Below are 72089 nucleotides of genomic sequence, written 5' to 3'. Positions count from 1 at the left end.
GCGTTCTGGTGTCTTGCAGTGATACTGTGGGAGCCTAGCCCAGGGATGTTAGCATACATCACTAACTCGTAGGTGAGTAGAGTTAAAAGAGATGAATTCTGGCCTACCTTCTACCACTGTGATTGTAAATCTGGAAATTCACACAGTGTCACATTGGCTGGGAGATGCCAGTGTGCCCATTGACAGCCACAGTGAGCTGTGGCAGTGTAGCACTTACTCCCGTGTTACTGGGAGGCCAGCCTGTGGCTCATGGATTGCGGAGCTGTGCCATCGCATCCCTTCTTGATGATCTGTAATCATCTGTCCTCAAGGTCATAATGGCTCCTAAGACGCAGCTGTGGGAGGAAGCCAGCCAGCCAGGGATGTTCAGACCACTGCTGACAGGTAGCCTGAAAAGCAGAAGGAAGTCTCCTAGGATGTTAGCAGGAAGGATCCGAGGACAACCTTTGGGGATCTCTGAGGGTCTAGACCTACCACATCTTATCTTGAAGCTGCTCCCAGAGCTCTCCATCCCCTTGATTCTTCAGGGTATGTGTCTTGTGACTCTTGGGCCTAACTAGAGCCTAAGTGCAGTTCATTAGATTGTAAAGGATAGTCACTGATGCTTAATTAGATTTGTTACTTTAAAAGTATGCACACTATTAAAGTTATTATCATCAGAGGTACAAAAGGCAAGGTGAAAGCTTAAAAACCTTTCCTGATTAAATGCAGTAAGCATTCTGTGTATGCAGAACTGCCAGCAATTTCTCTTTCTTCTCACCATCTCTTATCCTTTGTAAAAACAAAGAAAAAATACATGTATCCCATCTTGAAAATAAAGCCTTTTCAACAAAACTCTAAAATAAGCACTTTTCTTCACTAAACCCATTAATTTCTCATATTAATTTTTATATTTTATAAGGACAATTACCCCATAACACATACTTGCATGCCTTCTTCAACAATATTTTGATAGCATTATTTCAACACTGAGAAGAGACTTAGGCTCACCTGCTTCATTGTTTAAAAGTTTGACCATGCAGATATCCTAAAATATCTGGTATGAACACATTATGACTTCCCTGAGATCTTATGAGTTATTTGATGTTAAAACATCCTTAATCTGTATTCTTCACAGAACATATTACTCCACATCTTACTTTTGTAACATATTAAATATTTATGTTTTATCAATATTGTTAACAAAATATTGATAATGAAATACATTGCAAATATTATGTGAAAAATAAGACTATGCTACTTCACATATGTTCTAAAATTTGTCATAGGAATAGGAATTTTAGCTATGCCTTTCAACACCTTTAATGGTTTCTATCATTTTATCTATATAACATGAATACCTATAAATATTAATTTCAATTGTAAATAATTTAATATATGGAATAAACCCTATGGATATGTGATTTGGATTTTTTCAACTAGAAGAAGTAAATTGAGGCAGATTCACATTGTCAACAGCTACTTCCATGACTTGGCTTTTGAAACAAGTCTTGATTAATATTATTGCATAGTTATTACACTTTATTACAGTTATTATCAAGCATTTTCAAAACATAGTTAAAATACTAATTTTTTTAACGAAACCTTCTAGAATGCTCAACCTGCTGCATTTTACATTGAACCTTGGTGTTCCTTAGAGAATAACCCTAGCAATGTTTCAAAAGGGAGCATTTTCAGGGGCGAGGCAATAGTAAGCCTCTGAGATGGGGAATTTTTGCTGCTTGGATAAGTAAAAATAGATAGAATGGTAGAAATCATGTCTTCTGTGGTGTTCAGCCTGTGCTGATTCATGCTTTTTGTTTCTTTATCGGTGGATATCAGACTGGTATCAGTCTTCTCATTTCTATAGATGTTTTCATTACAGGTTTTCAAGTTCACCTATCATTTTTATTTGTCATTACATTGGATTTCTCTTTGTCCAGATCAGGCTGAAAATTTTTCTTTCAGTTTTTTCCAAGGTTTTCATAGGGAGGAAAGAGGATTGTATTGTTCTGAGTGACACTGGCATGCAAATAAATAACACTGAAACTTGGAAGAGTGTTAATTAAAAATTATTATAACCTGATTGACCTGACTTGGCATCATGGTATCTTGCCAGACTGGCTCTTTATTCTTACGCGTGTCTGATTCGTGTTTGTGGTGTGAAGCTAATGAGCTCATGGAATTGTTTGGCCTAATTCTGCTCTCTTTATACTGCAGAAGTTTTATGTGAGGAGGAACAAGGAATATCAGAATGAGGTTCATTGGGTATGACTCATGGTGATTAACCCAAGTAATATTTGGTATAGATTACTATTTTAATAAATTCATAGATAAACATTTGTAGATGAAATATTTGCCCTGTTGTTTGTTTACCTAAATGAGATTTACATTGTTTTAAGACTGGCATACACCTGTGTGTAAGCTCCACTGGCTTCAGTGAACCTTTTTTGGCATCCTTACCTGTATGAGGCCACACAGGGACCACTGAAACAAATTAGAATGTGTTTAATGATGTAATTAATCAACAACAATGTAACACTCAATTTGCTGTGTCTTCTAATCACATTGCCATCATTTTAGCTCTCCAGAAGAGCAATTTGGGTGGTTGTGAACAAGGACTGGAATCTGACTTAGAGAGGTCTCTCCAGTTGAAAGAGAAGCAGATATTATCTTTACGTCCATATGTGCTACATGGACATAAAAAGGCTGTTCCTTAAAGTCTTTGAAGAGAGATAGGTCTAACGATTGTCCTGATCCTCTTTCCCTTTCCTAGAGGGACACTGGGCTGTGGGCTGTGGCTATGGAAGATGCAGGTCTCTCACCTCAGCCCGCCTTCCCAGCTGGCTGCTGTGCTCATTATCCGGGGTGGAGCACCCCTGTGACACACCTCTACAGCATCTTGTTTTAGAGTTACTTGGCAGGAGCGCTGCGCTGAGCTGTGCAGCCATATCCTGCATTTAACTATAGGGTTACATGAGTAATAAGTCAGGTAGCTCAACCAAAGTTATTCAAAATATGTAGCACAGCTGATGCAATTACCAAACACACGCTGTGGGACCCCATTCCTTGGCCAGTTCTGTATTCAGTAATTGTCAGTATGGTTTGACATGCGTGTGACCAGCACATTCTCAATATGATTTATCACACTGTCCTTTTTTTACATCTCCTTTTCTTCATAGCTTTTTTTAATATTTCAAGAAGAATTCCTGGGGGTTACTTTCTCTCTTTCTTGAGGTATGCAGTAGTAGCCACAATCTGACATTATGTTACATTGCATTATTTACAGTACATAAATGCAATGTCTTTAATGTCCATGTACCAGTAATCCCAGCAGGCCCAGGCAAAGTGAGCCCTAGTTTTGTAGATACTTGGTTTGAATTTAAGTCTGTCCATGCCTCTGCAAGCTTATAGTGTAGAAAGAGGAGACAAAATGGAAAGGTAATATGGACAGAACAGGTTGAACGGGGGGGATTCCCCTGTAGGTTTTTTCTTAACATTGGCATCAAACTATTGGAAGGGAAGTTATTGCTGAGAAGTGATGGGAATGGGAAAGACAAATAGTGGCACAGTAGTATGAAGGGAAAGGGCAGAAAGAATGAATTTGATTCAGAGAAGTTTTTGGTGACTGACTTCATAGAAATAATACAATAGAAAGTGGAGAAAAAGTCCATGGTCAAATCACATGAGGAGTCAGTCCAAAATTTCCAAATAGGTCGCTGATGTTTGCTGGCAGCTTTTAACTTCAGCTGGAAGAAAAGAGCCTCTTTTCTCCACAAACCAGAATTAATCTGTAATGCTTTTCTCCTCCAACTCAAGTGACTTGTGTTAAGAGGGCAGCTTTCAGACAAGGACCTTGGACCAAGTCCTGTTTGGGTACAGTGGAAGATTTCCAGCTGTATTTTAAAGCACCATTCACCTCTTGTGTCTGAACTGTTAATTTGCAGTGGGGTCACTCCCAACTTCGACTACTGCTAGGACATTAATGGTCTAAATAACTGCACCTGCTATGTTAATGAAAGTGTGCAGAAAAGCTCAAGTAATTTAGAAAATTATGTGTTGTGTTGGGGTGCCAAGAAGGATAGAAAGATACAAGTGGCAAGAAGTTGGTCAAAAGAAATGGGGATTTCAGATCACTTGCTGTATTATTGCCACAGTGTTAGCAGTGCTGCTAATGCTTTCAGTGTTTTACTGACTGTATTCAGCTTTGTAGTTGAATGTGTTGCAGAGTGGGAGGGCTTTTTGACTAAGAGAAGGAATTGAAATAATGTTTATTTTTTATGTGGTCCTTCTTATTATTTTACTGTCAGGTTTTTAAGATTGTGAGATTTGTTTAAGACAAATCCCTAGAAAAAAAATAGGTCATTAGGCATCTTTGGATCAAAAAATCACAGGAAAACAGAACTGGAATGAACTTTAAACAATTCATTCCTTGCTCCAGTCTGCAAACATGTATACCAATATGATTCCTGATAAATGTTTGTCTAGACTGTTTTTGAAATCCTTTGCAGCCTCCTCAAGCAATCTGTTCAAGTCCTTATTATACCTACTGTTAAAAGAAGCCATTTCTATTGTCTAATCTAAACCTCCCACCTGCAGTTCACACCCATTACTTCTTATCATGCCATGCTGGGCATGAAGAACAGCTTAATTCTCTTCCTCTCTGCATCCATCTTTTATGTATTAGATAATGCTTGCATTCTCCTGCATGTGCCTTTTTCTGTGCAGCTGGACTTGGATGAATATAGATTAAAGGGAATAAAAAATAAGAAAAAATCACATTTCTGGCTGAGACAGTCATTTCAGTTGCTCAGGCAGCAAGTGGAAATGGAGGAGTTAGAAAATGCTGGGCAGGGCAGGGTGATTTGCTTAAGGTGATCTGAGGCCCTAAACATAGCACACGAGAGAGGCCAGTGCTGCCTTGTGTTGCACATCTCTCATGACAGTGCCTGTTTGGCATTTCTGTCTCACCTGTCCATGTCTCAGCCTGCATCTCTCCCCCGTCACCTGAACTGTGGCCAGGAACTGTAGGTGCTTCTGTGCAGCCTGATTTTCAGGGATCAGGTCAGTTCTCTGTTTCCATTTTCAGTTGTCTCCATTTTTTAACTCAGAGATGGGTAAGAAAAAGTAGGGAATGAGAAATGTGGCAGCTGGTAACTGACCCACACTCTAATTCAGCCTTCAGAACTCATACTCCAAGATACAGCAGATATCCATGAAATACCTTCCTCCTTCTTTCTTCACATCTTACAGGTCCTGGCAAAGATCCCCAAAACCCCGTTGTCCAGAATTATCCCTGACTGCTCTTAGCATCTGCTCCAGACCAGTATCCCTTAGCATGGGCACAACAGAGGCTTTCCAAGTATCCTGCAGACATTCCTAGGCACTTTAGGAGCACCAATCCTTTGGCCGTCCACTCTGTCTTCTCCCAGGCATCCCAGCCATGCCAGCCTTTCCTCATGGATCATTTGGATCATGTATATGGTGATACAGTTTCTAAAACTGCAGATTTACTTGGTGCTGCTTATGCTTTGGATGCATGGAGCAGCTCTCCAGTTCTCCTGGTGTGAGACACACACGTGGGTGGGTGAAATCCTTATCTCATGGGGATTTTGTGGGGTGAACAGTGCTTTGTTCCTTTGGGGCTGGCAACTGAATGAACACACAGAGCAGTTTGCATGATTTAAAGCTATTGTTTGCAAACCTGAATAATCACTGTGGTCACATTTTATTTTCTGTGATGAAGACCATAAACTTACTTTTAAATTAAGAAAACTCACGTTCTTCTGCTAGTTGTGTGATTCTGAGAGCTGGGACCTGAAGCATAAGACTATAGTGCTATTTATAATGCCAAAATATTTAGTGAACTGGATTCTTATGTAGTGGAGAGAAAATAATTGTTTGTCATGTCACTTAATTTTTGAAAAAGAAAGCCTACAGAAATTTTTCCTCAAGTCCATGAAGTCTAGAATTGCCTCATTCCACTCCAATAGTGAACTTCACAAATGTGCCATATGACAAAATCTTACCTGTAGGCTAAATTTGATAATAAATTTGATAATGGAGATAAATCTCCATTTTGCTACATTTTCTGAAAGAACGCCATTTGTATAACTCTGATTTTTTATTTTATTTTATTTTTTTAATAGAGGAAGCCATTTTCATATCTTGGAATGGGAGTGGGTATTAATGTTACAGGTATAGGAATCGGTATTATCTCTGATGACATGAATCCCAATTGAAATGAACCTGGAAAAGTCCCCCAAGCATTTTCTGTTGATAACTGTGACACCCAGTGGTTATTTAAAGTATAAAAATGTAGTACAGTAGGATTGCAATGAACCTAAAGGCTGCACAAAATACTGAGGTTTATACAATAAATATGTGCTTTTAGAGTTGTACTCTTTTCTTTGGTAATGTGTACATATACTAAATATAAGCTATTTTAGGAATTGTGAGGCTTTATTCCATATGTTTTGCCATATTTACACACACACACACATAATTTATATATTTATTTGTACAAAGCTTTTTAATACATTGTGAGGCTGAGGTTATAACTCTGGTGAAACACTGACAAAAAGTAGCTATGAAGTATGAAATGGCTTTTAATTCTTGTTGGTGAGAAGCTGGCTCAGAAGAAGTGTGGGAGATAAAGGAACCTTGTTTCCTCTCCTTTGTTTGCCACTGACTCATTGTGTGGCTTAGAACAAATTGCTTGTGTGCATGGCTGATAATCAATCTGTTCATAAAGGTGCAAGATGTAATTACTATTAATCTAGGTGGTATTCACCTCCAACCATTTATGCCAGAGTCAAGAATGGTGAAGTTATATGCTCTGTATAATGCCTCATATTTATATTCCAAAGCATAATATTACTTTATGAGCTGTGTTTTATTACAGAGCACTGAATATGGATTTACTCCCATATACCTGGTAAATGAGAAATTAAACCCTATTGTTTAGGGATCACTGACCATTAAATATTTACTCTTGGTGGCATGTTTAAAATAAAGGAATGCCCTCAAAATTCAGAATGCCTAATTGCACTGGACCAAGCAGCAGGTGCCCATTATAAATAGATAACTATATCTGTTGTTTGGGAATGTCTCAGGGAACTGTTGAAGCTTTTTCTTACAGGTAAGAAGAGTTACACAGCAAAAGGAGCAATGTCAGAAGGCATCCGCTTACAAGCTGGAAATTAGATGGAGCTGCAAAGTCAGTTGCTGCCTTAGGCCCTCTCTTGGCTGCATTAGCTGTGGTTATACTGTGTGCCTCAGCAGTGCTCTTCAGCTCCCCACGTGTGTGCCTTGCCTTCATCCAGAGCTGGGGTGAAATCTGTATTCCCACCCTTTATTCATCTCAACCCTACCCGGTTTTCGTGCAGGGAAACTGCAGCCAGAAAGGGAGAAATGAGACATTCTGGCAAGTCCAGCCATATCAGGGTGAGGAGAGGACCAAGATACACACACACAAAAACACCAGGTGAATAGCTGTGCTTCAGTATCACTTTGCAAGAACATAAATATTATCTGTTTCACACTATTTTTTTTTTATCATCATCAGAGTTTCATATTTAATAGGATCATATGAAATATCAAGTTGTAAAATCCTTAAATGCTGAATTCAGGATAAAAATACCTTAAAACAACTGCACATGTTGGAGCTGAACTTATTTATCATTAAAAAAAAACAGGCTTTGGATGTTATTACTTGGAATTCTGTAACATCTAGTAGTACTTGTTTCACATCTGCTGCCCCAGTCTTTACAAGGACACCAAAAGATGGAAACAGAAGAGTGAAAATGAAGTAATGCTTGATAAAGTGCATTGTTTACTCTGTTGCTAACAGATTGTCACCCACTGTTGTTAACTGCAGGATGAAGAGTGCTCTTGTCTTCCAGCTTCTGATAAGAACAAATGTATGTGATAAAATGTTGTTCTAACACAAGAATATATACTGGTGCTTTCTGATATACTAACATATGTTTACACTTGACTCAATCCTGGTTTAGTCTCCAGAAGGAGATGGTGAACAGATCTTTTGCTCTTTAACCCAACCCTGAAATACGGAAATGCAGAAATTTGGTTTTGCTTGGTGTCCCTCCAACTGTTTATTCTATACTCAAATGATTTGAATTCTGGCTCTGGGTCATTGATGCCTACTCTTGGTTTCGAATTATACGTTGCTCATTTCAACACTTCCACTAATTTGGCTGGTTGATTGTGTTTGGTTTTAGCCTTAAAAAGTTTAATTTCAATCCTCAAAGACTGGACAAATCATGTTAGAAACCAGTTTGTCTTCTGCTTTGTTTATAGCATATTTTGCTAGCCAGCATAAACAAAGCCTAGGGCAATTTGCCATCCTATTCCAGACAGGATGTCCAACACGTGCAAAGTCTTTTGTTTACACTGTGAACTGAGTTTGGAGTTTTTGATTCCCTGTTCTGGATTCTTTATCCTAAAAGTGATGTCTTATCCTCTGAGGAGAAAACTACAACTCACAGTGCACAAATCTGCATTTTTAGGTAAAAGATACATCGTAGGTGAAAGAAATGTTTCCCAATACTTGGATTACAGGAAAAAAAATATGCTGAGAGAAGAAAGAAGTCTGCCATGTATGTTGATATTTACCTTAGTTTGTGCGTTGGGAAGAGCATACTTGAAAGACATGAGTAGTGATGTGCTTTATCCCTTCCCACACACTGGGGCTTGGCATGCCCTGGAAGAGAGTCTCCCAGTAATTGTTATTAATTGCTGTGATGCAGCACTCCAGTGGCTCATGAAGTGTCTCTGGTGTCTCACTGAAATGGAATGTTTCAGATACAGACATGAATATCATAAAAGACACTTTTCCCAATAAAGCTACACCCCTGCTGATTAGCCAGTGCCCTGAGGTCTGGTGATAATAAGGTCTGACTTAAACCTCCACACTCATCCCTCTGCATGCCTCCCTTCTGTGTCAAAGCAGCTCTTCCAGCACTCAAGTTCATTTCAGTAGTTAAAATTTGGCTCCTCGCTCTCAAGAACATTGAGGTCAGGCTCTTTGTGAGTGATTGCTGCTAGACATGCACATTAATTTATTAATTTCAGGGAGAAAAACAAGAAAAGGGGAGAAGGAAGAGAGCTTAGGAGTGGAAAAAGAGCAGGTAGGTGGCTGCAGGAGCAGCCCCACAGCCTGGTGGTAGCAGGGTGAGCCTCCGTGCTCTGTCGGGAGATCAAAACAAGTGGATCCGCCCTCATAATCTTCTTCTTGCACAACCCCTGACATGGCTGTGTGTGGCTGTGTTCCACGCTCAAAAGAGGTGAATAGAGGACAGACCGCTGACTTAAACAGCATTTAAAGGAGATAGAAGTGAATTTTTAGACAGTGTCTGTAGGCTGTTCACTGAGTAAACTGGTGAGTATAAAGGATGTAGTAAGCACGTTGATTTTGTACAGGGTGCAACTAATTTAATAGTTACCAGACCGAATTCCTGCCTTCTGGTGTTTTGAATTCTGAGGTATGAAAATAAAATGTGTGAAGTACAAAATAGAATTTCTAGATGGTGGGAGTGAGCAAGATTTTATTAAGGATGTTTGTTTAAATACTGCTACAGCAGATGTAATACAGATCATTCCATCTCACTAAGTCACAGGAGTTCAAGAGTTGAAAATGGCCATTTAAAACTTGTGTGTATAAATAAATGTCAGAGAAACTGAATAAATTCTTTTCTCTTGAAGCTGAAAAACCTTCTCAAATGCTACAAATGACAGAAATTTCATCTTATTCACCAGTAAGCCTTTCCAGAGCAGTCAGTGACTCAGAGATTCAATGTCAGTCCTAAAAGCCTTCCAACCTGAGGAGAATATGAAATGATGAAGCATCCTCTGCTGCACATCAGCTTGAAGTACAGCACAATGCTGTTTTAGCACCCATGATTTTAGGAATACAGGCACCAGTCTCAAGTCACTGAACACCCCTGTTGAGGCAAAACAGGACTGTCCCTTTTCTGTGGAGTTTTTTGTTTGGCTTTTTGGGGTTTTGTTGTTGTTGTTCTTATTGCTGTTGTTTGTTCAGGTTTGGTTTGGTTTGGTTTGTTTCATTTTGTTTCATTTTGTTGGGTTTTTTTTTTCCGTCTTCAAGCACAGATAGCCAAAGGAAGAGGTAACTGACTGATTGATTACTTGTGACTGCTGAACGAAGGCCCCTTTAAAGAAATGTCTTTGACCTTAAGCAGACAAAGACATCACTTGATAGCCTGTTGATTTGTAGTAGGAAATCACTTAAATAGAAATTCTTCCTGGAAAAGTCCTGTCTGCTGCTTTGCAGCAGCTCAGGTGGAGCACTGGACTTTGCTTCATTATCACTGACATTGTGTAGTGTTCCTGTAGGAGTGCAAAGACTGGGCAAGAGACCAACAGAGAAATTTTTAAAGTTAGTGATATAATATTTCAGCCATTGATTATAGCAAGATTTCAACCCAGCTGTACTGGAAATGTGCTCTATTAGTTTGGACAAGCCATTGCACCCATTGGGACTTCACAGCCTTATTTGATTTAGGACAGAAGTTTCATGATTAGCTTAAACCAATCTGAGACTGTACTGCTGCCAAAGCGACGTTCCTCCCCCCCTTACATCAGACCAGGCACCCACATGACCATACAATAAACTGATCCATCTGAAAACCAACCCTGGGTGGAGGGGGGTGAGGAAAGAGGGAGAGATTACTTTTTTAAGTCAGAAAGTTAAGCAGGAAGCCAGAAGGTTGCTGGGGCTTATGAAATGGGTGGACTGGCAACAAACAGCTAGGGGGATGGAGAGGTGAGACAACCACCTCTGAGGCAGTGGGATTCAGCAGGTGAGTCTCATTTGAAGTCCCTTTAGCATGCAGTGTGACACAAGAGGTTTTGCTCTGGAGGGAGAAGCAGGTTGTGCTGCCACACCAGCAGCTGTGCTGAGTGCCTTGGAGGGGTTGTACTTCAGGTTAGTTCTGGGCTTGTCCCATGCAGGAGCCTGCTGTACTGGGTATGCTGCTGGAGTCTTGAGTTTTGATAACACAAACTTGTGTAGATGCACCCAGTGTGTACCTGGAGACACCACTGGTACTCGTATTTTTTGAGATTTTGAGATACTCCCATCGTATGAAAGTACTTAGAGTCTGTTTAAACTCTCCTGTTTAGGGGTGAGAGGCAGGAATATAGCAGAGCCGGTGTTGAGCGAGAAGAGAGACCACAGGGATTTCATGTGGTTTTATCCCCACAAGAAACTGAGTCTTTTCTGTGGTCCTAGTTTGAAGCAATGGAGGTGTGCCAAGGCTGAAGCTCAGCTCTCTGTGTGGTTCCTGTTGGCCATGGTGCACTTAATGTTTTTCCTCTTTGTGATCATTCCCAACATAGAGCTCCGCTCTTCTCAGCTCCTGGGTGCTTCACCAAAGTAGTCTGTGAACTCACCTCTAGTTTAAATGTGCCTTTTTGAACAGCATCCTTAATTTGCCCTTTGGGTGTGTTTTGTGCAGTTCAGTGTCTTTAATCACTTACTCATCTTTTTCATGGGTCACTCTGGTAGTAAAAGACAGCAGGGGGCACCAAATCTGCATAATTCTGTTAAAATTGCACCATCTAGGTCCATGCTCATAAAATTTAAGTTACTATGAGTGCTTTCAGTTTAGCAGTTATGCATACTTTCAGTTTAACATCTGTAATTTCATTCTAGCACTGATATTTTCTAAGATACCTCCTTGCTTCTCAAGAGTTGCAGTGGTGGAAGTTGGGGTTGATTTTCCACAGAAGTATATGCTTGGGCCAGCAGACTTTTCTCCTGCCTGTTGTCATCCTATTTTCTTCACTACTTAATGCTGTAGGCTCCAGAGTTCATGCCCAGGAAGATACTCTCTCTAATATTTAATTCAGGAAGCTGTCTGTATTTGCAGAATTGGATTAGCTGAAGGCTTTGCTTTTCAGCTCCAAAGTATCCTGATACTGGCGTTGTAAAAAGATTTTGTGCTGAAATCAGTGTTGGACTACCTAAAGGACTTCTCAATGGCCATGCAAAATGCTTTCAAGGCTGGAATAAGCAATGTAGCCGCTTCTGTTCTTTTGGAGAAGCTGGAACTCGGCTGTCTTACAGGTGTTTAAGAAAACATCCTCTGCAAAATAAAAATGAAACGCAAAATACATTGTCTTATGGTTATTTAAGTATTGGTTTAAAAGTAATCTGTGAGCATGGATCTGATTCAAAAGCCTTCCTAAACTGAGTGGCTCATACTCATGAAACAGCTGTGGGTACACATAAAGAAGTAAACCTTACTATTTGTGTATATAACACATAAGTATTGTATTTTGGAAGTGCTTCAGGGTTGGATCCTCATTTGATAACATACAAAGAAAAGTAACATTGCAGTTTGATAGACACTTTGAGAAATCTATTATTTGTGAGCTACTAGTAGTGTATTTCTGTAACACACTCAAGCCTTGCTGAGATGGTCATCACGTGATTATTTTTTTCTGCCCTGTATGCCCAGTCTTGGATTTCTATTCTCCTAAATTTAAAATCCTTCTTTGAAAAATCAGACCATAAAGAGAGAGAATAAGTCATGCAACTAAGAAGAGAACCTAGGTCCAAGAAATGACTGCTCATCCTGTAGCTTCTGGTAAGTCATTTTAGAGTCAGATTTATAAAATAATTTGGTTATTTGAATTGTAGGTTCAGCTGGGTAGGTGCATGCCTAAATAAGTAGCACTTCAAGACTTATTTCTCTACTTTAAATGTAATCACTCATTGGATAAAATAGGCAAACAACAGACCTGCTAAGCTTTCCAGAAGAGCATGTTCTTACAGGCAATTGCTATTGTTTCAATCAGCAGGAAAAGAACGTCTTGTCAGATGACCAAGACTCAGGTGAGAGCAATTAATGTGCATATTAACAGCTTGGTAAGTGTCTAACAGCACCTGTCCTGCTCTGTGCTCAACTGATGGCACATGATCCATTGATCTATGCATGCCAAATTTATGGGAATCATGTTGGGAAAATGCAGCTGGTTTTACTAACCATGAGTTATGGTGAAAAACAAAAGGATTCTGAACATGGGATTGTGTAGGATCCTACCTCAGGTCCAGCACTAGTCAAAATTTCCATTAATATTTTGAGTAACACGGCAGAGAGGATTATTAAATAGCATCCAGCCATCAGCTGCAGAGGATCCTTTAAATGCCTATGAAAGGGTAGGATGTAAATTGATAATCATCACAGAGTTCAAGAAATCACTGTGGAAAGTATACACAGCTCAACAAATTAAAATGAGAGCTATTTCATTTAGGTAGGAATAATGAAATACACAATAGTAAGAGTGGGAACAATCAGACAGCACTGTGAATCAGATTGCAGAGCTAGCATATATGGCTTTAATTGCTCATTCTTTTTCTCAAGACCTATTACTTTGTTACAGAAAGAATTTTGTTTAGTTTCATACAATATTCCTGCTATTGCAACGGTTCCTGCTATTGCAATGGTTCTTGCTATTCTTTTGGTGCTCTCTTCTAGATACTTGTTTAAAGTATCTTGTTTAAATTTGTTTAATTTAAATCAAGAGGAAAAAAAATGGAATAAGCAATTAAACATGGCAAAATGCTGACCATTCCAAGGCTATTCCTTTCTCTTAAGATGGTTTTTATCTTTACCAGTCTTCTGGAACCTCCTATGTTTTCAGAATTTCTCAAATGTGTAGTCAGTCTGAGATTACAGCAACTTCCGAAATATAAACCAGACTGGAAATATGTGCCAGTCTCCTTAAATAAACTCACTTTCCTGGAGGGACATTTTATGCATATCTCAGACTGCCTCACAATGTTCTATAGTATGTAAGAAACATTTTTATTGCTGTCAAAGATAGTAAAATATTTCTTTTTGTGGAGAAACACATTTTCACAGTATATAGAGATGCCATAAAACTTGCATATAGAAGCAGAATCTCATTGAAGAAGTTGTGTGTTGTGAAGGGAGAATATCTGCTGTTAGCACTTGTGAATCTGAGAAATATTCAGATATGAAGTTGTGTGGCAATCCACTTTCACAACATAATATGACAGTAAATTCAGTTACCTCAGGTTTGCAGGGTTTGGAATTCATGTATGATGTTCAGAGACAGAAGACACTAAATAAGTTAACAAAAGAAACTGTGCATAAAATGAGTTTACACAACTATGGTCTGTGCAGCTTTGGACTGAAATAGTCAAGGAATTGCTCTTGGTTTATCTGGAGACTCCTCCCAGTTTGGTTTCACACCTTGCCTAGGAATTCAAACAAGCTGAATATATCTTTGCCTTGCAGTACTGTTAAATTAATGTTCCTACAACTGTAATTCTAAACTCAAAGTTATCTTTTTAACCAAGACCCTGGCTGTGTAGTGGGGAACAATGGAAGATTTCATGCAATTTCCATGTGCTTTTGTAGTTAAGAGCATGTTTTTATTGATTTAAAATGAAATCCAACACCTGACAATAAAGAATATTGATAAATACAACCAAAGAACTGAGAACAGTCTGACGTGTTTGGGTTCAATTCAGGCCTGGCAGCCCTGCAGGATGAAATTATCCAGGTAGGATAATTCTGGAATGGGCAAAGGCATAGACGGTCCCCAATGCAGTCTCTGGATTTTAGTGTGGAGGTACCATTTGCTGGAGCAGAAGGATAATTAAGTTTTTGTTCCTCTTCACTTGCACCAAGATGATTAGCAGGGGAATCTCATGCTTCTGAGTTTTGCAAGGCAGACACTTTCCTGATAAGAATTGAATTTGCTCATTTGTGCAATTTGTGTGATGGTAAACAACCATCAGAGGACAGCTTCTGCCAGCTGCTGTGTCAGGCTTGCGGTGGTGCAGGCACACCTTGCCATGCTCAGCTCTCTTGGCTCCTCAGGTGAGTAGTTATTTAGCAGGCACATCAAAATGTTTACTCAGCTACGTAAGGTCATTTGCAGTAATTCTGCCTTCCTTCCTCGGGATGCACTGCTTCCTCCTCTTCAAGGCAAAATGAGCTCAGAAATACCATTTGTGGATATAGCTCATCTTAATAGATTTTCCTAGTGACTTATGCTACTTTTGTGATTTTTTTCTTTTTTTTTTTCTTTTTTTTTTTTTTTTCTCTCTGGGCATGTATTACCCTGTCAGTCTGCTCCAGCCACCTGCCCTATTTATGGGTATTTTAACAGAAGGAAGTTAATAGAAACTCACATTTGGTGTGAATTTCCATTTCACTAATTCACACTATTCTTGCTGGGGACAGTTCAGTGTTAAAGGAATAATAGCTTACAGTACTTTCAAAGCCAGATTACTTTCCCCCTGCAAGAAAAAGTGGCCTTAGTGGGAACTAGGGCAGCTAAGCTGCAGTGCTTGGAAATTTACACCCTAATTATCACAAATTAGCTTCTCCATCTGGGCCAGAACAAATATGTGAAGAAACTCAGAAGGTTGTCCAGTGTGATACCTTTTCCTACAGGATGATCTCCGCTGAGTGCATGGGGGTCATACTGAGAGCATCACAGTGGAAAACCCTTTTGCAGTTCAAATTAGCAAAAGTGCTTTCTGATTTTCAGTTACTTGAAAGAAGAAGGCAGCATGCATGTAAATTACAACAGTAACTGATGGATTGGAAACACCAGTACTGCTAAAATGTTGTATTTGCTCCCATTTCAAGCCTGAGTCCCTCAGCTTGGCTAGCTTTGCTTAACTCAATAGCTTTGCTTGTATTAATTACGTCAATGGACATGGAATTATTGCCACTAAAATAATTGCTTCAGAAGCCAAAATGACCCCTCAATGGAATAATTGTTGAAAAATATTTTTCTTTTAGAACACTATGTCCTCAAAGGAAACCTACCTGGAGTTCATTTAACTTAGGGAGTTGCTTTACAGTTGCTTTACTTGCAATCCAAAGCAAACTCTTAGAAAATCTCCTTGGGAAGAAAGAAAAAAAAATAAAAATTAATCTCTGTTATGTGTTGTTTCAAAGAAGTTTATAGGTCAACAATTTATGTAGCCCAGTCAGCAGGAAACACACATGTGGCATCTACTTCTCTGAATCAGAGAGCTGGCTGATGCCAAGGTAATTACACTGATAGAAGGCTGTTGTAGGTTCAAGGAGATGAGAACCGAGTTTCTCTGTAGAAGAACTAAATGCCCTGAACAGAGAAGAAGACTCTGTGTGTATGAGTGCATGTGTGTGCAGTGCTTGTGAGTCATGATAGTTTCTAAAAGGCTGTTTAACTTTCTGAAGTTGATGTGAGTCATTGTTCTCTTCCCAGGTAATGACTAGTAAAGATCATATTTAGCTCTTCCATTTCTCTAGTAATCTCTGAGACCTGTGTTCCATTGATCTTCCAGTGAACAGCTGCTTCAGAGCTCTGAGTGACAAGTGAAAGCTTTATGAAACAACACAGATCATTCCATTTGGAGAGCATAGATGACTAGAGCTAGAACCTGTCACTGCTCAACCTCTTTTGTCACATAAAAATGACAATTGGTTTAACAAAAGAAAGCTTGTACTAAGTGTTTAATACAGGTACAAAACAAACGGTATTGGGAAACAAAGGTGACTTTGAATGACACAGAATAAAAATAGGCACAAGGGCAGGTTTTTTATTTATGACATCACAAACTCTTTTTCTTCCAACTATTCCTAAACTGAATATTTCAGAGGGCATACTGAATATATTAAAAATCTAGACCCAAACTTGTCTTGTGGTTTAGTCAAGTTTATCTAGACATTTCAAGTTTACAGAAAGAAAAAGAATTACAGGGTGGGTCAGGTTGGAAAGGACCACAGTGGTCATCTGGTCCAACCTCCCTGCTCAGGCGAGTTCATCTAGAGCAGGTGGATTGCGTCCAGATGGCTTTTGAGTATTTCCAGGGAAGGAGACTCCACAACCCCCATGAGTGTCCTGTTCCAGTGCTCTGTCACTTGCACAGTAGGGAAATTCTTCCTCATGTGCAGGGGCATTCCTGTGTTACAACTTTTGCCTCTTGTCCTATTGCTTGGCACCAGTAGAAGGCAGAACAGAAATTGAAATACTTGCAATACAAAATGCACTGGAACGTTCAACCAGGATTTCAAACCTTCTCTTCTCAGTAAGAGGTAGGTAAATTGCAGAGAATCAACTTGTCTTTCTTGTACTTCTTCAGACTGGCAATAAAAATTTATTAGGATGTTAAAGCTAAGATTGCTAATGTATTAAAGATTTATATTTAGAATAAAAATGATCTTTCAGCACAGCGTTCTCATGAGATTTCTTGCTAAACATGTTCCCAACTCCTCCATTGCCACCTCCAACCTTTTCTTCTGGTATTTTTCCAATTTACAATATGAATTCCTCAGTACTTGTTGTCAAATGCTAAAATAGTTTTTATAAGAGATTTTAGCTGAAGTGACTAGAAATTCTAAGTGATACAGAGTGCTATAATCATTAGTTTTACTCCTACAGTTAAAAATATCCCTATTTATGGGTTTTCTATTTTCTCTGGTTTAACATGAGGAATATGTTTCAAAGTTATAAAAACTTAGAGGATCAGTTTGGAGAGGGTTTAAATTCAGCGTTTGATAAAGAGTTGTGTTGCTGATGTGCTAACAATACAAGTCATGTTTTTTTGGCAACGGATTTATTTATTCCCTTTAAATAGAGGTCAGTCAAACCTGATACTAATTTAATGAGTTAGAGGACCACGAGACAGGGCTATAAGGGTCCTGAGCTTATGGCAACCAGATCATTCCTACTGTTACTGCAGCACATGCTGCTGTACACCTGCATGGCTTCTCCTTCCTTTTGTATCATAGATGAGCCCGCCTCTCATAAAACTGCATCAAAAACAACTTTTCTGAATAAATAAAGCCATAATTTAATGTTTATGTATTCATTAGTCAACACTGTTAGTTATGCAGACCATATTGTAGCTATTCATTTATGCGTGCAAGTTAGAAATGACTAAGACCATTAATTCACTGAGAACACATATGTCAGTTTGGTGAAATACTGATTTTTTTCCTAAATTGTGCTAAAGACACCAGGTCTGGGTTTTCTGCAACAGATTGTTGTTTTTGGGACAGCAGGGATAGGCATTCACTATCAGTCTCAGTACAGAAAGACAAAGAGGAAGAGCATTTGGTTTAATATGAGAAAATTTAATCATCCTCTGAGAAGGAGAACTTTTGAAGGGCATTGCATGTTTGACTTCGTTTTGGCATCTCTGCTCAGAATGATGGAGGCATGGGGTGTGATCTGATACAGCCTGCAGTGGGTGACAGCACCAGCAGGTCTTAGAGATTAGCAGAGTATTAAAGGGTGGGAAAAAATGAAACATTGTCAAAATCAGAGGAATCTGGCCCAGAATTTCAGTTATTTCAGTGTTTGGGCAAATGCATATCTTATGCAAATTGTCTTATTAGAGGTCTGCAGGGTCCTCAGTGACTAATGAAGAATTTCTTATGAGAAAGCTTATCCAGAAAATTTGTTATTCCTTTTTCATTTCTTTGATGGAATTCAGTTATTCAGAATTGATGAAGTTGTAACCCACTCTCTCCCCAGCACAGACACAAATTAAATTCCTTCTTGGCAGGATTAAGCAATGTTAGCAAGAATTACTTCTGTATGCTTTCCATGTATTGATTTGAACCAAAATAGGTAATGTCAAAGGCAATAAAGACTGTTTCAGATATTCCATGTTAAGATCTTACTTTCTAGTTCCTTCATGGGCTCCCATTTTTACGTTGGGTTTCCCCTCCAGACTAAAGGTCTTGACCAGTTCAGAAAAATCTTCTCGGGAAAACCACACAGATACCATTTTGCCAGTGCTGAAAATCTCATTACTAATTTATGGAAGATTCCTGCCTTACATGTATTGGAAGGATTTCACATCTGGAAGGAGGAAGGATACATAACTTTTGTATGATGAAGATGACTTCTGTTGCCATGAACAATTATGGTTTTGTTTAATTCTAATCCTTCTGAAAACTCCACACATAGTTATTAGAAATGTATTGTAATTAAGCAAATCCTTTCCCCAATCCATTTCACTTTAAAGCAGGACCTCCCCTGCAATTGCTTTTTCCACTTGTTTTTTCTACTCTGACCTGGAACCAAGGGCAGAGATCCTGTCTTTCTGGGGGGATTAGTATCCTGTCAGATATTTCATCACTGGTGAGGAAGCAGTCTTGATGAGCTCCCAGGAGATAAAAGCTGGATTTGGAGGAGGTATGGAAGTGAGAGGCAGTAGACAGGCTGAGACTATGAGCTCACAAGAAGGGAAAAACAAGCTAATGGGAAAGAACTGTGCAGTAGAGAGACAGAGGAGGCTGGAGCAATAGAGGAGAAAAGCATTTCTTAAGAATTAAGAGGTGGAATTATAAGTATCTACACTCACAAAGTTGCCCCACTAACCGTGCAGGTAATGGAAAAAGTCACAGATTCCCTGATGACAAACACTCTTTTATTTGCTAGCAGATCATGGGTGCCATGAAGAACCAGCACGTGTGGGTCCTGCCTCTGTGGTGCTGGCTATCAGAGCATGGCAAAGAGCAGTACTGAGATCACTTAGCTCAGGAGAGTGATCTGAGCTGCAAACCTGAAGCTCTGGTTTTGCCAGTGGCCATTATGGACACGAGTGGGATTCTGTATAATTCTGATACAGGCTGGCAAGGGAACAGTAAAAGCAAAGCACTATAGTGTCATGCTCTGAACAGTCTTACTTTGCTCTTCAGGAACATTTCTGTATCACACATTAATCCATGCTTTTAAAAGTGGATTTCAATAATGTGGAGTTTATAGCCTAACAGGAACCTTACAAATTTCACCAGGGACAAATGTAAAGTCATGTACTAAGCAGAGAATAAGCCCTGGCAATGAAACAGGCTGACAATTCTGCTGAAGATGACCTGAGACAGGCAGTGGAACAGGTTGCCCAGAGAGGCTGGACTGTCTCTGTCCATGGAGGCTTTAAAGACTTGTCTGGATGAAGCCTTGAGCAATAAGCCTGACCTTCTGTTTGTCATTGCTTTGTGCAGGATGTTGGACTAGAGACAGCCTGAAGTCCCTTCTGACATAAACTTTCCTGTGATCTTATGATAATATACTTAAAATTTATTCACCCAGGTCCTACAGAAAAAAGGTGGGAACAGCTGGCAATAAAAGGAGATTATTGTCAGTGGGTTTGCAAACTATTTTATTCTTCGTATCTGAAAATGAGACTTCATTAACAAAATGTCACTTGCCTTTATTATTGCAGAGGTAACCTTTTGAAAATGAACTGACCATGAAATAATAGAGTAATTTCATCTAGAATCTGCAGATAATCCGAAATAATAATGCACAAGGGTGTGAAATGCTTCTATTAATCTCTGTGGGATATTAGCAGTAAAGCCCAATGATGGCAATTTGTATATAAGCATTGTTAATAATTTAGTATTACTTAAGGTTCACAAAAGAGAGAGTCACATGTATTATTAAAAATAATCTTTGAATGAGAGTTCTCTACTATAATTAATGTAATGGCTTTTACTCTAACAGACACTCAGTAATATGTTACACTTAAACTACTCCTCTATATTCCGTAGCAATAATATATAAATCTTAAAACTGTGAACAACTTTGGCTGAGGGTGTTTAGCCTCCCACTTCAGGGACTACACGCCTTATAAAGACTTGTCCTTTAGGTTTATCCAGTTGTGGTAATTATTTGGGAGTTGAAAGGACTCATTAGCACTCCCTTCTCATCCCTGATGCCGTTCTGTAAATTAGCCACTGGAAATTTCTTTAAGTACCTTGGAATTCTTTCATTAACTAGCACAAAAGGTCATTTCACATAAAATCAAGTGCTCTGAGACCTGCTAATGTAAGGACATCCAGAACTCATTAATCTATTAAATCTATTTTCACAATCTGTGTTCACAATTGGATGTTTGTTTTTGAGGCCTGTCTGCTGCTCACCACATGTACTCTGTTATTGTTTACCTAGTGACTGAATTTTTGTGGTCCCTTCCTAGAGGTCCTCACAAAGTAAAAAACCATCTTGAAGTAAAAAAGTCCCTGATCCTGTTTGTGCTTTAAGCTGTGGTCATATTTGCAGAGTGATAGCTTTGCAAATCAGCATCTCAGTATTACTTGTACAAATGCAGCACCACCAACTATCCTCTTGTGACAACTCGGTGTGAAATTTGGGTCAGATTGTACTGCAATCATACGTCTCAACAAATGCACAAAATAAAGAAAAATTATTTCTGTTTACAAGCACCAAATCCAAAGAGGGATAACTAGCATTCCAAAATTTAATCTGCTCAAGGAAAGCAAGAGCCCTCACTATCTTTTCTAAAAACCTTTTCTCCATAGGGTTTACAAATGCACTGTCACGATCTGTTTGTGAGTACTGTGAGACAAAGCCAGCTCATGTTAAAACTTGTGCTAGGAACTGTTGTCAAGCTTGAAATGCCTTGTGTACCAATCATCAAATATATTTAAAAGAAAGAGCTCTGATTAAAGATGAGAGGAGAGAATGCAAACCCTTTTATAATCAGTCTGAACAGAATTTACTTTCCATTTCTTACCGACTTTCTACTTTGTCTGCAATTTGTCTCATAGTTCAGCTTTCTGATTATTTTTTCTGTTGCATTCCTGAGTTACAGGTGTGAGCCACAGAGAGAGAGCAGCAATCCCTTCTGGAAATGGCTTGGGAATACCATAGAGGAAGCAGGAGCATTGGTGAGATTTTGAAGACGGAAGAGTGAAAGATGAGGTGCTAAATCTGAGACTGTGGCTGCTAAAATGAGCTGCTGAACATCAGAAAGCAGGAATTACTGCATTTCCCAAGAGTTCTGCAGAACCTCTGAGCCCTTTCTTTCTAGTAATAGAAATCCATGTGGGTCTGAAGAAGTGTTAAAATAAGTTTTTGAAAGCAACAGTTTTTCATAAAGGCTAAAATATATTTTATATATAAAATATGTATCCTATGCTCTATGTTTATCTGGTTTGCCTATTCCAGGTCCCCTGAGCAGATAATGCTGCATCCTCAGCTCCCACACTCTCCGCCCTCAGCTCTCTCACCCTCCATCCTGGCCACTGTGCTGTACATTATTTCAAAGGAGCACAGCTGGGTGCTGGACTGTAATTTCTCATGCAGCTCAGATCAGGTCCATTAGTTTATTTGAAGGTTAGGACCAAGACCATAAAAGTGCATGAGGAGCTAATAGACAGACTGGTGTTCCTGCTGTGCTCATGGGGGCTTGAACAAGGGAGAAAATAGCCAGGCACATCCATATTATTTTCATCTTTTGCTTCACGATTTTGCAGGAGTCTCATTCATAAATGACAAAGAAACAGCTCCCTGCTGTGAGGTCCTCATACCACAGAGAGCTGTAATGAGTTTGTAACGAGATGGAGATAAGATTTTTAGTGATTACTCAGACAAACCTCTGAGTGCAAATCAGAGATGTGGTGAGCGAGGGGTATATCTTTCCATCACTCTCCATGGCTTAAACATCTGAGGATACTTAAGGTATTCTCATGGTATTATGTAAGAAGAACTCAGTAAGACAAAAATGTCCTAAATGCATCTTTATGGATTTTTTGCCTTTGCTGTATGTCAGAAACTTTCGTAATTTGACGGCCACCAGCAGTAATTAATGGCTAGCAATATGGCTAGGGGCAATGTATGTTTCAAAGTCAGTATCAGGAAAGCCTCCATGATCTGGAAAGTCTTTGGCTGTGGAACTGTCTCCTTGCAAAATCACAAACAAGTATTTTGCCTATGTGCTCATTGAAGAGCTCCAAATAAATAGCTGGAATATAAATGAAGAGGAGTGAAGAACAGGAGATTGTTTACCTTAGAGTGTGGTGCTAAACTGAGATTTAAGAGTTGTTTCTGTTTTGGTCTTTTATGATAGCTTCAGTATATTTATATTTTTCATAGGTATGCATACATATTTGTGGAGGTGTATACATACATATAAGTGCTCCTGAAAGAAATGTTTTATTTTCATTTTCTTTGAAGCATCAGGTATTTTCTGTGTTGAATCTTAGCATAGGTAATATATATCCAGATATTAAAGTAACCATGGCAAAATAAATAAGTATTTCCAAAGATGATTCCTGTACCTCACTGACTGCTCTTTCCAAAATGTGTTATGAATAAACCATTTACTTCCACAAGTATATTCTCTGCAGGATTTCAGGTACAAAATAATTAAAAGGTCAGAGAATTACAATAAACAGGTTTACTGCATCCTTGTATAACATAAATCTCATTTTTATTTGTCTTGTTCTGTCCTTCTTAATTAAAACATCAGACCACACGTACAGTCTGGAGCAGCTCAATTATGAAAGGTTAGATCCATCAGTTTATTCCTGATTGGTTTATTAATTACTGGCCCTGACTTTTGATTCAAATCAACACTCTTTCCTCAGGATAAAAGTGTGTATTTTGTTAGAAATAATATACTGCACTTTTAAACAAAAATATATTGGAAACATTTACAAAAAAAACTTCCACTGGACTTGGCTTTGGTGGAATTATGTTGGCCTGTGCCATGAAGTCTGACTTTCACACGTGATCACTGGTGAATTTCTAAAAAGTGTTGTTACTGAATCCCTTTAATCCATAAAAGGAATGAAAAACATGCTGTGAGCTGAAATTCTGTTTCAGTTTTGTAAAGATGTTTCAAATATATAATTTTCATCCATGGTTTTCAAGACATTTAAAAATTAGACTTCTGATGGTTCTGTGGAAACATTTTGCTTGCAAACCTGCTATATTGTGCCACCTGATATGCTCCAAAGAAGTGGAAGAACTTTTGATGGTAAATCTAAGCCAGACCTGCAGAAATGGCTAAGTTGTGCCTGGAGACGCTGTGGATGCTGTTAAAGACAAGATATGAAGGGACCCATCCATTAAAGATAAGACAAGGCAGGAGTTTGCTCTTCCTTTGTTATTTTACCTATGTACTTCAGCAATTTGGATATTGCATATACATGAAAGCAGTGGCAGTTAAGAAAGGCTGTATTTATTTACTCCAGCAGTAAATGCATTTCTCACCTAGTGTGAAAGGGCAGACTGATCCTGCTTTGCTGAGCTACTCTGCTTTGGTTCATGAGCTCTTGGGCTAGGTTCCTGTCCCCTCTCCATCAGACGATGGACACGCTACCGCTGGTCCACCCACAGAGCCTGGGGGCATGTTTCACCCGATTTGACTGACCCTGAAAGGGGAAAAAAAACCCCACCAACTTAAAAAACACTCAAAGCACTACAAGTTTAGGCACATAATTATCTTTTCAAGATTTGGCCTGAACTGATCCCAGCCTACGCTCCTTCCTCTCACGCTGTCGTGACAGGATTTCAGTCAGAAACACGCGGCTCTCTGACTGCAGGCGCTCGAGTGGCGGCAGGAGCCCCCGGGCCGCCCCTCACCGCCGAGCCCCGGACCCCAGCGCAGCCCGCCCCTCACCGCCGAGCCCCGGACCCCAGCGCAGCCCGCCCCTCACCGCCGAGCCCCGGACCCCAGCGCAGCCCGCCCCTCACCGCCGAGCCCCGGACCCCAGCGCAGCCCGCCCCTCACCGCCGAGCCCCGGCCCCGCCCCTGGTGGCCGCCCACCGCGGCGCCTCCGCGGGGAGGGGATCGCGGCAGAGGGGCCGGGCCGGGCCGGGCCGGGCCGGGGGCGTTTCGGGGGTCGGGGCGGGCCCGCGCGCGGCTGCGGGGGGCGGGGGCCGCCCGGCCCCGGGTGCGTGCGGCGCTGCCCGCTCCGCTCGCCGCGCTGCCGCTCCGGGGGTCGCCGCTCGCCCGCCGGCACCTCCCGCCCGGCGGAGAGGGTCGCGGAGGGCTCTCCCCGCCATGGCCTTCACCTTCGCCGCCTTCTGCTACATGCTGTCGCTGGTCCTCTGCGCCGCCCTCATCTTTTTCGCCATCTGGCATGTGAGTACCCCGGCCCCGCAGCCCCCACGCTGGAGGCGGCTCCGGTCCCGCTGGGGAGGGTCGTGCCGTGAGGGAGCGGGGCGGCGGGGCGGGCTGAGGCGGGGGCAGCAGCCCCTCGCCCGGGCAGCCGGGGCGCAGCGTCCCGCGGCGGGGCCAGGGCGGACGGAGCTCGCCGTGAGACCTCTGCGTGGGGGACGGTGCTTATTGCATCGCTATAAGCGCAAGGAGCCGCGGCCGCGGGTCCGTGACAGCTGGGGCTCTGTGACAGCTTGGCCCCCGCTGCCGGGAGCGCTACCCCAGCCCCGCGCTGTGCCCGGGCGGGAGCTCTCCAGGTAACAACATCTGCTCCTCCTGCCTGAGAATAGAGCGCTGCCACGGGGAAACCGCCCCGTACCTGATGAAGCAGATACGGTGTTTTCCCTTCAGTAATTACTTCATTAATAACTTCCTCCAAAGTCTGGGTTGAATGGGAAACTCTCTCATCCTTCTGATGCGTGACCCGCATTTTGTGGTCCACCTTCATTAATTTCACTCCACTGGGTTGGTGCTCGTTCCTGACTGTTCACTGGGTGTCTGTGGTAGGCGTAAGCGTGTAACTCAGAAGATGTGAAATCATTCTACTGCATAACTTGCAATTCTTTTGAACTGTTACATATTCTAAAATTAATTATGTTTTATGTGTGCTACACGATAACTTTGAATGCTGTAAGCATTCAGGATGGAACAGGGTAAGTTGGAAAATAGAGTGAGTCTCATGGATGCTTCTACGGCTACCTGATGGAGTATGATTAAAAGAAAACCACTCCTTTGACTAACAAGCAAGGGAGATGCAGAATTTATTTTTATTGAAAGTAAAGCTGCTAGCTTAGTTGTATTAGCACTATGAAAGAAATCCTTCTGTTGTGAGAATGCTTTGAAATGTAATTATTTTGTACTCTTCATGGGACTATTACAAGTTCTGGGGGTTTTTTATTAAGTAAATCACAAAGGTGTGATGGTAGTGCCAAGCGCTGCCGTGATGTCAAGTACTGCAAAGGCTAGAAAGGATCTCCAGCAGCCAGCTACTGCACTACTCTGAAAAAAGGAGTAGTAAAATTTAGATTATTACTCATGTTTTCTCTCCTCCTCTTCTGCAAACCTTTAGGTCTCCAAAAGTGAGAATTCCACAGCTTCCTCAAGGGGCTTAGAGTTAGAAGTGTGTTCTCCTTTGAATCTCTAGCTACAAATTAAACTGCAGCAATTTTAATGGTTGTTTTATATATTTGAAGTCTGTCACTGTGTCCTCATTTTTTTGGGTCTGGAGTTGCTGTCATATGAATTCATAAAGGACTTGTAGCAAATCTGGCAAATTATTCTCCCATAAATGAGCGCAGTTACTGCAAATTTACTGTTAGTGAAACATTTTTTTAACTTTCAGTCTATAAACTCATGAAGAGCAATCCCTCAGTACAAGAGCACTGTAAAGGTGATTAGGAAAGCAAGTCTTTTCTTGATACTTATATGCTTATGCTGCATGTTTCTTACACCTGTTAAAAAATTGTTGAGGGATTGAAAAGGAAAATGGCTGGAAATGCTCTTCTGTTGTAAGAGAGAAAGAATTGGCACTATCTTTTCCAGTAAATAGAAAAAAAAAATCTATTAAAATAGATAGTTTGTGAAGAAAAGTTGTAGAATAACAGATTTAACACCCTGACAAAATAAACTTTTAGGTGTACGTGTTATCCACATACACTAAATGCAAGAATTTTTATTATCCTTTCAATAAGAACTGGTACAGTCTGGTTTCTGTAAGTTATGTATTGAGTCATAGGAGTTTCTTTTACCTTAAGCATCTCAGTTGTGAAAATCTTCCCAAGAAACAAAACTCCTACTCCTTCCCTGTGACCTGATTTTTCTTCCACTATAATATACTGGTAAGGGACAGTAAATATATTGTACAAAGGTTCTAATAATGGCAGAAGAGTGTTTCAATAATTATATTTTCCTGTTTATTTTTTTTCTAAGACATTCTGTTGCTAAGAATAAATTGATGAATAATCTGAGCATCCCATCACCTTGGAAGATTTCTGAGAATTTATATTTTGTAAATTATTTTAAAGAGAAGAAAAAACTGTAGCATTTGGACGTGATATTGTTCTAACCTGAAGCTGAATGAGGTTTGGGCATATATTTGGAATGATTTAACACTGGATCAAATAAAACTTCATTTTCTTCCTGCTGGCAAGTCAGATGAATTATAATTTTCATTTATATTGATCTAATAGGTTCAATAAAAATTGTACAACCAAAACAGAGAGTAAGATGAGGATTTTTATTTTTTGACACTCTGCTTATTCGGTGCCTTTCTTCCAGGAAGTTAAAGACTGTCTATACATCCCTGTGCTCCTTATTCTTTGGAAGCAGAGAGAATGAAGTTGGTCAGAGCATTTTAAAGAAATTATAAACAAAACACACACAGTCCTCCAGATACCTGGAATACATTATAATTTTTTTCCTGCCTCTGAGTGATTGTTTGTATAGGTAGCCAGAGGTCTCTGTCATAAAAAAACTCCAACAAAACCAAATTAGATACTACCAGAAACATTTGTTTAAACTCTGCACAAGAATTACCTTAATGTATTACTGCTGTAATTTCACTCATATGTATTAAATGGAAGAAAATGTACTCCATGTACTACATTAAACCAATGTGACACTGTGGTACAGGAATTTTTAAAGCATTTAGATTGTTCAGTGACCACATTACCTCTAGCTGTAATGTCACAGTATTAGAAACACCATGTAGAGGTTCATGATACAACTAACAGCAGAACTTGGTCTACTAATGACATCATTTGGTATCCTCATCTGATCTTGTTGTAAGCTCAAGAACAGCATTAGTCTTCCTACTAACTATCACAGACACTTTGTTTTGCTGTCCTCTTGTTCTTCTTTATATACAGCTTTTTACTAATCAGTTATATTCCATTCCTAAAAGATCCTGAACTAAGATTTTAGCTTCGTGTTAGTATGGAACTGAGTCATGTCTTTTTGAACTCCCAACAAGACTTGACATACCACATTCATTTCTAGTGTAGCTCCACTAAGTTGTGTCTCGAGTGAAGTTAACTGAAGCTGACTAAGTTGTGCCTTATTTGTCCTCAGTTAAAAAGGGATATGCTTGTGTTGAGTCCTGCAGCACTAAATTCTCTTACAGCATATTGGTTTTGAGTAATCTGAGTCCTTCCCTTATGGTGATATTTTAAGATGAAAAACTTGCTTTGAGATTTGTTATTTAAAAGAAAGCTTTAAGAAAAGATCTTTTCAAAGTGGTCCATCTTACAATACCATGGCAAAACAATTAATAAATACCAAGAACGTTATTGTTAAAAATAAAAGGATTTCCCTGGTGGGCTTTCTCTTTTTCAAGTTGTACAAACATATCTTGGCATGTGACTGCTTCATAACTTACGGATTACCAGAAAGTATGAGGGGTATCATGCCAGTGAAACAATTGGCAGAGCCAGCCTGAGAAGTTGTACCACACTGGATGCTTTTTGGAGTATTTTAATATAGTTGTGAACACAGATGAATCCAGGAACCACTCTTTGGCACAAGAGCAGTGTTTGTTGAAAGTGATGGCAGCTACTTGAGCCAAGCATAAGGAGAATAAAGCAGAATAAAAGATGGAACTTTTTTGGCTTATGCCCCCCACACCACCTTATTCTTCTTTTGAATGTGAGGATAGTATTAATCTTGATAAACTACCTTAATATAACTTTGGCTTCACTCAACAGTTACAAGTTCACAAGTATAATTAAAAACAGTGGTAGGCAGTGATAGAACAGAATAATATAGGCTAAGATTAACTTGTAATTTTAATCAAAGCATCTTTTTTTTAGCAAACATCAGGGAATGAAACACTTGGAACCTGTATTCAGTGTTATTTCTGCTAATGGCTTTGTGTGTTATGTTTAGCAGACACCTTGAGTTATCTATGCCTTGTTTTCTCATTTGCTAAGTGTGAATAATGGAACTAAACTGCAAGTACTGCCTGTCACTCTATTTAAGAGCTATTCCTAAAATGCCTTTGCTTTCTGACAGAAGGTGCTATAGACATATAAGATGTTGCCACTTCTGTTTTTCATCACTGTACTGATGTGGACTGTGTTTTATTAGCACTCAAGTTTCAATAGCTCAGGTAAAAAATTCAAAAGCTCTCAAAGAATTATGGATGTGGAATTTGGTGAGTATTTGGCTTCTGACTTACTTAGGCTTCCTCATAAAATTCCAAGCCTAGTTTTTGATAAATTGTACAGGCTTGATTTTGAAGATGCATAAAAATCACATAAGCTTGGCTTGATAGCAAATTTGGTCACAAACTGTGCTGATCTATCAATGTTGTCTGTGTATCTGTATCTTATTGTTTCTGTAACTTAGGTTTGGAGGAGAGTTCTGCCTTACCTGAAACCTGTAAAGAGATCTATGATCCAACCTCAGCCTGTGCTTCCCTCCAGTGAAGGCTCCCAGTCATCTCAATTTAACCTCTTTGCAATGCTTTAGAGCCTGTCTTGGAAAGAAAGTAATGTCCTTACAGACTTGTGGTCAAGCCTGAATTTCTTTCAGATATTGAAGTTCAGTGCTGTTCTTTAATGAGTCATTAATGCATTTCTCTGAGAATGTTGGATAATTATGTGCTTAAAAATAAAATCAGATTGAGGCTTGATGAAGGGGAGCACAAATACTGTTGCTGTATGTTATATGTATTTCTTGAAAATGTCTTTTCTTGCCTAAGCAGCTAAGCACATTGTCCCTGAAGGTTTTATAGTCAGGACAGTTTAAGGAATGAGTCTGATATTTCCACTCTTTTTAAAGACAGAGCACAGCCAGATTTCCCTGGCTATAACATAGCTTGACAGTTCCCTTACAACTTTTCTTTCAGAAGTTTGTCACATTAATGCTGACAGACAGATATTAGGCCAGGCAGCAGAGGCTGTGGTGCAAGCTCTATCTTATATATTGTGGAAGAGGTATATCTCAGTTTAGTAACCTTGCCATGCTTAAATAATAATTAAAAAATCATAGAAGTCTGTGGACTCCAATACAGACTTAAATACTGTGGAAAGATTAAGCAGGATCTCTGTGTATGCTTGAACTGTCGTGATGAGATTTATTTGGAGAAAGATTTTAAATTGTGTGTGTTTGCCACTGGCTGTAATCCTGGATGCCTCACAAGTCACAGTGACTCCATTATCTGTGTAAAATAAATTATTCTGTGGAGTCTTGTGCCTCCCACAATATGTGCAGAGAGCTATTTAAATGTTATTTGGTCGTCACATATCAAAGGGGTTTTTGGTCTTAGGATTAGTTGTAAAATCTACTTACTAAAGGGATTTATATCCAAATTGGTAAATAATGTATTTCTAGTGCTTTTAAATAACTGCTATGCTTGTTAATAAGCAAAGCAATATAGCTGTCAAATTTTATTAGACTGCGAGTAAAACTCTTTGAGTCGGAGCTCATTACATGCATTTGTTTATTCAGTCACCACATACTACATTAAATCACATGAATTCAGCCCTCAGACCTCTGGCTTAGTCGATTACCCTCACCCCAACATAAATATCCTTTAGGCAAAGTATTTTTCAGAAGGAGAAAGAAGCTCAGCAGAGAATGTTTTCCATACAGATAACAGACCTCTCTTTGACCCATTTCTCTTTGTCAGTGCCTATGACATGCCCCTCATTTATTACCAATGTGGCTGCTGACAGCTGGAGGTGACTCTACCAGGCAATAGAGGTCTCACTTAAGTTGTAAACTGGGGATAACTGGGAGGCTTACTCTTCTAGTGATGGTAGTTTGAAAAACACTTCCAATTTCTGTGGAAACGAAATGCCTCTCCCACATGAAACAGGTAAGAATTATTATTATTTCTACTCTAAAAGAGTCACTTAAAGTCACAGGGCAGAGTCAGCTGATGGCGTAAAGGCAGAAGAATGTCAAATACTGTTTGATTTACTAGGTCACCTTCCAGTGTTTCACAGGAAGTTCCCTGTTAAAAATTCAACTTGTGACCATGATGGTGTGCAGAGAGCAAGAAGCATTTTTATTAACAGAACAGTTCCTGTGTTCTTTGATAGTTATTACAACTTCAGAAGTGTCCTGTACTTCAGAAGTGTCCTGTTCCTGTTAAAAGAAATAATAAAAGGTTCATAAAATACTTTTGGTTGGAAGGAATCTAGGAAATCATCTAGTAAAATCTCTTCAAGGCAGGTGTGATTTCAAAGTTAGGCCAGGCTGCTCAAGGTCCTGTCCAGATTGCTTATGAACCCTCCATGGGTGGAGAGATGAAACACTGCCTGGATGGATGAGGGGAGAGCAGTGGATATTGTCTACCTCGACTTCAGCAAGACTTTCCTCACTGTCTCTCACAACATCCTCATAGGCAAACTCATGAAGTGTGGACTGGATGAGTGGACAGTGAGGTGGATTTGAAGATGGCTGAATGGCAGATCTTAGAGAGCTGTGATCCATGGCACAGGAGAGGCCTGTCACAAGTGGTGTCCCTGAAGGGTTGATACCAGTCCCAGTGTTGTTTAACTTAGCCATCCATGCCTTGGATGAACGGGCAGATGCATCCTCAGCAAGTTCACTGATGACACCAAGCTGGGGGAAATGGCTGATAGCCCAGAGGGCTGTGCAGCTTTCAGAAGGACCTTGGCAGGATGGAGAGATGGGCAGAGAAGATCTGCCTGAAGTTCAGCAAGGGCAAATTCAGGGTCCTGTACATGTGGAGGAATAACCCCAGGCACCAGGCTGGGGGCCAACCTGCTGGAAAGCAGCTCTGTGGAGAAGGACCTGCCAGTCTGGTTGGACAACAAGCCGTCCCTGAGCCAGCAGTGTGTCATTGTGGCCAAGACCAATGGTATCCAGGGATGCATTAGGAAAACTGTTTCCAGCAGGTCAAGGTGCATGATCTTGCCACTCAGCCCTAGTGAGGCACATCTGGAGTGCTGTGTCCAGTTCTGGGCTCCTCAGTACAAGAGAGACACAGAGCTCCTGGAGCAGGTCCAGTGGAGGGCTATGAAGATGATCAAGGGATTGGAGCATCTCCCTTCTGAGGAAAGGCTGAGGGAGCTGGGGCTGTTCAGCCCTGAGAGGGAACCTCATCGATGTCAGTATCCGAAGAGAGGGTGTGAAGAGGATGGACCAATCTCTTCTAGAGTGGTGCCAATCAGTAGGACCAGAGGCAATGGGCAGAAGCTGATGCACAGAAAGTTCCACCTGAAGATGAAGGAGAACTTCTTTATTTGCAGGTAACTGAGCACTGGAACAGATTGCCCAGAGAAGTTGTGGAGTGTCCCTCACTGAAGATATTCCAGAACCATGTGGACACAATCCTGTGCCATCTGCTCTAGGATGACTCTGCTTAAGCCGGAGGTTGGACCAGACAGCCCACTGTCCCTTCTGACCTGATCCACTCTGTGATTCTGCAAGTCTGAAGACTTGTTCCAGTACTTCACTCATTGCACTGTGAACATTGTTTTTGTACACAATAGGTGGAATCTCTGTGGTGCAGCTTCTGACTTTTATATTGTCCTCATTGTGAATTCCCCTGAGAAAAGTTTTGTTCTGACTTCTGTGGAATCCAGCCCACGAAACTGAATGCAAGATCATGGAGCAAATCCTCCTAGATGCCATGCTAAGGCACATAGAGAAGAAAGAAATGGTTGGTGACAGCCAGCTTGGCCTCACTGAGGGCAAGCCACACTGAGAAGTTTGGTGACCTTTTACAACAGTATTACAGTGTTGGTGGATGAGAAAGGATCAACAGGTGTCAGTCATCTGCCTGGACTTGTGCAAAGCATTTGACACTGTCCTGAATGATATCCTTGCCTCTAAACTGGAAAGACATGGATTAGACAGATGGTTAACTCAATGGATAAGGAATTGGCTGGATAGCTGTACTCTCAGAGTTGTGGCCAACAGCTCGATTGTTGAGACCAGTGACAAGTGGTGTTCCTCAGGGGTTGAAATTGGAACCTGTGCTGTTAAACCTCTCTGGTTTAACATAGGAAGTGGGACCAAGGGCACCCTCAGTAGGTTTAACGACACCAGGCCATGGGGTGTGGTCAACACACGGGAGGGAAGGGATGCCATCCAGAGCGACCTTGACAGCTGGAGAGGTGGGCCTGCGTGAGCCTTGTGACATCCAACAAGGCCAAGGACCGGATCCTGCACCTGTGTCAGGGTAATCCCAAGCACAAATACAGGCAGGGTGGAGAATGGATGGAGAACAGCCCTGAGGAGGACTTGGGGTGTTGGTTGGTGAGAAGCTCAGCATGACCTGGCACTGTGTGCTCACAGCCCAAAAAGCCAAACATGTCCTGGGCTGCATCAAAGGAGGTGTGACCAGCAGGTCGAAGGAGAGGCTTCTCCCCCTCCCCTGTGCTCTCCTGACACCCCACCAGTGCTGTGGAATCCCTAGCATCAGAAGAACGTGGCTGTTGGAGTGGGTCCAGAGTAGTTCCACAAAGATGCTCAGCAGTTTGGAGCACCCTGAGAAGGCTGAAAGGATTGGAACTGTTCAGTCTGGAGAAGAGAAGGCTCCAGGGAGACCTTACAGCACCTTCCAGTACTGGAATGGGGCCTACGAGAGAGCTGGAGAGGGACTTTTTACAAGGACGTGTAGTGAAAGAACAAGAGGGATTTGCTTTAAACAGAGGGTATGTTTAAATTCAGAGAGATGTCAGTGCACCTTGTGAAGACAGGACAAAAGTCTTCACATTTTTCTTCGCTTCCCATTGAAAAGGTATTGTTATAAAGCATGGATTTATTTTAGGAATGTCATTGTGTAAAGTTACATTAAAATCACAAAACATTTACAACGGAAGTAGGTTTTCTCAGCAAGATACTGCAGGAGTGCTGAACTTGTGGCTCCATTTTTGATAATGTGAACACATGAAGCAGAATGTAAGGGAGATGAAGAAGCAGTGCCATCACTGAGCTCTCCCATTGTACACAGCTTGCAACTCCCTCACTAATGTAAAAGGTCTTGAAAAATCTGAGTTGGTTTGGGTCCTTTTGTATTTCTATGCTTTTGCAGGTCATGTCATATTCTAGCTGTCAAATACAGGTTGGGTTTTTTAGAATACATCCAGAAGTCTAAGCACATTTCTGGAAAAACCAAAGCTTAAAGAATTAAGGAAACCTACAGTAAAATGGTGATAATTAGTAACTTATAGCCCTTGCAATTATCTCATACCAGATAGATTGCAAGTGCCAGGCCTTGTTGATACAAGCACCATTTTTTTAATAGAATGACATTTGATTTCTAAAATGCATTTAAATGCCAACCATCTCCACTCTGTGTGTGAGTCACAGTTTCAAGTGTGTAATTGTTTAGTCAATCTTCTGTTGCATTATTATTTTATCACGCTATGAGTTTGGGCTAAATAGTTCACATTGTATCACCATCTAACTAGAAACTTCTTTATACATTCACAGAATGGGCATTTATAAGCAAACATAATGAAGGTTCAACTAAAATCAATTTGATTGCATGTGCTTCAGAGTTGTTCTTCCCCTCAGTATTATATAAACACTATTAGCAGATCCTTTAGAAAATTGATTTGCTGATCATCCAAGTGACAGGCCTGTTTGGAGCTATGCTGAAATGTATCCTTATCCTTAGTCATGCTCCTGTAATTAAACTAAGGAGTTTTATGAGAACATGGCTGAACAGATGAGGATGTTTTTTGGGTTGCTGTTTTTTCAATCGCAATTTTTGGTCACTTTTACACCTTGCTGTGTCCCGTCCCCTTGCTTCTTTTCTGCAGCCACAGCTCCAGTGCCTGCTTTATTGCTTCTTCTTGCCTTAGCCCTGCAAATGCAGTTGTGTGGCTGAAGGCTATTTCACATATGTGTGTGTGTGTCTTAGTTATTTCCTCCAAGTTCTGCCTGGCCTCTTTTTGGTCAAGAAAGAAAACTTGGGAAGATCTTTAATGTGGTCATCCATGCCTGATGTTGCCTGCATGAGAAGAGCCCCTGTTCCATTGTCCAGCTGGGCTCCTGCTGTGCCACTGACAGTCAGGAAGCACAGATCCATCAGAATTTCTGCCTGCCGCAGTCCTCTTCCTGAGACAGCATTAGTAGAACCCCACTGCTGAGTGGGTAATGGGGAATAAAAATGATGTGGGAAGGGGGAAAATAGAACTGTGGGAGGGAGGACTTCAGGGAGAAAGATGTGAAGGAAAGAGGAAATGAGAGGAAGAAAATCCCTGAATGAGCAAGGGACTAACAAGAGGGAAGATTGCTGTGTTCTCATTGTCATTTGGGAGGCAATTATTTGAGCAGAAGAGGCTGCCTGAATCCAGAAGGTATGGTTAATTCAGGTGGTGAACGTTTTTGGACAGCCCGTGTCATGAGTCTTCTGTGTGGGTATGGTGTAATGTGTGACATGCTTGAACAGATTCTTTAGTGACAGAGCCCAGATTCCTTTATGTGACTCCTGGATTTTGGTGAATTTGCATAAATTGCTGCTGGCAGGAATGGAGAACACGGGAGAGGGAGGAAAAAGTATCAGCAGCAATGAGAAGCCTGAGAGGAAAACTAAGGAGTGTGTGATGGAAAGGAATAAAATGATTCTCCCAAGCGTGTATCAGCATAACAGAACTTTAAAATATCAAAATAATAACTTGTAGCAATATGTAGGAGTCTTTGGAAGCTCAAGAAAAGAACAAATTCTGTTGTGGTGATAAGATTGGATACTTGCTTAGAGACAGCACCAGCCAGCTGGCCAGTCTCTCACCCATGACTTTTATCTACTGATACTGAGAAGAATCTTCTCTTTTGATCTCATTCTCTTACCATCTTCTTTGGGGCAAATATTTTTTTCTAGTTGTACCTATTTTGGTACATTTTACCATCTGTTTACTACTCTTTCCCTGAATTTATCCTGCAGAAACAGCCTGTTTATTCCTAGCTTTGGATTATCAGCTGTGGGCTGTTAAGTAATAGAAAAACTGCTTCAGTTCATTTCAAGAATAATTTATGAAGATGGAGCTTTGTGGCTGTAATGCATCTGTGTGTTTCTCCTTGCATATAATGTAATTTTGATAAGAATAAAAAGACAAGTAGAAATATTGCATGGTAGCACACTGAATTTAAAGTGAGATCAATTAGAAATTATTTGTAATTTTGACAAAAAGCAAGGGCAGAAGAATAAACCCTCTCACATCTATAGGTAGGCAGTTACCTTGCTTCCAGACAGAATAAACCCACTATTGGTCCACTGTAATCAGAACACTTTTCCTCCTACCTTCTGCACCTGGCCAGCCTCTTGTCCAGGTATTTCACCAACTCATGTCTAGCCTGTCCCCAGTTGGGTGTGGAAAAAACAGGATAGTGAAGAATTTGGCCTGTGCAAGTAGCATATGTACAAATCTGTAGTGATACATCTGTGATATAGAGGCATTGAGAAAGACATCAAAATTTTTTCATTTCTTACAGTGTTTTCTTAGTTGATATGGAATTCAGTATAAACAGAAGCAAGGGCAAAGGAGTGCTGTCTCTTGTGCTGGAAGCAGAGTTCTGCAGCCTCTCCTGGGCATGGATAGGAAATAATACTGCTTCCATCTCCCCCTGCTTGGTTGGGGGATCTGCAAACCAATTCATCTGCACTAAATAGATATTCCCTGAATCAGAGCCACAGTTCTGAGTTTGACACCTCAGCTGTAATGCTTGGATCCAAATTCCCATCATTTCTTCTTGGCCCATTGAAGAGATCAAGACTAGGGATGAAGTCTTGGCCTAACTTTATATATATGCTTGTTCAGTTTATCTGCAGATGTGGTCCTTGTTTACATCCTTTCCAGGACAGAAGAAAAAGCTGGTGCAAGAATCTGTATGACTTTGTTATGATGACCTTTGCTTTGCTGAAGGGACTGGGGGAAAGCAAATGAGGAAAGGCTAAGGGAGCTGGGCCTATTCAGCCTCAAGAAGGGACGACTGAGAGGGAACCTCATCAAATGTCTATCCGTGTCTGAAAGGAAGGTGTCAAGAGCCAGGGTCCTCTCAGTGGTGCCAGTCAATAGCACAAGTAGCAATGGGCAGAAACTGATGCACAGAAAGTTCAACCAGACCATGAGGAAGAACTTTCCTGTGCAGTGACCTAGCACTGGAACAGAATGCCCAGAAGAGGTGTGGAGTGCCCCTCACTGGAGATATTCCAGAACCATCTGGACACAATCCTGTGCCGTGCACTCTGGGATGACCCTGCTTGAGCAGGGAGGTTGGACACACTTTGGTCCCTTCCAGCCATTCTGTGATTCTGTGATGTCTTTTCTTAGTTTGCTGAATGTGTGGCTGTGACTGGGGGTCCTCGTAACAGATTGTTTGCTTTTCAAGTCCTGACCATCAAATCAAGTTAATACCTAAGAAGTGACTGCATTCCCAGTAATGACATGTCAGTTTGATGTCACTGGTGCTCTGTGAATAACTCATCTTGGGGTTTTGGTGCTGAACTGAAGAGATGAGAAGCGGTTAGATACTGAAATGTTTAAAAGGTTTTGATCTTGTAATCTAAATCAAAAAACCTGTTTGTTTTATAAGAAATCCACATTCAATACCCCATTGCATGTAGGAGGAGGAGACCATATGCAGGAAGAGAATATTGGCGGCGTACTTGTGTCAAAAGTACAAGGAGTGTGGGAGATTTATACTCTGTTCCCTGTTGCTGCAGAGATTCCACCTGTATTTCCCCCAGCCTACAATGATGCATATGAGATTTTGTGCCTTTGGGGCTGGTGGGAAACACTGTCAAATCCTCTGTAAGATTTTAATGGAAAAAAGAGAAGAGCACACATACAGGCGCTTGGGAATGCCAAACATACCTGCTGCCTTTGGTTCAGACCACCACTGACCCACAGAGTCTTCAGTCAACTGAGGTAGCAGAATTGTTTCTACCACACTGAATGTAATTAAACTGAAGTATTGCATCTCTACATACATAAGAGCGTCCATTCTCTTCAGAACAACATGCTGTATTCACCAGTTTAGGTGCTAATTGAAAAGGTGGGGCGTTTTTTTCTTCGTATTGGTAACAAGTGTTTGTGGCCCAGAGAGGGGTGAGTTGTGGGATGTGTTTGATTCACAGAACACTGCTGGTTTCTGAACTGGTTCCCTGTAGTGAATGCAGTAAAGTAAGGTTTTTTTAAGAAAGAGAAGAAGAATCATGACAACAAAATTATGAAATCCTTTGGGAGGAATCCTTTGGGAGGGGAGGAGGGATGGCAGTCTGGACTTACCTTAAAAATTCCTCCTCTGCTTGCGGTCTGTTTAGAAATGTGTTCTAGCTGCAGGGAGCAAAACTATTAACCTATTTAGAAACAGGCTCTGTACAGCTATATTAGCATCATCCCTCCTGCACAGCTTGCTGCTTGTCTTCCTTCTCTTAACAAAATGCACTTTATATGTGCGCAGCTGATTTTTGTCTGGCTGGATTTCAGCTGGTGTAGACTGGAAGACAGTGAGTGGGTATAAAGTTGTGATAAAAGCACAGGTCATCTCTGTCTGTGGTGAATCAGTGGGACATTTGTCTCTCTGCCGCAGGAGGGGGTTGACATCTTCGTTTCAGGATGACTGGGAAGATATTTCAGTATTTGTGGTGAGCAAGTGAAATCTGTGACCAGAATCCTGTTGTTAGCCAGTAAAAACTGTTTCACCTTGCAGTTAGATTAAATTATTTTTAAAAGCCCATTTTGTAGCAGTTGTAAAAATCTGTCAATAGGTGCTTGTCTAACCCTTCTGGAAACATTGTGTGCACAACAGAATTTTGCAGTTGCTGAGGATTGTTTATTGGTTTTGTCAAAATTAATAACATGAATTCTTTACATTCAGGAAGCAGGTTGCTTTTCCAAACTGTGATCTGCAGTGTTGCAATAATAACCGGTACCATGGACATGGTAACTTTCCAATCAAGGCACTCAAAGCTCTATACAGTGTGGTTGTACTCCTGAAGATAAATTTCTGTATTTTTCACAATGTGGATGCAGTTTTTCATGCTTGTACTAATAGGTGTGGACTGTTTAGGGCAACTGCCAAATAGTTATTCTTAATTCTTAGTGGTTTCCTCTGCACCTCTCTGCAGGCTAGAAATCCGATTTTGTGTAGCTGATGCAGTAATATTGCTTTTGTCCATCTGTATAGGGATGGGGTGTCTTTTAATTTTGTTACATTTTCACTTGTATAGTTCTTACCTATGCAGGGGAATACAGAGCTGTAAATACAGCAGTGCAGGCTGGCATGTTTGTGCATACATGCCCTCAGCAAAAGGATTCCTGTATGGATTTTTATCAGTGTTTACTTAGAGCAGTACAATTATACTTCCGTATTTCCATAGGTAGGTAGGAAATAATTTTGAGTTATGTGTACAGAATTATATATATAAACATACAGGAGATTATGCATTTTTAAATCTGCATATTGGACTTTCCATTGGAAAAGCCTCAGGATCTGGCTTAAATACTTGAGAAATTACATGAAGATTTTCATGACTTAGGTGAGTTTAAGCTTCCCGTTAGAGCCTAAAAAATTTAAATCATGTTGTCCTAAATGTAGCATCCTTTTACAGACAAAAGAACTTCAGTAAAGAGATATAGACTGGGTGCTCAGGTGCTTGTTTGTGCAGGCCTGGATGGAGCCACATTTTGGATTTCTATGTGGAGGGCTGTTCGATGGTGGCAGCATGTGAAATTCAAGCTAAGTAGAGCAAGGAAATGCCATACAATTGTTAGTGTGAAATTTGACAAATAGAACAATTTTCTACCCTTGAGTGACTTAAAACCATTTGCAACCTTAATCCAAAAAGGCTCAGCTTAAAGCAGTGTTCAGCTGTAGAGATGAACAACAGCACAATAATCAGACAGAAGTGCATGGTTTCACTTCTCATGTTATTAGAGTACTGACAGTATTCTCTGTTTCTCCTGAACTTTACATGGTGCAACAATCCAGAGGCTTTGGTTCTTCTGCCACTGAATCTGTAAATAATTTAATTCCTATGAGCTTCATTGTTTCCCCCGTATAAAAAATGGAAATTGTATTTTCCTTTGTTAAGATCTTCATTGCCTTGGAGGCAGATTTATAACTGCAAAGCATTGTTAGTTATTATTGCTTACTTTTATTAATATGTGGTAAATTAAAAACTGTAATTCTCAGAAAATTAAATACTTTGGGTAGAGAAAAGAGAAGAAAGGAATACTTGGCATCTCACTTTTTTCTTTGCCCTTGATTTGGCTCTATTGCTAAGGTTCTCATCCACACCAACATTTCAGATCCACTGGTCAGGGAAGCTGCTGTGTTGCATGGAGAGGTATGATGAAAACCAAGATTTGAGACTTCTTTACTTTTTTAATAGGAGATGCTTAACAAATGGATATAGACAGGAAATGATAAACATGATAAAAAGCATAAAATTCACTGGAATTTGAGTCACCTCTCTGTTCATACAATTTTGAATTTTCTTTCATGCTTTGTAGCATTAAGCAGATCAATTCAACCAGAGAACAAAGAGGGACGAAGAACACCTCATAGCTAAATTTCTTGTTCAGGTTCATTTCATATCATGATAAGAATTGGGTAGCAAAAAAAAAACCCATTCTCTTGATCTGTCACTTTGGTGTTGTCCTTGTTCTCTGTAGCTCTTTATGGGCTTCCTCACTCCCTCATGTCAGGGCAGTGACTTTTCCTCCCTTCCAGGTTCACTTTCATTCTTACCTGACTGACATTTTTTCATTTGCTGCCTCTGTCCCACAAAATCCAGCAAAGTACCTCTAAAGCCACCACAGTACCTTAGCCAATTTGCATCAAAATGGATCAGCTCATGGTTCAAACACATTTTCCCTACACAGTTAATATGTCTGTGCATCAGTTGCTGGGAAGGCATGAAGTTTAGGAGCACAGTCTGCTCCTAATCCTGCCTACCTTCTGTCCATGTGCTGACTTGCAGTCAGCCTGTGAACTGCGGGCCTGGGAGAGTGCAGGGGGAGACAAATTGTCTAAATGAACCATTAAAGACAGTTCCTTCAATATGGGAGGGCGGTGCATTGGCAGGGTGGTGGCAAGGAAGCATATGTTAGGTGTTACTGTTCTGTTCTGTGGTTGGTGTGGTTGTCATCAAGTTCTGTTTTATCTTAACTTTCCTGAGATGGCAGTAGGCAATAATATCCAACTTCTTTGCTGTCACTGCATTCACACCTACACAAACTTCACTGCCACCCTAAACCACCACATTCTCAATTAAAATATGCTTCTGTAAGAGCTCCGTGATTAAAAAAAAAAAAAGATATCAATAGCTAATTTCTAGCATCAAGTGAAATTTTCATTTTTATGAGTACAGAAGCATAGAATGAAAGCAAAATTCATGTTCAATATTATGTGAATACTTCCTTATTCAAAGCTATTATGGTCTCTCTGATAAGCAGAGAGAGTGTAGGTAATTAAAACAAATTTTTTAAATATACTTGCAACTGAAACATGTATTGTCATCACAATCTCATTGATGCATTATGTGTATAAATTGGGGCAAACTCCTTGCTGACTTGTACTGGGAGTTTTGAGATTTGCAGATGGTGTGAATCACCAGAGACTGCAAGCAGTATTTTTATAGAACTTTAGTTTTATTAGGTGGAAAACACACACAGGTAGACTTCTCTCACTAGGAAAAAGCATGGCTAGAGCAGAGGCAGAACAAACTTCCTGCAGTGATTTGCAATGTGGATTCACAGGGAAAATTCCCCAAGACAGAAGATAGTGCAATATCCACTGTCCATTCAATCCCTGGCCTGTTTCTGCAGTAATTATAAAAAATATTCCTAAACATGATGCACTTCTTCTTTTCCTCATTTTATCAGCAGATAACTCGGTGTTCTGGGCTTTTTTTCTTCAAGCTCCTAAATAAATGTCAGATGGTTCTTATTCTCTGTCTATGAAGCTGTGTACAACATTAATATTTACTAATAGAAATAAATTTCTCCTTTTTGTAAGATCCACTTCCTAGCATGTTCCCAAATTCTGTTCAGCTTTGTGACCAGGGGCTGGTCACTTTTCTTTGGAACAGTGTGTTTACTCTGTGGCCTTTGGAGAGACTGGGTTGCTGATGTCCATGCATGTGCATGGTTTGTAGTCCTGATTGCCACCCTCCATCAAATTATATTGGATAACTAAAAGATAATGAATGCTTTATAAAACACCTTCATTTACAAAGGTGAAACAATGTCTTTTCTTATCTATTACATTGTCCCAAGACAAGCTGAGATGAACTGCTCAGCTCGGGAAGTGTTGTGGTTTCTGAGTTGAATCAGCTCTTGTGAATGTGTCCAGACGCTGTCCCAGAGCACTCAGCACTCTGCTCAGTGTGGGAATCAAGCAGCTGAACTGCATCCAGCTGAAAAGAGAACAGGCAGGAGGTTCTTCTCTGGCTGTGGTCAGAGCACTGCAGCTCCCCTGAGAGCATAGTGAAATACTTCACGGAGACAAGTGCTTGGTTATTCGGGGTTTGGATGGAAAAATGGCAGTTCCAGCCACTCAGTGCCCCAGGCCATTAAACTGCTACAGAAGGTGAGTTATAATTGAAAGAGGAAAATGTTTCCTAATTTATTATGTAAACCCCAGTGCAGCACAGCCCAGCTGTATTTTCAGTAATATAATGTCATTTGTTGCACAGTTGCTCAGTGTGTTGTGAGCAACTGCTCATCTTAAGAAGCTACAGTTACTCAGTTGTGGCTTTAGATTTAGGACAAAAAACATTGTAAGATTTAAAAACAATGAAAAAACCCCAACACACCCACTCCCAACAACAAAACGGAAGAAAACCATGTCTCCAAAATGCTCTGCAAGTTTCTTTATATTCATCTAATTCTGAGCCTGTCTATGCTTTACATTTTTTCACTGTAACTGAGAAATAGGGAATAGGAATGTGCTTTTTCATAAATTAAAATAGATATTTTCATGTCATCACTATCATCATATATCATCACTTCTATTTCTGAGGATACAGCAAAATATAAAATATTATGGAACTTTTTTTGTAATAAGTTGAGGAGGATTTATTTTTGTCAGCCTTCTTCCAGACAGACACTGGAACTTTTATTGAAGAAACTTTCCTCCAGTCATGTGTGCTTGAAACCAGACCTCAATCTCTTTCAGGTGTAGCAAGAATGTCTTTAACATTGTCTTAATTTGCAGGCATCTCAAAAGGTTGGTCTGTGAGACTGTTGCATTTACACTTACTGGTTCTGTGAAAACCATGTGCTTAAATACCTGTCAGATGTGTTTCAATGCACTTACGTATAATGCAAGCATAACATAAATTATGTGTCAGCAAATAAAGAGTTGGGAATGTTGGTGAAGTAAAAAAAAAAGGGGGGGGGGAATAAAATATAAGTAAACATAAATGTGCAGTATATTTGAAACTAACCTCTTTTCCATCCTTCTCCCTTTCTGTCAGTGCTGATGCTGATATCCAGTTACAAAGAGATGCCCAATCTCATGCTCATGTGTAACCCTGTTAGCAGTTGGTCCAGCTGGAAGACCTATCCAAAAATTATTAAATACAGAGGTGTCACGAGCCTTATTCTTCACAAATGTACTGCAAGCCCCTCACAGCTTCTGTTAGTTGCTCTTTTACCATTGCAGATCTAATTCCTAACTTGGATAGTGCATCCATAGGGAGAAATGCTCCACTTGCAATCATATTTTATAGTTCCTTTGTAGTTTATTCTGCCACTTTGACTTGTCATATTTGAATAAATTGAATTCTGTGAAGTGCTCTTGTAAAATGGCACGCTTTTGGTTTTTAAATGTGCTTTGGTGGCATGAATGCAGCATTAGAGTGGGATGAGGAGCAGTGCTGAAGTTCATGGATTGTAGCTCTGGGTTTTATTCTCAAGCTTCTCACCAGATTATTATGATTCAAGAACAAGCCATTTTCAGGTTTTCTGCTCCTATCTTCCATCTCTGTTAAATGAATGTGTTTTGGCTATGCAGCAGGTCTGTGCTGACACCCAGTTGGTTCTTTTCTGAACAGCCAGGCAGCAGGCACACTGTTACACATCAAGGAATGGCTGTTGCACTCACATACTAATTACCAGACTGCTGCCTTGTGCTTCCATCATCTTTTATTAAGAACAGACACTTTGATTTATAAAGTGTCTAAAAAGGAATCACTATTTTAGCATCTATTTATGTGGTGCCTGTCAGTGAGCTTTCCTTCCTCAGGTGAAGCCAGACAAAAGCAGCAGAAGAAGTATTACTAGAATGCAAACACAAAGTTAAGAATGTGCTTTGAGATCTTTGAATGAAGTATGCTGAGGATTATTACAGCTGTTTTCTTTCCAAGAAAAAAGTCTTCCAAGAAAGTGCTAGCTCTTCACTGGATCAAACACAAGATCTTCCAAGAAAATGCTATCAAACACTGTTATTTTTATAAACAATTTGTCTGCTGTACTTTAAAAGCACCAGAAATTACCAGGGTGTCTCAGTTCATCTGTTAGTGAAGGAAATCTCTCCATTAATGAAGTCTGAAGTTCTAAAACCTGACAGAATTTAGGAAGGGCATGTTTGCTCTAGAGTGCTTTACCTCTTGAGGAGTGTGCTTGTTAATGAATAGCATCTTAATGGTGAAGCTGATACTAATTCAGAATTAATATCTGAGGTAGGTTTAACAACTAATAAAAACATACTGTTTATTTACTAAACCTGGAATGTCATATCAGATGCATCTCTGTGCTTTAGGCAGCTAATGACTTTTTACATCAAATTTGGAGATGTATTCGTTTGTGAAGTAGTTTGATGTCATGTGGAAATCTGAGAAATCTTGCTGATATGAGGAAAGAAATATGGAAAGTAGCACCACTAAAAAAGCTATAGATATGATTTTGCAGAGTGACAGATTAATGCGTTCTAGGTGTCATACGTAGGAGTATCCCATGTTTTGTTTTAACTACTTAGTTCTAAAGGGAGTGTGTCGGGGAAGCTATTTTTCCATATTGTCCCTGGAAAGAGAGGAAGGCAGGCAATGCATCTAATTAGTCCCTTAAGAAAAATAAGTGTTTGAAGTGTTTGAAGGAGCATTCATTACAGGACTTGAAAAAATTGTCTTTCAGATAATTGCCTTCGATGAACTTCGGACAGACTTCAAGAGCCCCATCGACCAGTGCAACCCAGCCCATGCAGTGAGTACAGCCAGGGCTTGCGGGACTGGGGCTGCTCCAGAAACGGGGGCACCGAGCTGTCAGTGAAGGATGAGTGTGGAAATGAACAGGGAGCCTCTTGTGAAGTCAGCTGTGGTTTGGAAAATTGATTTATTGGGCCAGTCTTAGGAAGCCAGATGGTGATTTTTATGTTAATGGCTTTCCTCTTTGCTGAAGGAGGCAGGAAAGTAATTTGGAAATTCAAAAACTAAAGAATTTCATGTGATGCTAATGCTTTCTTTTTTACCTTTTCATTCTGTGGCACAAGTTTTCCTTTTTGAAATAATTTGCTTTCTCTGCGGTTGTGCATGGGATGACCACCTTCTCCCATACTGCCTGAATCAATGAGCCAAAAGCTTGAAAGAATTTGTTAAGAGGTGCATGCCTGGATCTCTCTGTCCCATGGCAGGGCTCTGGATTCTCCTATGCTTTAGGAGTAAATATAATTTTCTGCTGCATCTGCTATAGGAGAGCATTAAATACTGGGACTGTAAACTCAGTTTTAACTAATGAACCAGAAATGCAGCCTAGATTTAAGCATATCCAAATTCCTCTGTTAATTAAAGATGTCATCTAGAGTGATTTAGCTGACTACAGCTACACATGCCAGTTTGTACCACCATAACCGAGAGTAGAACTTGCCTCCCCATCACCTCACTGGCAATGACAATGATTATGACAGGTGCTGAATTTGATCTCTACAGAGTATCAAGATTTTGAATTGTCTACAACTGATAATCAGATTCAGCAACTAGTACTTTGCTATTTAACCTTGCTTCATAACTCAGCTGAGGACTTGTACTGCTTAGACCACTGATTATTTTAAGCATAAACTTAATAATCTGAGAACAAAAATATTTTTTTTTACTGTTCGCTAAGGAAAGAATGAAAAGAAAAGAAAGAAATTATATAACGAAATCCTAGAGAGGACATCAGTGGATGTAATCTGGTTTTTCATTTACTGGAAGTAATCTGATTTTCAATCCATTTTATCTGTTTTTACTTCCTATCTGAGAACTGCACACTGAATTTATATGTACCAAATTCCAGTAAATTGTTCAGTTCCTAAAACTTGAGATGCTCTATGAAGATAATCTCATTTTATTTTAAAATGGTCATGGAATTGGTCTCCATGATGAAAAAAAAAAGATAACAAGTCCCTTTTTCAGTCATATTAGTCAAGGAATCAAAAAGTGAATCATAAAGTAAAGCACAGAAGAGTATTCAGTGGTTGGTTCACATACTTGACTTCCCTGAAACCTTCTGTGATAATTCAAGCAATAATCTCAGATTGCTTTTTTCTGCACAGCGTACATGTCGATGCCTTTGATATTGTCATAAAAGGAAGATTTTTAGCAAGGATTTCTTATATCTTTGGTCAAGTGTATTTTCTTTTTTTTCCCCTCAGCACCATTGCTTGTCCATATTCCATTTATTTGGTGGGGTAGTTTTCTCTGTTGCACTGTAGAAGTGTCTGAAGTTTACCCATGTGTCCTCCACAATGTTTTCATGACAGAGGGTAGAGCCTTTTTGACAAGAAGAGGATGAACTAAAGACAAATCAGAGGCAAAAACAATGTCAGTACTGAGAATTTAATTCAAATTTCCTGGTTTGCTCTCTATTACCTTCAGTTCAGAGACAGACTTCCTACTTCTCCAAGGCCAGCTGCAGTTGGCATCTGTCTTTCCCTTGCCCCTCAAGAAAGGCAAGGGAGCTTTCTGCAGCTTCACAGGCATATCCACACACATCCATTCTCATATTTGCATCTGTGAGTCTAAAATTTCTGACTCTCTTTTAGCTCAGAGACTCAGAGGCACAGTATTTTTCTGGTGCCTATCAAGCTGCCACTGCCTCACTGTCTTTCCAAAATGATTTTTTTTTTTTCTAATGGCTTAAACTTGGGAACAGGAAAGCAAAAAAGACATTTATTTGGAGACTAGAATTAAATTTGCCACAAGCTTGAGTTTTCAAACATTTGAAAAGCAAAAAGCTTAGGGAGAGTTGGCTTCTCACATTGGTATAGTACATTACCTGTTTAAAAAAGTTCATTGTTTGGAGTATTTTTGCCATATCTAAATGAAAATATCAATCACATAGTCTTCTGAGGAGAGCAAATCCACTCTGCCTTCTGTAGTGTAACTAACAGTAGAAGCTTCACAGTAACTCCAGTCATGGGGTTATGCAGTGAAATTTGATTTTGCTGGTGAGCTTCTCATTATGAGCCATTGAAAAGAAAGCCTGGCTTTGATTTGTCTTCTTTCTCTGAGTTGAGTTTAGAACATCTTTTGAGTCACAATGTTTAATTACAGTGATTCTCAGTATTTATGAATGCATCTCTTGTTTAAAGTGGCATTTCTAGGCCATTTCAGATATTTCTCACTAATTTGTTAAATTCTAGTATCACATGTTCAGGCACCATCGTAGTGATAGAGGAGGGGCTGCCATGCAAACTTCATTGTTGTTTTTCCCACTCAGATTTATCTTGAAGCCAGAGGTTGGGTACCTGAAAATGCAAGACCAAGTCTGTGTGGTATCAATTGACACAATTGGATAGAGCCAGAAATGCTGACTGAAAAAAGAGCTGCAGCCTCTGACTGAAGGCTGGCATAGACTTGAATCCCCAGCTGATACTGTTACACCCAGTAACAAATGAGAAATAACTTAACTGGGACTTAGAAATGGGAAAATCATTGGGTTTGCAAGCAGTAGGTAAAAAGTGAATGCTGTCAGTTCAGATTAATAGCATGTGCTGCTTCACTGCAGCCATTAATTAAAACATTGACCCTTTGTAATTGTAATATATTGTCTTCATTTGTAACACCACCTAATCTCCTGCCTTTCCCCCACTTTCTCTTGACAGAGGGAGAGGCTGAGGAATATTGAGCGGATTTGCTTCCTCCTGCGAAAGGTGAGCGTGAACCAGCCAAGGATTTGTGAAGTTTATGAGAATTAAAGCCATCCAGTGGCAATGTGCATTCATTTTCTCTTTGATCCTCACACTCTGTTGATGAACTGAGAACTGAAAGTCAGGATGACCTTGTAAGGACAGAGAAAGACAAATTATAAAAGGTTGACTTTATAGAGAGTGTCTGGATAAAAACTGAACTTCAGAACATCAGCCCATTTATTTTGGGACAAAAAAGCTTTTCCAAGGTGGTGAGTCCTTTTAAAGTTGCAGCTGGAGGTTCTTTTATAGTCCTATAAAACTGCTGTTATTGTTGTAGTACAGGCTTTAAGAACACCCTTTTTTTTGAACAGTGGCTTACTATTTGACACACTGAACATTTTTATTAGCTACATATGTAATGTTCAAGGTTTCTGGTTGAAGGAATAGAAAAGATGATAATAGTATGTATTTTAGCTTGACACAGGTGATGAGATGCTGAGTGTCTCAGCTTCAGAGAGGTTCAAAGGAGCTGATAGATTTTGGGTTACTTGTGTTTTCAAATAGAATTTTCATAAGCAATCTTTGTTTTTCCTGACTGTGTCCCGTTGAAGTAAAAATAATCATGGCTCCAAACTATTTTATTTTGTGTTCAAGTTTCTGTGTTCTACAGAGTGGTAAGGAAGCCACCTAAATCCTGCTTTTTTTCTTTAAAAAGATCATCACTGCAGTGTGGACTGCTGAACACACCCTAATCAAGCTAATACCGAAATTCAGATGGGGTTTTAATAAACTGGTGGCATCATCCTCGGAGGTTTTGGGAAAGCCAGTGCTGGGGATTATCACTTTGGTCTGCTCCAAAGGCATAACTGTGACTCCATGCAAAACCTATGGGCTGCCTTCCTCTGCTCAGTCAGAACCTGTGTCTGTTTGGCACCACTCTGAGCATGTGACTGCTAGGAGCCACATTTAAGTACTTCCTGAGCCTCTTTATGCCACTTGGGGTATGAAAATAAGGAAAAATACTTATCACCAATAGCTTTCCACTTTATCAAATAGGCAGCCAGCCAGTCTCAAGCTGTGTCCCAGTTTCTTGGACATACAGCAACTCCTGAGTGGTAATGGTTTAATATGTGTGAGCCCCATGGGAGTGCCTTGCCTGCATCAATGTTTAATTTTTATTGCGCCTTGGCCTTGTTGTGAACAGCAAAATGGAGCGTTTTGGCTAATTGCAGACTCTGTGTTCATAAGGGATTGGCTTGCTTCTGGTTCACTTAAATGGTTTGTTAATTCAGCCTCTTCTCCAAAGTTCTTTGGGGACACATTTGTTTTAATTGAGAGATTATCTGCAAGAAGAGGAGGGTGCAATAACTACAGAGATTTGTAGCCTTCAAATCTGACAGCCACTAAAAATAGCTGTGTTTTATGTAGTGTAGAGGAAAATTGAGAAAAAACAGTAAAGAATTGAGTGCCAGCTATATTGATACAGGAATACAGCTGTTAGGATTCTTCCAGCAAGTACTAAATATATCCTTCAATATTGTGTGGCTTTAGGGTCTGTTTCTATTTCTGTGAAACAACAGCATACCTGTTTTGAAGTCAGGAAGTTATTTTATAGGGCTTTGAAAACAGTGGTACCTTGCTATTTATGACATTAGAACTTAATGCTTAAGAGCTGATGTAAATTTGTTGTTTTAAAGAGGTTATAGGTGGGCTATAAAAGTATGTTCACTTTCATTACATGGTTTTAGAAGGGGTTCTTGGGAATTTTTAAATTGTTAAATATGTCACAGAAATCTGATCCCAGTGAGCAAAGACTCTTTTAAGGATGTGTTTTTGGTTTTATCTCCAAAACACTTGGAGAAGTTTATTGAGAAACTGTGACCAGGTGTGTGATATTTCACCAGATATTATATAACTTATTTACATTTTCCAAAATAGAATGAAGGATGCAACTGTTCTGCAGCCAGGAATTTTTGGTTTGGGGGAAATGTTTGTATATCATTAAAACAAGCAGGGTTTGTGTGAAACAGATATATGTGATGCTGGCATGCAGGAACACATGGGTCCTTGTTTCTATGGTGCTGTAGGATTAGATAAGCCCAAATTTTCTGTTTACTGGAAAATGACTGATTCTGCATAAAGAAGATATGAGTGTTGGATAGCCACAGTCAGATCTCTCCTGTCCTGAAGTACATGAGAAGGCGGCTTATTTTTTGAACCCATCACCATGTGAGGTTCTCTCAGGCTACAGGTGCCTCATTTAATTCATTCATATGGGGCTTTCTAGGGTAATTTGTGCTGCAGACTGTTGAATATCCCATCAGGCAGACATTGGTTGCCCCACAAATGTCAGGTCATTCACACAGGACACACCAGTGTGAGCAAATGCTGTGGAGGCTTTTTTGCTATAAATTTCCTTTACTTCCCTAAGGATGTGATTCCATGGCTCACTGCAGTGCTGTCCAGAGAACACAAACTAGTGGTGGGTCGGAGCAGAGCAGTACAGAGCAGCTCAGGCTTCTTGGGCTTATCAGCCCTGCTGAGGGGTGCAATGTGCAAGATGTGCCTGTGAGATCTACCATGATTTTTACAGTCAAATATTTTGGTGGGGTTGTTAAAATAAATTCAGTTACTGATGACAACAATATTTTTTAATTGTAATTGCAGTTGTATTTCAAGAAATCTCTCTAACCGATTGATTCCTTATTTTTTAATTCCTAATTGATACTAATGTTAAGACTAAGGACAATTAGGAATTTCCTAGATTAAAATACAGTCAAATTCATTAATCAAGCACTGTAATATTATTACTTTACCTTGGAGGAAATTTAAATTACATTTTGATGAGGTTATGCATCATAATTTTTGAATTAGTTCAATAAATCCTTACTAAGGAGGAGAATTGATTGAACTTCTTGATCAGTAAACACATTTCAGATTTCAGTTTGCTCATGCCAGACACTGCTCTACAATTTAAGTAACGCTTCTCCAATTATCAGCAAATATTTGTTTTTAAAGCCCCTTAAGCTAAAATAAGAGTGATTTCTGAACATCAGAACTGGAACTTAACTGGGAGGGAGTAGAGGTAGGTGAAAGACAGACTTTTACTCATTTTTTTAATGTAGTGTAGTATTTTAGTGAAGTTATGCCTAAAATTCCTAAAGCTTCAAGTGTAAGAAAATACTGTACCAGAGCTCAATCCTTTTTCTTGATTTTATTTGGGGTTTTTTGGCTTTTCTTTGTTTTTTTCTTTTTTTTCTTTTTTTATTACAACTCCTGAAGGGATGATGGGAACAGAGTAAATTCAGCAAGAAATCTAACCACAGGCAAGGTGACATTAATCTCAAGGATGTTCCAGATGAACTTGAGCTGTCTTGAAAAATGCAAACAAATACGCAGACAAAAACCCCTGCAGGGGCTGTATTTGAATAACCAAATTCGGCCAGTTCAGCACTCCAGTACTAGCAATAATATAGTAAATAGTGAATCAGGAGCTGGGGTGTTTAAAACAAAACAATCAAAACAAACAAAACAAACCTAAAAATCTCTTCACCTAATATTTCTTGAAGTAAGTTTTAATGTTTTAGTCTGGTGGTTGGGCAGTGCCAGTGCTTGGTCACTCTTGGTCCTCTGTCACTGTGGTTTCCAGTGGAGCTGGATCAGCTGTAGTAACAGTGGAAATTTATTCTATATTCAGTAGTTCTGGTGTTTACAAGGTTCAATTCTTGTTTTTACCACTTTGAAAAAGTAAAATAAAATTGTATTTTAAATTTATATTTCATTGTACATGCCCTAATACCTGTGATAGTTATGTTTTACTGTATTTACAGGTTTTGGTAAATAACCAAAACCCTTATTACCTCAAAGAGCTATTTTAGAAGCCATCTCATTCAGACTGAGATAGTGTAAATAAAATGTAAAACCTACTGAGTGTAATATAGAATTCCAGACACAGCGTTTCTGTACAGTTTTGTGTTGGTACATTTCAATATTTATATATTCCATAAAAAAAAGTTAAAATTACTCACATGTGTGCAAGTAATCCAGAGACAAGAGCAAACAGGAGCTTCAAGGGTTATGGGTTAACACCACAGGTTCAGCTGTGGACACAGCATTCTGGGGATGAAGATAAGGCTTGATCCTGTGTCCGTGTCATGCATGTTTGTTAGCACTGAATGCAGACTCTCAGAGTTTGAACAAAACCCCACAAAATGTTCAGTGAAACGTTACTGAGCTTGTTGGATCAGCTAACATGGAACAAATTAGCTTTTAGGCTTTTCCTTAATGGCAGAACAGGATTATTTGAGTATAGAGGTTATTTCTTTTTATATGTATCTAAATATTATGTGAAATCAACCTTGTTAAAAAGCCCTGTCTTTCCTTGTTTACCCTTATCCAGCTGACTACTTTTTTTCTCCCATATTTTGGCTGAAGGAGACTGACCAATATGCACTGAAGTAATTGCCATATGAAATATTTTTTTTTTACTTGGACCTTGATAGGCTCCAGAACTTCACCTTCCAGTGGCTCCTACCAGTCCCTGCTTGCAGTAGCTACAGTGGCCACTGTCCTTTGAGGAGTGTCAGGTGTCCCAGTAGCTCATTTCAACTGACTGATCATTTTCTTTTCTTCTTGATAAATTTGCTGGTTATCACGAGGATCGCTCTCTCTGTTGTTCTGCCTCATAGTCACTGGCAAGCCTGAGATAATGTGATGGAGTCTCTCTAAAGAGTGTGGTTTTGGGTCTATCTGTTGGTTGCTTCATCATGCATTTAGGGATTTATGGATGTGTGACATTCTTTTACCCAGTCTGCAGGCTGACAGTCATTAGCAGAGCACTTCTGTAGGCCTATGGTATGGTTCATCAAAATGTTTAACGTGAGGTTATATAAGCAAATTTAGCAAATGTGATGCATAATAACCAGGAATTTTCAAAGTGGTGTGTAATCATCCATATTTTAAGAAGGAACCACGCTTTCTCCCTGAGGCTGAGAAATCTCTTAGGTGGAAACTACAGCAGCAAGACAATTAATTTGTTCTGAAACTGAGAATAGGAGGAATGGTTTTACCTTGGTACTGCTATACATTTTTTACAGCCTCAATAAAAATGTTTTAATTCCTCATTAAGTTGGATTTAACAGAAAATGTTCCAGCATAGCCACACTTAGAGGGATAAGTCTGCAGGGTTAATATATTCCAGGTTTCCCCTTAAGTGATAGCGGACATTTAGTCTTTGAAGTTTAGGTGCTTGTGTTGTCTAAAAGGAAAACAGAATTTTCAGTCTAATCATAAGGCATTTTTGGGCTGTGGAAAAGCCAGTGATATTCTGCCTTGCAAGAGAAAGAGGCTGATGTTTCCAGAGTTCTGATAAACTGCTGCTCAAACAAAGATGACAAAAGGGAACAAAAAATGGCAGCATGTGACATTTTTCCTCTTAATAGTGATTGTTACAATGATGGAACACATGAACTCTGTCCACTCTCATTAGAGACCAAAGAGTTCATCGTTGTTACTGGCTTCTCAGTACATGTCATGTTTCTTGATGTATCTAATGCTCTCTCTTTTCACACCTCAGCAATGTGATGAAACTTCTGAGTTTTGAGTAATCTTCTGGGCAGTAGGAAACCTGTCAGGAGACCCTTCCCACAGAGTGACTGGGAGCACAAACCCTCATCAAGAGGCAATGTGGATATCTTCTGAAGAGTGAATATAAAATTCTGTGTGTAGAAAAATACTGCAGATACCAAAGTTGTTATCCAGTGTCTCTCTGTGACTCAGGACAATACAGAAGGTTATACCCAGGCAGTGTATAAAACTATTTAAGTAAATCCTATATATTTTTAAGATTATTTTTATCATCTCAAATGCCTGTTTTTCTTATTTCCTCCCCAGTCTTTGCACTGCAATTTCAGTGGTTCAGAACAGAGTTGAATCCTTTTGATTGGATCACTTTAGATTTGTTAAGATCTGAACTTGCTATTAACTGGCCTGATAAACAATGTGAATGTGAAAGAGGTGTTCATTAATCCTTTTTTTGAGATTTAAACATATGATCTGTTATTTGGACTACAGTGATATTCTGAATTAACATTATCAGATGAAAACTTCACATTTTGAAATTATCTTAAGTCAAAAGGGTAATTTTAGGCTATTTCATTTGTCTTTCTGGATGAAAATATAATAAAGGAGCAACTCTGCTTTTGTTGCCTTTAGGTGGGTGTTGTGTTGTCTTACATTTTGCCACTTTTTGAATTTTGCATTCTGTTCTCCTTAGTTGGATACTTTGATCTTTTAAAGGTTGTATTGTGCTTCAGCCAGAGGTGACTTCCAGTAAGACTGAAAAGGCTCTCCTTTTCCATAATGTTTGCATTGGTGTTTGTGTTACAGCAGCACTTTTGGTCTCAGGTAAAGAATAATTGTTGTGCCAGATGCAAAAAAAACCACATGGTAATAAATATGAAGAATATTTGTTTACACTCACAAAACATGCACACAACAGGAAAGGAAAGGCTGCACAGTTGTTCTGATGATAGAAATTTTTGGAGACCTACTTTATTTTCTTGTTAGCAGCCAGAGCTTGAATCTTTTATTTTTAACCAAAGGTAAAAATCTGTTTGCTGTTTTTGAGGGGTCTGATGTTTTTGTTGTGTCAATAATTGCATGGGGTCTTGAATCTGTACAGCAGCTCTTCAAATCCAGCCCTGTTTGAAGTCAGACTCAGACTACTGTGGTCACATTGATGACTGCTGGGAGTGAAATTATCTGGTGTTGTATGCTTAGAGGCTTGGGATGTTTGCTCTACAGAAATAGTAATAAACACAGGCAATAAGATGATCTAGATCACTGTCAAAATCACACTGAGTATGAGCTGCACCTCTCTGCTATATATACACACACAAAATTACCTTCCAAACTGCCTCAGAAGAAATTCCAGAGTTTACATGCAGCCAGTGAAATGAAGGATATTGCTGTTTCCGAGGCATTAATTATACCTGCAGATTTTGTAGGATGTAAGCTTGCCATACTGTGCATATTCTGTCAATTAGGATTTGGACTGTGATTGCATCATGCTTTATAAGCATATAATTTAGTTTCATAAAACTAAACTCAAATATTTAAGTTCTCCTTTGTTTGAAGTGCCCCAAAACTTTTTAAAATACATTAGACTCTGAGCATGTGTGAGAAACCCAAAAACCGGTCTGTATTTCAGTTCTCCATCCTTATTTGAAAGGCACTGCTAAACTTCTATTGCATGATAAAGCCAACTTTATTCTGGCCTTCAGAGTTGCTCTGACAAGATATTTTTACATTAGCAGAGAGTATTTTTACACTTCAGGGATAAAATTTGAAGTTAGCTAAAAATGTGTTAGTACACAATTTTAAGTTTATGAAAATCATGACTTATGGTAGAGTTCCTTTTAGACAACTTTCACACAGCATCTCTCATTAGTCAAAAGAGGCAGGAGATAAATTCTAAATCTTCTGTTCATGTAAACAGTGGAGATTAGTGCTTAGGTTGAACAAGGGTAAGAAAGAAGAATGATGACAGGAAAAGTGGAGATACAAGAAAAGGAAGTAAAATATTTGTAACTGAAATATGACACACTTTCACTAGCTCCGTGTTGGTTTAATAATTTAATTATTTTCTGCAGCTTGCCTAAATGAGGAGGGAGTTAATATATTCACAGTGATTCACACTTGGTAGAGGTTTTGTTTGCACCAGAAGGATGAAGGACATAATGAATTTTCCCTGAATCTTGTAATAGGTTTCCACTACAGACAGAACTTGGGCCTTCAGTACCTTTGTTACTGAGCTGCCTCTTTCAATTGTGCACTCTGACAGGAAATTCAGTACAGATCATTTAAAAGCTTCTCTCTTTCCCTCTCTTAGTCTTTTCTTCCTAGTTTTTTGTTACATTTGTTATCTGTGAAGTGTGGAAAGGGATAAAATTGGGCATTCCTTATTCAGTTAGTCTTTTGGGCACCCACATAGTTTGAATTTCATCAGAAAGTGTGGAACTTGGCACAGAAGCTATTTTGCAAAACTGATAATAGAGCTGGGATCAAAGAGCTGGCAGTATATATACTTTGTACACAAATTACCCCATAAATGTTGCTTGACTAGAGATAGTGCATCTCTTCTTCACACTTTCTGCTTTATTTTAAAGAGATTGCATTCATTTTTACTAAAAAAAGTGTTACTATTGCAGTAAAAATACTGAATATAATCCCTTTTGTCCTTTCTTTGGATATAGTATCATATCTGGAAAGAAAGTCCTTAAATAGGACTAAAGAACTGAGACGAATTGTAATATTTCTGGCAGGCAATTCATTCACTACTGACACTCATTGATTAAGTGAATTGTGCCAACACTATTTTTAGTCAATTTTACAAGTTCCTGAGTTCAGCACTTTTGAAAAGTTAGAACATAACAATTGTTATTTTTAGCAATAATTGCCTAAGGATGTCTGTGTGCTTACCTAGGGATAATGAGAAGATAGATCCTGCTGTGTCTGCCAGGTGCTCATGGCAGGGGGAGCTTGTAATGGGAGAAGTTAAGAAAACTATTGCAAGAGTGAAGAGTTCAAACTTGTGACTCAGCCACAGTTTGGTCCTTATCCCTCTTCTACTCTTGGGGGAAAAGTAGGATTTACCAGAGTGATGCGTGAGGAAAACTGGAACATCCTTTGAAGGGAGATATTCATAGTGTTATTACTCATGAAAATATTTATGTATAAAACTATTTCAGCTTAACTGACTATATTTTGCTGCTAATTTCATCTCTAAGTGTTTAGTCAATAATCAAAGTGCCAAACAAAGTGTCACTCTGTAACTGATGACCTCTTGCTCTACAATTCAGCTTCTCCCAGTCCTGTTCTGGAGGATTTGTAAAAACCTAAGTCCTTACAGTGGGAGAACATCACAAGCAACAGCAGAATAAGCTGAAGATGAAGCAAAAATGTAGATGAGTTATGCTGTCTGTACTGTGCTCCTGAGAGCAGTGTACTTCTCAGCCACTTGGGGTGATGTGATTTATGCATCTGCTCCTCAGAGCTGCATTGAAATATTGGCAGAATTTGACTTGCTAATGGCCTATATTTTCTCTAATTCAGTATGCAATAAAGTAAGTATTTGCATTTTAATAAAACGAAGGAAGTTAAACCAAAGGTCGCTGTTTGGCAGACTGTTCAGTGTAGGTTTAAGTTGGGATCACACCCTATAAAGCTACTATGCAATTACAAAAAGCAGTATAATTCCAAAATGTAGAGCGCAATGATTTTACACCATATCTGTTTATGGATGCAGTCTTTTCTGCTGTGAATTAAATGTCCTAGCTTGCATCTCGTTGCTGATGTTTTCTATAAAGCTGCTGTAGTGCCAGGGAAGGAAATGTCTTTGCCATGTCCCCACTGCACCAAATCTGCTTCCCCAGACTGACAATTTTACGCACCCAAGACGGAAACAGCCCTTTAGTGAACACTTAGTTTTCAGCATTTATGGAAGTGTCAGTCTTGGGCAGACCCCCAGGAGAAGGCCTGAGGGCCCTTCCTGAGCCATGCAGATGGCTGAACTTCATTTAGATCATCCCTGAGGTTTCTGCATTCATAGCCCTGCCTGTGAACTGGGGGGCTGGTTTTGTAGCTCCTAATGAACAGCTGCAGCGCTAATTGCCGTTCTCCCCAGTTTTGGGTGAGCAGACAAAGGCGGCGGGAGCTCTTGGAACAGCCCAGCTGCAGGGTGCCCTGGCTGGTGGTGCCTGAAATATGAAAGTGAGACAGGGCAAGAAGGGGTTTATTACCCTGTTTTCTGCCAGTGCTGAGGCAATCAGAGGAGTTTGCACTCCAGGGCTGCTAACCCAGCTTCTGTTACTGGCTCAGAATTAGCGTTAGAAAAAGAAAGGTCATAAAGATGTCTCCTGATCCCTGCTGAGTGGAAAAGAACAGTTAGTTTGCAGAGGAGATACACTTGTAAGATCAGAGCACATCTGCCCTAATGACGTGCCTTCCAAGGATGGGGCACTTCTTGAATAGTGCTGGTGCCCTGCAGACCTTTCAGTCTTTTTTTAAATCCGTTTCATAACCTTTTTACCTGTTGGCTGCTATGACCTCTCATGGGCTCTGCAATACCGAAATATTTATAGATACTCCTGATGAGTGTCCTGTAAAGACCTGGTTCTCATCTGTCACTCCTGTTGAAGTTATTGCTGGTCTTAAGAAAAAGCTAAAATACTCCAGTCATAAACTAGCTCCAGTGGAATATACAGAATTGAATATAATTATCCCCATGTTGCAGAACAGAGAAAGAGACAATGAGAAGTGAAACGACAGGCCTAAATATAAATGTGTTTAGTAGCTGAGATGGAAAGAGCATCCAGAAATCCTATATTTTAATATTAGATATGGTACTGTGTCACAGATGGATATGGAGTGAGAATAGTAATTAGGCTTTTTGTGTTATTCATTTCATTGTCTGGTATTTGTGCTATGGAGTGACTTATGTTCACATCCACTTGAAAGAAATGTTTAAAGAAATTCCAATAGCTCTTTAGAATAATTAAATTACCTTCACAAAGCACTGGCTTTTTGCTGCTTTGCTTCATTGTGATCCTGAGAAGTGGGTGGAGGGGAAAACACAGATCTTATATCCCTTTTATTTTTTAATTTGTGCTCTGCATTTGGTTTGTAAAATTAAGTCTTGCATGCATGTGCTGCTGCTCTCCCCCAGATAAAATGTAAAGCTGTATACATGAACTTAGTAGGTTCAACTGCACGTTGTCCTTTTGATGATCTGGAATTCATTTCCCATGCATTCTCTTTTGAACTACATGCACAAATCTACCTGCCAAACTGCCAAATACTTCTAGAGGTTTGCATAACATGGTTTTGAATTACAAAAAAAACATTAAAATGGTTTTGTTACATGTTTGTGTTATAACAATTTGATGCTACTGGAGTAACAACCAGTGAACAGTCTGTAGAGACACAAGCAAGTGTGGATTTTAACAGGAGAATTGAAATAAATTGGACCTGAATATTTGGACAGAAAACCTTAGTATATTTACTGTAACAGCATTGTATTGGGCTCTAGGGCAGCCTTTCAGAAGAGGTTTTGGAAGTCAAGAAACCCAAATCATTTAAAGTAGATTAGAACGATACACTAGAAAAGTGGAAAGACTTCTTCTATTTCAAGAGTAAATTTAGTGTTTCATGTACTTGATCAGTGCAAACAGTATGTTTAAAACAGTTGGAGTTATAAAGATGTGTGGTCTGTGTATTTAAATTACACACAATTGACCTTTCTTCTTTGGTTTGTGTACCAGCAGGAGGAAACAGATGATTTGTTTCAGAGTATGTACATTCCACATACACACAGTCTGGGATAAGGCACATGCTACTACTATTTTTTTGTGTGATTTTGCTTTCTTTTTTACACTTTCTTGCACTACACTTCTGATTTTTCTGGTCTGTGCTGTTCAGTTAGGGGAATTTCAGAGTCATTAAATAATCTCCCTTTGATCTCACAGTATCTTTAACTCAGCTGACACTCCCCAGTAACCCAGGTTATCTCTGGCAGGCTCCGTAGGGATGGGCTTTAGAGTGTTATTGAAATTACTCCTGTGTCCTGAAAACCTTGGGTACACCCTCCACCCCCTCTTTCCCTGCTACTGATGAGGACTGATTCTGTCAGCTTTTTTGAGGGATGTGGTGGAAAAAGCAGCAAATGAGCACCATAGTGACAAGCTGCAGTCATCCTCTAGTGCAAGCAGATCCAGTAGCAATAACCACTGCAATAAAGCAGTGTGCACTTAGATCAGACCTAATCTGGGGCCTGGGAGTGATTCCACACATACATGATGCTTTTAGTTTTTTGCTGCTTTCAGGTGGATGGAAAGGGTCTTGTGTGTTTTTAAGGTGAACAACTTGTTTCCACTGGGGTAATCACTGGAGCTCTTCACATGACACGAAGGAGATTCAACCCCCACTTCTCTCCAGGATTTTCTTGCCATCTGTAGGAGGAGAAGGCAGGCATTAAGATGAGAAGTTGTTTCAGCCTCTAACAGTGTACTGAAGACTCTCAGAAACTCTGGTGGGGTGGGTAGGGTGTAATGGCTGGCAATTTCTGGGTACAGTATAAAATCTGTGGTTGCAGTGTGGAGGTTGACATGCACAGATGGAGACTGATGTAGACTCTTGAGTATTTTTGGGGAAGGAACAGCAATTCTGTGAGAACTATTATTGTGTAGCACTCAGGAGCAGTGGTCTAAGCAAAGTGCTGGAAAGAAGCATCTTGACATTTCAGTGGCTTACAAGTGGGAAAACTGATTCACTTGTAGCAATTGATTTTCTGTGAGAATTTGATAGCACTGATGAAGGGGTATTATTATTCCTGCTATATCTTCCCAGTTCTGTTTTCTGTGAGATATTTTATGGGCCCTGTTCACTGGTGAGACAAACTGTAAAAGTCATTCCATGTAAAAATGATACAGCGTCCTATAAAATAAAAATTACATTTGAGAAGGAGGAATCCATATGTAATAAACAGAATAAGGAGGAAAGATACAGACAGAAGAAGGCAGGTTTATCTTTTGTATAAGAACAACAGAACATATTTAGGAAACAGGAAACAGAGTAACATTATTTAGGTCTGAGCTTCTCTAAAGAAGTCTTTGTATTCCTATAAACAGAAAGAAGCTGCTGATAGGTGCTTGTGAGAAACAATGCTCACTTTTAAAAATTTCAAAGGTTTATTAAACCTTAACAAAACACAACAAAGGCCTGAATCAGGAAAAACTACAGTGCTGGCAGTATCTGTGACGAGCAGCTATGTGCTTGCTCACAAAATGGCTGCTCTACATTTTATTGCATCAGGTGACCTTGGCCCCGCCCAAAGCCTGTCAGTCAACATCTTCTTCACTGCTCATTGGTGGAGGCTGCTCTCTGGCAATGTGATTGGAGAGCAGGTGCTGTCATGCCGCGCCCCCTAGCGACAGGCCTGCTCTCGCACAGGCCTCCCTCAACACGTCCCCGCCAGCTAAAACTCTGCAGAGTCAGCAATACGGGGCGAACAGAGGATATCCAAACAACAAACCACAGTAACATGACTATACATCAACAAAACTTCTCCTAACATACACACAATAACCATCCCATAATTGTGAGAGCCAACCATCACACGACTTACCTTAACAGTGCTTAAATTCAGTGCTTGTTTTCCTGCTCTTTACTTCAGCCAAACCCAGATGACTGTCCATAGGAAAGCTTGCCTTCTTTTCTTTGAATTAGAGAAGGATCAATCTATGTGTGCAGTGTGTGTGTGAGCTACTTTGTATGAGAATGAATTCGTGTGGTGCTATGGTGATGAGTATGATACCCACCTAAGGTTTTACATTTTAAATGTCAATGATGAATTGTAAATAAGGGTTTACTGATGTGGACATTTACTTAACTATACATTTATGCCAGAACAAAACTAAGAAAGTGGTTTCTTTTTCCCTTGCTTATGTTGTAGCAAAAGGCATTTCTGATTAGCAGCAATTTTTTTGTCTAGAAGCTGACTTTCTTTCCAGGCTTTCCTGTGGTTTTCCACAGGGAAATATCAGCTGGCTGAATTTCTGGTGGTAAATTTGTACTGCCATTTGAGCTTGGGACTTGAAGTGACCAAGTTGTGTCCCTTAAGAACTGTGCTGCTATGCCAGTTTCTCCTTCTTCTCCATGTTTCATAACCATCACAAGCTTCATCTTGAGCTGTGTCAGAAAGCAGAGGTCATTATTTGAATCAGGATGTTCCTGGTTCAAAATAGAAGTGTACTATTTATATCCTAACATGTTTACCATCTGACAGCTTCCTATGCTCTCATAGGAATGAATTAAAGACGATGGTTTAATTCCTGTTGCAGTTATCTGTAGCACTGAAGTTGCTCTTCAGTTGAGTACCTCAGCAGGAACAGCAAGGATTGACTGCTGCTTGTTTTTCAGCCAGCTTTCTTTCCTCCAGGAGCTGAGTCCCATGTTTCAAAAGTTGATTTCAAGCTTCCATTGTTTTTGGAGGATATAGTGTCAAATTGCAGGATGATGCTTACAGCTAAGAACTGAGGCAGTATTTTATTTTAGTTCTTTACTTGACCTCATAAGCCTTGCTGTTAGTTAATGCCTTTCTGTACTTTATGCTTCCAAGTCTCTCACCTCCTTCTAGATTTGGTTTCTGAAATACATCAGCTGAATGTAACTGGCTTTGTAGGCTGGGCTTTGTTTGTTTCTTTGCATGAATTCTCTCCAGAAACAGTGATCAGCAATGATCCTATCTTTATTTACATCTACAGGAAAATACCACTCCAAGAAAAGGGTGAAGAGACATAAATGACCCATTTGCTGTTCTAACAAAATATAGATAGATTTAATTTTCACCAGAAATTGTGACTGGAAAGTGAGCCTGCTTCTGAGAGTCCTCCATTTCTTTTGCTTCCTTTCTAGTTTCACTGCAGATTTTTGTTTTGTTTTTCAAGTTCTGCATAAACATTCACCGTGGGTTTCCTTCCCTCTTATTACCAGTCAGCCCACTGATCAGACACCAGGGTTGCAGTCTCGCTAAGCTTGTGTATTGTGTTGGAATCAGAAATCAAATAGCTGAAAATTAATGTAATGTGCTTTTAAGTGTTGTGATGTTTAGTGGGCAGACATACATCATGAAGACTTTTCTTGTCTACAATTTGTTATGAAGATGAATCATTCTTTGGGGAAAGGTTATAGTCATGTTGTAAATCACATTCTAAAACTGAAAAAAAAAAGATCCAGCAGTGATAAATAAGTACCATCTGGAATCTGAACTATATAATTGTATTATGATTTGTCATCCACGTAAAATAAGCCCTTGAGATTGTTTAAGTTGAAGGCACAGTCACAGAGCTATCCGAATCTGTTAACTTCTTTAAGTACTGAAGTGAAATTAATTACAGCAGTATGTTCCATGTGAGGTGGAAAGACACCTAGAACCAAGATGATGGAATTCTTTGCAGCACGGCTGTATGGGAGTAGGTATTTGGAGAGGCTGTATAGTAAATTTTACCTTATTTTAAAAAATAGGGATCACTTTTATTATTTGACAGATGATAATGAATTGTCATTTAAAAAGCCCAAAAATGCCTTTTGTGATTTAATTTTGGTTGGTGTATCTCCAAGATGAAGCAGTGGATTCAGATGAGTTCTGTATGAGTTTGTGTAGCTTTGAGAAACATGCACTGCTGGAAATTAACCTTTTCTATGACTTGAAGAAAAGAAACAGGGATTGCTGAGAAAAATACGGGAAGAAAACAAGAGAAGAAAGACAGCTAAGAAATCCCTAAGAAGGGAAAGCAGTGAAGAAAGCAAAGTGCCTTTTGAAATAACTACTCTGAATCAACATCACATACATTTCTGCTTCTGCCAGCTGCCCACTCATTTTCTCTTTTAATAGAAAGAGTCGTCATGGTTCTGAAACAAGTAGTGTAGGGAGCCGTGGATTTTCTTAGGAAGTGAGTTTCCTATCTTAGTGGGTTTGTGCTTGCAAGACTGCCTTAGTAATGGATTTGATCTCTTTATGGTGTATATAACATATCAAATGGTGGAAACAGTGCTTTGTTTTTCCAAAGACACTCCTCCAATATAGAAGCAAAACTTGAGGAATACTTTTGTTGTTTCCTTTCTGAATGATTCAGTAATAAAACGTTGTTCTTTGAAAACTCTTTTCCTGACATTCATTTAGTCTCCAAATGCTTTTGTGGGGGAGGCATTAATACAATGCATGTTTTGTAGACATAAATCTGGAACAGTAAGTGATTTGTCCCATGTCTCTCAACAAGCCCTTGGAGCACAAACTTGGGTAGAACCTTAACAAACCTGGCCTGGGTTCTTGTGCTCCTTGCTCAAAGCCACACTGTCCACCAGCTGAGGTGTGTCTAGGGAGAGACAGACACACAGGAGACTTGCAATACTTGCAGAGTTAATTTGTTCTCTGAAAAACTACCTAGGTGACTAAAATCAAAGAGGTGTTTGTTTTACTGACTTCTGTTATTTCTGTTCCTTTCCTTTTAGCTGGTGCTGCCAGAGTACTCCATCCACAGTCTTTTCTGCATAATGTTTTTATGTGCTCAGGAGTGGCTCACACTGGGGTTAAATGTTCCTTTGCTTTTATATCACTTCTGGAGGTAAGCCCTTCTTTTATATGCTGACTGCTTGTTAGCCTTGCTTGCCAGCTCAGCACACGTGCAGATTGTGGGAACAGGCAAGGACAGTGTAGATGAGTATCTCTTGCCTATAAGCAGCTGAAACTTATATTTCCAGAGAAAAAGGAAACTTTTTCATGATTTAGAACGGCTAAGGAAGACATATGATAATACAACTGCGGCTTTCAGTTACTTGGATGAATATTCTGGAGGGTGTCAGGATTCACTCACTGCAAATGAGTGAAAATGTGGAAGTGAAATAGGCTGGAATCTGTACGTGGTACTTGGTGAGGCTCTAAATACTTCACAGATGGGGAATTGTAAGACAGTTCATATCTGAAAGAGCTTGGACCTCTTCATTCAGCCCTAGCAAGGAAACCTTTCCATTGTAGTTGTGAAATAGAGACTGGGAAGGATGACAGATTTTTGTGTCTCATATTCTTTGGCAGCTTTTTTTTTTTTTCAGTGTAAAGTAAGTTGTTTCTGTACAGTAGGAATTTCTGTTCTGCAAGAGAGTTCTCTTTTAAAGACTCGTGGAGTAGGGATTGCAATCGGTGAAGAACTGTTTCTTCACACTGCCCATATGAAGAAGTGGGGAGTGTTCCCACTTGAGATCTCTGAACTGTGTTTATGTTCTCCAAGTGGCTTCCAGAGTTGATCACGTAAGACCTGCTGTTGATTTTCAGACAGGTAGTGCAGTTGCTGCTGCTGCATCTTCCTCTGCATTTTAGTGGAGGATCAGCCTTCTGTTGCTTCTGAAAATAACCAAGAGACATCAGTTTTTGTGGTTGTCAGTCTGGAGACTTCCCTAGTTTTGCATTTTCACAATGTTTGTAAAAGCACAGATGATTTTTGTCTGTCAGGGTCTCTTTGTGTTACAAAGGTACATATGGTAGCAGAAGAATAATTCTGTAAAGAAGTCAAAATCATCATCTCAACCAGGAACTTAAAAGCAGTAGCTTTTTTACACTTTTTTTCTGCAAAAGCTTGGTAGTAACACAGAGTCATATGATAAAGTGTATTATTCAGAAATTAGAGTGTCAGTATAGTTTTCAGAAAGCTAAATGAAATGAAGCTACAATTGCTTTTCTCCATGTTGTTCTGCTGCAATAACAATGATGTCTGAATGCTGTTCTTTTGCTAAGAGTCAACAACCCTTCATGTGACCATGATACCCATTTTAAAAAATTTCTAAAAACAAATACATTCAAGGGGAAAATGGTCAGATTTTAAGTAATGATATCAACCTTTGGAGAGGACTTTTGATTCTTTTTTTTTTCTATGATTCTTCATATGCTTTGCTATAAGTACTCCATAACTACTCCTGCTATAACCACAGGCAGGTTTGGGTTAATGGTGTAAAATTCTGCAAAGAATTTTAAAAGTGGGAAGACTCTGTGTAATATCATCATCCAGATGAAAAGAATTAAGCAGGATTTCACCTGTGGCTCTCCATAAAAGAATTTGCAATCTTATTAAAGGTTGTAAATGGATGTGACTAACATTGGAAGGGAGAAAGGCAAAGTTATTTTGAGAACATCTCCTTTCAAAGTTTTCTGCTGGTCACTTGCTTGGTGTTTTTATATCTTCCTCTCTGTCTGTCTATCCATATATAAGCAATCAGCAATCTTCTGATAACTTTGTCAAAGCAGAAGAAATAACAATATTTCCTCTGATCTGTGCTGATCTTAGAGTAGTTCATTAACTTTGTTGAGGACTTCTTTTTTGTTGTTGTTTTGCTTTTGCTTTTTACTGGAAACTAACTGAGACAAAAGCTCCTTTGCCAAAGAAGTTCTTTTGTCAGGATTTTCTCAAACATTCAGTCACTGCTGAGAATAATTAGAAATTTCTCTTATGTTAGAAGAAAAATATTTTCTGAAGAAAATTATTTGGATGATAAATTCTTGAGCGGTGCCACATGTAGAAAACATTGGTCAGCCACTCCTTACGTTACTTCATATTGGCTTTTTTCCTTTTCAGAGTGGGAGGAACTTAGCTACCCGTTGGTTGGGACTGTCATCTTTCATGTCTGAAATCAGTTGTGTAGGTGCAATAAAAACCCATTAATCCTTCCACCACTCTGTGATCACAAACCACCATATATTGTCACTCACAGCATGTAAGTCATTAGTGGATAAGCTAGAAATAACTCCATGGAAAGGGAAAATGTTTCAATCTGAAGAATCAATAGAATACAGAAAATCCACATTCATGAATTGCTTTGTTCTGTAAGAAAGGAGTGCTTAGACTAGCATCCTGATTTTTACAATGTCTGGAAACAGAGACTTGAGAAAGAAAGGGGAATTCCTCCTCTATCATGAAAGGTGGTAGTCAGGTGTGTATCTGCACATACTTAATACAGATTATTACAGAGTCATTCTAGGTGTCTTCTCCTGCTTTCAGGTATTTTCGTTGCCCAGCAGATAGCTCAGAGCTGGCATATGATCCACCTGCAGTCATGAATGCAGATACCTTGAGTTACTGCCAAAAAGAGGCCTGGTGCAAGCTGGCCTTCTACCTCCTTTCCTTCTTCTACTATCTCTACTGGTAAGTCTGGCCCTTTCACTAAGAGAATAGTAGCTGCTTTTCATTTCACTTGTGAAATTGCATTTAGGAATGACTGGAACCAATTGGACAATTTCCTTAGTATCATAAAACATTGCTTCTGATGTTGATTAAGGGGAGAACTCCCACTGACTGCTGGCACTTCAGTATAGAATATTTAGTGTTTACCTAAGGCCTGAGCCAGGCCCTAGCACCAATCAAAGGAAATAACTTTTGCTTCTCTGTATGGTCTCTTAAGATGGGTAAAATAGTGAATGTTGTGCTAATGGCGTTACATCAAATTAAAAAACTATAATTCCTTATGATTTAAGAGGATCATAAGAAAAGTACTACACCTCTGGTGTAGTAATAGTCAAGATGGTAAATAAATGGATAGGTAGATGTTGGATGGGAACATGGGATGCACCATGCCTGCAATCATTCCTACAGTCTCCCTTTCGCGACAGGGGAAAAAGCCTGTGCATGATCCAAATCCCTAATTAAAGTACATTCGTGGAGATATGCACACCAATTGGGCATTGTCCCCCTGCCCCTCTCAGTTGTCACATGTCCTCAGTGCACAAGCGCAAATGCCCAGTGCAAATATATGTCAGGATCATTTAAGGTAAGACCTTGCTAGGATATCAGTGCTTTTAGTCACCCCTGTAATCACACCATAAAACTACTGGACAGCAAGCTCTAACACACTTTAAATGGAGGTGATGCTTTAGATGTCTTTCTTCTGCTCCTTCCTCCTTGATGTATTTGCATAGAGTTGCCTCTTCAAGCCAGTCTTGCATATAGTCATCCCACTGCAAGGCAGGTTTATGTGCTGCTGTTTTTCTCTTCTGATTACTGGTGTCTTACCTGTTCTGCTGTTCCCCATATCTTGAAGAGTCACTGCTGCATGTTTTTTTTTCCTCAATATTCCTTCTAAATGCTATTGAGGTTTGTGGAGAAAAGCATTTTCTAACTCCACATTTTTATGTTGCGATCAAAGTCAGCTCTGTAGTATGATGTAGCATTTCTCCTGAGACTTTACTGCTGTACAGCTTCCTCTGAGCTCTTCGTTCTAAAACGTGGCCACCATCCAAAATCCACTGCCTGGTGCTAGATAAAATAGTATAAATTACAGGCAGTTTTCCAGTGCTTTCCTGGGTATTGGCAGAATTAGAATTGCAGCAAACTGGATCTGTGGAAATATACTCTGTTTTCCCTGCTTTTCAGAATTGCATTTAATATGTATGGATTCAGTCCAGCTGGTGGCTGCATTTTATGTTTCTTCTAGTGCACAGTTTTTTTCCAAAGGAATCAAAAACAATGCAGTTTCATGGAAAACCTTGCCTGCCCTGCCGAGAGTTGCTGGTTGAAGTTTTAAAGATCAAACACACTAAAGCAAAATGGTTTTGTTTCTTTGCTGTTCAAATCCAGACATCAGACTGAGCTTTAAAAAGCTCAAACACAGCTTGTGGTGCAGTAGGATGTCGATAATGAATTTGTTATTTCTTGAGTGCCTTTTGATACTCATCTTGAATACACCATAATTAAGATGCTTTAGAGAGATAGAAAGAATGCAAAGGAAAGCACAGGCCATTACAGTCAGACCTGAGGAACAGACAGCAAAGTGTTGTAAAAATCAAAGCGCTCTTCATGCTTCAAAGAGATACTTTCATATTGTGTCTTTCTTTTACATGCAGCATGATCTACACTCTGGTAAGCTCTTAACTGAAAGATCTTCGCTAAAGACTGAAAACAACAAAGACTGGAGGTGCAAGGATGAGTGAACTAAAGGATGCATGATTAAAAAAAGCAGAGAGGAAAACTTTGAACCCAAGCAGTAAATATGGTACATGAAAGAGAGATCCAGCAAAGAGAAGCAGAATACCATGGGAGAATGGCTGAGTTAATTGTGTTTGTCTCCTGTTTCTCAATGTATTGCAGCAAATTATTTTCAAAACCCAAGCAAACAAAAAAAAATTGCAACATCGTGGGCCAAATTATACAGCTGTTCACCTCTCCAGGGATAATGCTGCTTGGTTTAGTGGATTCAGTAAAACTATAATGTCTATAGTCCCTCCTGTCTTCCAGGAAGCAACATTTCTTTTCTTAAGGACTATTCTGGACTGAGGAAGCACAGGACAAGATGATCTCACACAGAAAAAAGAGCTGTACAACACATTCTGAGCACTGAGTGGACTTCTGACAAGATGTGTGACTGTCCTGCAGGGCTATTCTCATGACACTGGTCAAACAGGGATGTCAAATCTCATGGAACTGCTTCAGTGGTTTTGGTTTGTTGTTTTTCTTTTCCCCAACCAAAACAACAATAACAGAAGAATTTGCAGTTTCAGTGTTCTGTACTCTAAGTATATGCTATTCCTGCAGGTGAACATTCAGTATATTTCTGTACTTCATTTGTGACACACCAACACTGTACAGTGAGATGTAGAAATACACTGGGTTTAACTTAATCAGGCCAAGCCCTAATCAGAATAGTGTTCCTCTGACTGAAAAAAAACAAAAAACCAAACCAGGTAAAAGCTTAATATATTTAAAGAGGATTGTAACGTAGCTATTATATACATCACAATGCTGGATAGCAAATACTGGACCAGCTAATTGTGGTCTATAATTCTGTTTTGCAGTTTTACTTTCTGCTGTAAAATTTAAGCTGGAACAAATACACAAAATGTCTTTGTCCTGTATGAGGTTCCTATTGAAAGATGTTCAGTTTTTTTATAATTTAAAGGTTTTTAAATTTTGTCACAGAATTCTCATTCAAATTCATTTTTATGGGCTGCATATCTTTATACATATGTATGTATATACAAATATATATCTACGTAAATACTCACAATCTATTTACATTTTAGGTCAATCTGTTTGACAGGTCAAAGGCATCAAGTGTCCAGAATTGCTGCTAAATATATTTCAGTGCTGATCGGGGTGAACCCAGACTTATTTCTCTCAAAATCACTGGTGCTGTGGGTAGTAGCAAGGCTGTAAACTCAAAACTAACACCAGAGCCTTCACAGACACTGCTTGGCTCTTGCATTGGCAAAGAGCTAATAAGGTGGGTTTCTACCAGAGATTGGCAGAGAACAGCATGGAGAGGCCCATCTGTCCCCTGGTTGCTCACAGCTGGTCCTCTTAGCACGAGCTCACTGCTCACCACATTTGGTCTGGCTATTGAGAGCCAGTAGACTGATCCTGTACCGAGCTCTGAGGTGTTTTTAGGCTGGGCACAGCAGTTCAGCAGGAGAGACGCAGTCTCACAATGGCTGCTGAGTCATCCCATGTCTGGTGTTTTCCATAAGGAGCTGGAGTTGCTGTGTGCCTACAGTGCCAGCATTTGCTCTGGTTTGGTCTGGCTACATTAACAAAATTAAATCCTGTTAACCAGCAAAGCAGGGTGGCTGCATGCTCACTCTCTGCTCCTGGACCATGCCAGCTCCCAAATCCTTGGCATTCCTTGGAATGGAGCTAGCTGGCCTGTGCAATCATTATACTAGGGTCATTCTAACAACATTTATATGAAGTTGTCTCAAGGGCTGACATTCTTTAATTTACAGTAGTTTAATTCTTTAATTTAGTTCTTACTGGATGCATTTTATCTTCCTACAATGTAGTATACCCAGTTCTAGAAGCATTAGGCTACCAAATCAGATGTTGGAAAGCTAATTTGGACTCTGATGGTTCATAGGTTTGGATTTTACAACTGCTCTTGAAATCACACTGACCTTGCAAGCAATACAGATGTGTTCTCCTCGAGTGAGCCTGAGCTAAGAAACTTCACTGGATCATTACAGAGCCAATTGATAAAGCTCGGCTGCAGTGGAATAATTAATGCACAACCCATGAAAAGCTAATGATTGTCTGTAACTTAATTTCTTCTCTGCATCCTAACTAAAGCATCCAGTGCTACAGCAGTATAGGAACTAGATTCACAGGAACAAATCACAGTGAATAACTTCTAGATATCTTGCTACCTCATAAAACTTTCATTTCTGAGCAGGTGACTGAATCATTCCATGTATCTTCTAGGATTTCATAGGAGATGAAAATAAACTAATTCAAGTTCCCTGTATTCTAAATACATGCTTTAAAGTCAGTTTCATTGAAAGGCTTAGAATTTTGTGAAGTTGGATGGGTGAAAGTGTGATCATTTCTTGCCTGAAAACACACAGTTTTCAAATCCTGAGGTTTAGGGATGAGCTGGACTGCTAGCAGGTCAATTGATTGCCTGCAGGGCTGAATAGAAGCTCTTGTGAGTTTTTGTAATTGGCATTGGCCTGTAATTCTTGACTTTGCACAAAAAGCAATTGTGTATGTGGGTCTTCTGAATGTAACCTCAGGGGACTTCAGGGACTGGAGTGGATATGCTTGGTCATTTGAGAGAGGTTCTCTATTTCAGGCAATTTCATCAATACACTTCCCAAACTCCACTGGAAAGCAGAACACTTCATTTGATCCTACTACTGCTTTGAGTGAGTGTTTCCAGGATTTCACTGCTCTGGTACTAGAATTTTTTTTTTTTTTTTTTTTTTTTTGCATTTCCAGAGTAAATTTATTCTTAGATAATTTTTTCCACTTTCTTTTGAGCCAACAAAAGCCTTAGCCTAAGTACACTCTCTCTCATGTTGCTTAAGATTTCAATATATAGAGAAAGAAGTCCTTTTCACCTTCCATTCTATTAAAAGTGAGCTGTCTCGTGTCTTCCCATAGAAAACTCTGTTCTCCATGTCTTCTTCAAATGGTTTCTCTGTTGTCTTTCCAGTCAAATTAATCTTTCTTAAGAGTGGATAATCATAGATGTTGAGAGTGTTCTGGAGAGTATTTTACTCTAATTAGTCCTTGCTGTGAATGGACAATGAAAGCTAACAGTATCAGTTCTTTCCAGTAATACTTATTCAAAAAAGTAATCACAAAGCTCTCAATAGCATTTTGTTTCTCTTCGAGATGAATCTTAAAGCTGATGGAAAAACTGATTAATCCTAGGATACTTTCCCTTTCATTGAATTTAGTCTGCAGGGCCAGGAGTTGGATTCGATGATTCTCGTGGGTCCCTTCCAGCTCAGGAGATTCTGTGATTCTGTTTTAACCAAAGCAAGGGAAGTAAACTGCATAGTTTTTCCCGAAAAATAGAAAAGAATACTGTGATCTTTGGTCACAAGGAAGTGTCTTCCCCATGTCACACTTTTGAGGGAAATATCGTCTATGCTATCCTTTTTGTCTCCAGTTCCTCCTTGTTAGTTAGTGGAAGCTGGAGATTTTTTCTGCAAGTCTGCTTTCTTCCTGTCTCTTTTCCCAGAAGGGTGCATGTCATTATT

General features: G+C 39.7%; 1 protein-coding gene across 2 annotated transcripts; it reads left to right on the top strand.

Moving 5' to 3' along the window:
* The first annotated feature begins 24820 nt into the window (after positions 1-24820).
* CNIH3 (cornichon family AMPA receptor auxiliary protein 3) lies at positions 24821-69298 on the top strand. Of its 2 annotated transcripts, XM_005523297.2 has the most exons (6): positions 24821-24901; positions 45043-45111; positions 47990-48037; positions 64085-64197; positions 66619-66762; positions 68457-69298. In XM_005523297.2, the coding sequence occupies exons 1-6, from the start codon at positions 24821-24823 to the stop codon at positions 68482-68484; spliced, it is 483 nt and encodes a 160-aa protein (XP_005523354.1). In that variant the 3' UTR covers positions 68485-69298. The 2 variants fall into 2 exon arrangements, with proteins under 2 accessions (XP_005523354.1, XP_087909390.1); XM_088053264.1 differs by lacking the exon at positions 47990-48037.
* Positions 69299-72089: the final 2791 nt, after the last annotated feature.

This window comes from Pseudopodoces humilis, chromosome 3 (assembly GCF_049639895.1).
Source record: "Pseudopodoces humilis isolate 2021_Gansu_Grassland_sample_001 chromosome 3, ASM4963989v1, whole genome shotgun sequence".
In the NCBI taxonomy this organism is placed as follows: Eukaryota; Metazoa; Chordata; class Aves; order Passeriformes; family Paridae; genus Pseudopodoces; species Pseudopodoces humilis.
The sequence above is the reverse complement of the archived record's forward strand: the minus strand, read 5'-3'. Positions and strand labels throughout refer to the sequence as shown.

What these genes read in the sequence shown, in the direction of transcription:
- CNIH3 (XM_005523297.2), top strand. Translation starts at nt 24,821, where the DNA reads ATGGCCTTCACCTTCGCCGCCTTCTGCTACATGCTGTCGCTGGTCCTC. An exon ending in AGTGCAACCCAGCCCATGCA is followed by an intron (nt 45,112 to 47,989) that starts GTGAGTACAGCC and finishes TTCTCTTGACAG; the next exon opens with AGGGAGAGGCTGAGGAATAT. An exon ending in TTTGCTTCCTCCTGCGAAAG is followed by an intron (nt 48,038 to 64,084) that starts GTGAGCGTGAAC and finishes CTTTCCTTTTAG; the next exon opens with CTGGTGCTGCCAGAGTACTC.